The sequence below is a fragment of the Phyllobates terribilis genome, unplaced genomic scaffold (assembly GCF_046119375.1).
Source record: "Phyllobates terribilis strain yellow unplaced genomic scaffold, ASM4611937v1 Scaffold_8__6_contigs__length_399053987, whole genome shotgun sequence".
NCBI classification, from domain to species: domain Eukaryota; kingdom Metazoa; phylum Chordata; class Amphibia; order Anura; family Dendrobatidae; genus Phyllobates; species Phyllobates terribilis.
This window is the reverse complement of record NW_027362768.1, coordinates 387,099,558-387,171,646: the sequence shown is the minus strand read 5'-3', so window position 1 is coordinate 387,171,646 and position 72,089 is coordinate 387,099,558. Positions and strand designations below refer to the sequence as shown.

The window sequence follows — 72,089 nt, the reverse complement described above, 5'->3', positions numbered from 1 at the left end:
AGTAATGTAATGTATATACACAGTGACTCCACCAGCAGAATAGTGAGTGCAGCTCTGGGGTATAATACAGGATGTAACTCAGGATCAGTAATGTAATGTATATACACAGTGACTCCACCAACAGAATAGTGAGTGCAGCTCTGGAGTATAATACAGGAGGTAACTCAGGATCAGTAATGTAATGTATGTACACAGTGACTGCACCAGCAGAATAGTGAGTGCAGCTCTGGGGTATAATACAGGAGGTAACTCAGGATCAGTAATGTAATGTATGTACACAGTGACTGCACCAGCAGAATAGTGAGTGCAGCTCTGGAGTATAATACAGGAGGTAACTCAGGATCAGTAATGTAATGTATGTACACAGTGACTGCACCAGCAGAATAGTGAGTGCAGCTCTGGGGTATAATACAGGAGGTAACTCAGGATCAGTAATGTAATGTATGTACACAGTTACTCCACCAGCAGAATAGTGAGTGCAGCTCTGGGGTATAATACAGGATGTAACTCGGGATCAGTAATGTAATGTATGTACACAGTGACTGCACCAGCAGAATAGTGAGTGCAGCTCTGGAGTATAATACAGGAGGTAACTCAGGATCAGTAATGTAATGTATGTACACAGTGACTCCACCAGCAGAATAGTGAGTGCAGCTCTGGGGTATAATACAGGATGTAACTCGGGATCAGTAATGTAATGTATGTACACAGTGACTGCACCAGCAGAATAGTGAGCGCAGCTCTGGGGTATAATAGAGGAGGTAACTCAGGATCAGTAATGTAATGTATGTACACAGTGACTGCACCAGCAAAATAGTGAGTGCAGCTCTGGGGTATAATACAGGAGGTAACTCAGGATCAGTAATGTAATGTATGTACACAGTGACTGCACCAGCAGAATAGTGAGTACAGCTCTGGAGTATAATACAGGAGGTAACTCCGGATCAGTAATGTAATGTATGTACACAGTGACTGTACCAGCAGAATAGTGAGTGCAGCTCTGGAGTATAATACAAGAGGTAACTCAGGATCAGTAATGTAATGTATGTACACAGTAACTGCACCAGCAGAATAGTGAGTGCAGCTCTGGAGTATAATACAGGCGGTAACTCAGGATCAGTAATGTAATGTATGTACACAGTGACTGCACCAGCAGAATAGTGAGTGCAGCTCTGGAGTATAATACAGGAGGTAACTCAGGATCAGTAATGTAATATATATACACAGTGACTGCACCAGCAGAATAGTGAGTGCAGCTCTGGAGTATAATACAGGATGTAACTCAGGATCAGTAATGTAATGTATGTACACAGTGACTGCACTTGCAGAATAGTGAGTGCAGCTCTGGAGTATAATACAGGAGGTAACTCAGGATCAGTAATGTAATGTATGTACACAGTGACTGCACCAGCAGAATAGTGAGTGCAGCTCTGGAGTATAATACAGAAGGTAACTCAGGATCAGTAATGTAATGTATGTACACAGTGAGTGCACCAGCAGAATAGTGAGTGCAGCTCTGGAGTATAATACAGGATGTAACTCAGGATTAGTAATGTAATGTATGTACACAGTGACTGCACCAGCAGAATAGTGAGTGCAGCTCTGGAGTATAATACAGGATGTAACTCAGGATTAGTAATGTAATGTATGTACACAGTGACTGCACCAGCAGAATAGTGAGTGCAGCTCTGGAGTATAATACAGGATGTAACTCAGGATCAGTAATGTAATGTATGTACACAGTGAGTGCACCAGCAGAATAGTGAGTGCAGCTCTGAAGTATAATACAGGAGGTAACTCAGGATCAGTAATGTAATGTATGTACACAGTGAGTGCACCAGCAGAATAGTGAGTGCAGCTCTGAAGTATAATACAGGAGGTAACTCAGGATCAGTAATGTATGTACACAGTGACTGCACCAGCAGAATAGTGAGTGCAGCTCTGGAGTATAATACAGAAGGTAACTCAGGATCAGTAATGTAATATATGTACACAGTGACTGCACCAGCAGAATAGTGAGTGCAGCTCTGGAGTATAATACAGGATGTAACTCAGGATTAGTAATGTAATGTATGTACACAGTGACTGCACCAGCAGAATAGTGAGTGCAGCTCTGGAGTATAATACAGGATGTAACTCAGGATCAGTAATGTAATGTATGTACACAGTGACTGCACCAGCAGAATAGTGAGTGCAGCTCTGGAGTATAATACAGGATGTAACTCAGGATCAGTAATGTAATGTATGTACACAGTGAGTGCACCAGCAGAATAGTGAGTGCAGCTCTGAAGTATAATACAGGAGGTAACTCAGGATCAGTAATGTATGTACACAGTGACTGCACCAGCAGAATAGTGAGTGCAGCTCTGGAGTATAATACAGAAGGTAACTCAGGATCAGTAATGTAATATATGTACACAGTGACTGCACCAGCAGAATAGTGAGTGCAGCTCTGGAGTATAATACAGGATGTAACTCAGGATCAGTAATGTAATGTATGTACACAGTGACTGCACCAGCAGAATAGTGAGTGCAGCTCTGAAGTATAATACAGGATGTAACTCTGGATCAGTAATGTAATGTATGTACACAGTGACTGCACCAGCAGAATAGTGAGTGCAGCTCTGGAGTATAATACATGAGGTAACTCAGGATCAGTAATGTAATGTATATACACAGTGACTCCACCAGCAGAATAGTGAGTGCAGCTCTGGGGTATAATACAGGATGTAACTCAGGATCAGTAATGTAATGTATATACACAGTGACTCCACCAACAGAATAGTGAGTGCAGCTCTGGAGTATAATACAGGAGGTAACTCAGGATCAGTAATGTAATGTATGTACACAGTGACTGCACCAGCAGAATAGTGAGTGCAGCTCTGGGGTATAATACAGGAGGTAACTCAGGATCAGTAATGTAATGTATGTACACAGTGACTGCACCAGCAGAATAGTGAGTGCAGCTCTGGAGTATAATACAGGAGGTAACTCAGGATCAGTAATGTAATGTATGTACACAGTGACTGCACCAGCAGAATAGTGAGTGCAGCTCTGGGGTATAATACAGGAGGTAACTCAGGATCAGTAATGTAATGTATGTACACAGTTACTCCACCAGCAGAATAGTGAGTGCAGCTCTGGGGTATAATACAGGATGTAACTCGGGATCAGTAATGTAATGTATGTACACAGTGACTGCACCAGCAGAATAGTGAGTGCAGCTCTGGAGTATAATACAGGAGGTAACTCAGGATCAGTAATGTAATGTATGTACACAGTGACTCCACCAGCAGAATAGTGAGTGCAGCTCTGGGGTATAATACAGGATGTAACTCGGGATCAGTAATGTAATGTATGTACACAGTGACTGCACCAGCAGAATAGTGAGCGCAGCTCTGGGGTATAATAGAGGAGGTAACTCAGGATCAGTAATGTAATGTATGTACACAGTGACTGCACCAGCAAAATAGTGAGTGCAGCTCTGGGGTATAATACAGGAGGTAACTCAGGATCAGTAATGTAATGTATGTACACAGTGACTGCACCAGCAGAATAGTGAGTACAGCTCTGGAGTATAATACAGGAGGTAACTCCGGATCAGTAATGTAATGTATGTACACAGTGACTGTACCAGCAGAATAGTGAGTGCAGCTCTGGAGTATAATACAAGAGGTAACTCAGGATCAGTAATGTAATGTATGTACACAGTAACTGCACCAGCAGAATAGTGAGTGCAGCTCTGGAGTATAATACAGGCGGTAACTCAGGATCAGTAATGTAATGTATGTACACAGTGACTGCACCAGCAGAATAGTGAGTGCAGCTCTGGAGTATAATACAGGAGGTAACTCAGGATCAGTAATGTAATATATATACACAGTGACTGCACCAGCAGAATAGTGAGTGCAGCTCTGGAGTATAATACAGGATGTAACTCAGGATCAGTAATGTAATGTATGTACACAGTGACTGCACTTGCAGAATAGTGAGTGCAGCTCTGGAGTATAATACAGGAGGTAACTCAGGATCAGTAATGTAATGTATGTACACAGTGACTGCACCAGCAGAATAGTGAGTGCAGCTCTGGAGTATAATACAGAAGGTAACTCAGGATCAGTAATGTAATGTATGTACACAGTGAGTGCACCAGCAGAATAGTGAGTGCAGCTCTGGAGTATAATACAGGATGTAACTCAGGATTAGTAATGTAATGTATGTACACAGTGACTGCACCAGCAGAATAGTGAGTGCAGCTCTGGAGTATAATACAGGATGTAACTCAGGATTAGTAATGTAATGTATGTACACAGTGACTGCACCAGCAGAATAGTGAGTGCAGCTCTGGAGTATAATACAGGATGTAACTCAGGATCAGTAATGTAATGTATGTACACAGTGAGTGCACCAGCAGAATAGTGAGTGCAGCTCTGAAGTATAATACAGGAGGTAACTCAGGATCAGTAATGTATGTACACAGTGACTGCACCAGCAGAATAGTGAGTGCAGCTCTGGAGTATAATACAGAAGGTAACTCAGGATCAGTAATGTAATATATGTACACAGTGACTGCACCAGCAGAATAGTGAGTGCAGCTCTGGAGTATAATACAGGATGTAACTCAGGATCAGTAATGTAATGTATGTACACAGTGACTGCACCAGCAGAATAGTGAGTGCAGCTCTGAAGTATAATACAGGATGTAACTCTGGATCAGTAATGTAATGTATGTACACAGTGACTGCACCAGCAGAATAGTGAGTGCAGCTCTGGAATATAATACAGGAGGTAAATCAGGATCAGTAATGTAATGTATGTACACAGTGACTGCACCAGCAGAATAGTGAGTGCAGCTCTGGAGTATAATACAGGAGGTAACTCAGGATCAGTAATGTAATGTATGTACACAGTGACTGCACCAGCAGAATAGTGAGTGCAGCTCTGAAGTATAATACAGGAGGTAACTCAGGATCAGTAATGTAATGTATGTACACAGTGACTGCACCAGCAGAATAGTGAGTGCAGCTCTGAAGTATAATACAGGATGTAACTCTGGATCAGTAATGTGATGTATGTACACAGTGACTGCACCAGCAGAATAGTGAGTGCAGCTCTGGAGTATAATACAGGCGGTAACTCAGGATCAGTAATGTAATGTATGTACACAGTGACTGCACCAGCAGAATAGTGAGTGCAGCTCTGGAGTATAATACAGGATGTAACTCAGGATCAGTAATGTAATGTATGTACACAGTGACTGCACTAGCAGAATAGTGAGTGCAGCTCTGGAGTATAATACAGGAGGTAACTCAGAATCAGTAATGTAATGTATGTACACAGTGACTGCACCAGCAGAATAGTGAGTGCAGCTCTGGAGTATAATACAGAAGGTAACTCAGGATCAGTAATGTAATGTATGTACACAGTGAGTGCACCAGCAGAATAGTGAGTGCAGCTCTGGAGTATAATACAGGATGTAACTCAGGATTAGTAATGTAATGTATGTACACAGTGACTGCACCAGCAGAATAGTGAGTGCAGCTCTGGAGTATAATACAGGATGTAACTCAGGATTAGTAATGTAATGTATGTACACAGTGACTGCACCAGCAGAATAGTGAGTGCAGCTCTGGAGTATAATACAGGATGTAACTCAGGATCAGTAATGTAATGTATGTACACAGTGAGTGCACCAGCAGAATAGTGAGTGCAGCTCTGAAGTATAATACAGGAGGTAACTCAGGATCAGTAATGTATGTACACAGTGACTGCACCAGCAGAATAGTGAGTGCAGCTCTGGAGTATAATACAGAAGGTAACTCAGGATCAGTAATGTAATATATGTACACAGTGACTGCACCAGCAGAATAGTGAGTGCAGCTCTGGAGTATAATACAGGATGTAACTCAGGATCAGTAATGTAATGTATGTACACAGTGACTGCACCAGCAGAATAGTGAGTGCAGCTCTGAAGTATAATACAGGATGTAACTCTGGATCAGTAATGTAATGTATGTACACAGTGACTGCACCAGCAGAATAGTGAGTGCAGCTCTGGAGTATAATACATGAGGTAACTCAGGATCAGTAATGTAATGTATATACACAGTGACTCCACCAGCAGAATAGTGAGTGCAGCTCTGGGGTATAATACAGGATGTAACTCAGGATCAGTAATGTAATGTATATACACAGTGACTCCACCAGCAGAATAGTGAGTGCAGCTCTGGAGAATAATACAGGATGTAACTCAGGATCAGTAATGTAATGTATGTACACAGTGACTGCACCAGCAGAATAGTGAGTGCAGCTCTGGGGTATAATACAGGAGGTAACTCAGGATCAGTAATGTAATGTATGTACACAGTGACTGCACCAGCAGAATAGTGAGTGCAGCTCTGGAGTATAATACAGGAGGTAACTCAGGATCAGTAATGTAATGTATGTACACAGTGACTCCACCAGCAGAATAGTGAGTGCAGCTCTGGGGTATAATACAGGATGTAACTCAGGATCAGTAATGTAATGTATGTACACAGTGACTGCACCAGCAGAATAGTGAGTGCAGCTCTGGAGTATAATACAGGATGTAACTCAGGGTCAGTAATGTAATGTATGTACACAGTGACTGCACCAGCAGAATAGTGAGTGCAGCTCTGGGGTATAATACAGGATGTAACTCAGGATCAGTAATGTAATGTATGTACACAGTGACTGCACCAGCAGAATAGTGAGTGCAGCTCTGGGGTATAATACAGGATGTAACTCAGGATCAGTAATGTAATGTATGTATACAGTGACTGCACCAGCAGAATAGTGAGTGCAGCTCTGGAGTATGATACAGGAGGTAACTCAGGATCAGTAATGTAATGTATGTACACAGTGACTGCACCAGCAGAATAGTGAGTGCAGCTCTGAAGTATAATACAGGATGTAACTCTGGATCAGTAATGTAATGTATGTACACAGTGACTGCACCAGCAGAACAGTGAGTGCAGCTGTGAAGTATAATACAGGATGTAACTCTGGATCAGTAATGTAATGTATGTACACAGTCACTGCACCAGCAGAATAGTGAGTGCAGCTCTGGAGTATAATACAGGAGGTAACTCAGGATCAGTAATGTAATGTATGTACACAGTGACTCCACCAGCAGAATAGTGAGTGCAGCTCTGGGGTATAATACAGGATTTAACTCAGGATCAGTAATGTAATATATGTACACAGTGACTGCACCAGCAGAATAGTGAGCGCAGCTCTGGGGTATAATACAGGAGGTAACTCAGGATCAGTAATGTAATGTATGTACACAGTGACTGCACCAGCAGAATAGTGAGTGCAGCTCTGGAGTATAATACAGGAGGTAACTCAGGATCAGTAATGTAATGTATGTACACAGTAACTGCACCAGCAGAATAGTGAGCGCAGCTCTGGAGTATAATACAGGAGGTAACTCAGGATCAGTAATGTAATGTATGTACACAGTGACTGCACCAGCAGAATAGTGAGTGCAGCTCTGGGGTATAATAGAGGAGGTAACTCAGGATCAGTAATGTAATGTATGTACACAGTGACTGCACCAGCAGAATAGTGAGTGCAGCTCTGGGGTATAATACAGGAGGTAACTCAGGATCAGTAATGTAATGTATGTACACAGTGACTGCACCAGCAGAATAGTGAGTGCAGCTCTGGAGGATAATACAGGATGTAGCTCAGGATCAGTAATGTAATGTATGTACACAGTGACTGCACCAGCAGAATAGTGAGTGCAGCTCTGGAGTATAATACAAGAGGTAACTCAGGATCAGTAATGTAATGTATGTACACAGTGACTGCACCAGCAGAATAGTGAGTGCAGCTCTGGAGGATAATACAGGATGTTACTCAGGATCAGTAATGTAATGTATGTACACAGTGACTGCACCAGCAGAATAGTGAGTGCAGCTCTGGAGTATAATACAAGAGGTAACTCAGGATCAGTAATGTAATGTATGTACACAGTGACTGCACCAGCAGAATAGTGAGTGCAGCTCTGGAGTATAATACAGGATGTAACACAGGATCAGTAATGTAATGTATGTACACAGTGACTGCACCAGCAGAATAGTGAGTGCAGCTCTGGAGGATAATACAGGAGGTAACTCAGGATCAGTAATGTAATGTATGTACACAGTGACTGCACCAGCAGAATAGTGAGTGCAGCTCCGGAGTATAAGAGAGAAGGTAAATCAGGATCAGTAATGTAATGTATATACACAGTGACTGCACCAGCAGAATAGTGAGTGCAGCTCTGGAGGATAATACAGGAGGTAACTCAGGATCAGTAATGTAATGTATGTACACAGTGACTGCTCCAGCAGAATAGTGAGTGCAGCTCTGGAGTATAATATAGGAGGTAAATCAGGATCAGTAATGTAATGTATGTACACAGTGACTGCACCAGAAGAATAGTGAGTGCAGCTCTGGAGTATAATACAGGAGGTAACTCAGGATCAGTAATGTAATGTATGTACACAGTGACTGCACCAGCAGAACAGTGAGTGCAGCTCTGAAGTATAATACAGGAGGTAACTCCGGATCAGTAATGTAATGTATGTACACAGTGACTCCACCAGCAGGATAGTGAGTGCAGCTCTGGAGTATAATACAGGATGTAACTCAGGATCAGTAATGTAATGTATGTACACAGTGACTGCACCAGCAGAATAGTGAGTGCAGCTCTGGGGTATAATACAGGAGGTAACTCAGGATCAGTAATGTATGTACACAGTGACTGCACCAGCAGAATAGTGAGTGCAGCTCTGGGTTATAATACAGGATGTAACTCAGCATCAGTAATGTAATGCATGTACACAGTGACTGCACCAGCAGAATAGTGAGCGCAGCTCTGGGGTATAATACAGGAGGTAACTCAGGATCAGTAATGTAATGTATGTACACAGTGACTGCACCAGCAGAATAGTGAGTGCAGCTCTGGAGTATAATACAGGAGGTAACTCAGGATCAGTAATGTAATGTATGTACACAGTGACTGCAGCAGCAGAATAGTGAGTGCAGCTCTGGGGTATAATACAGGATGTAACTCAGCATCAGTAATGTAATGCATGTACACAGTGACTGCACCAGCAGAATAGTGAGCGCAGCTCTGGAGTATAATACAGGAGGTAACTCCTCAAGATCAGTAATGTAATGTATGTACACAGTGACTCCACCAGCAGAATAGTGAGTGCAGCTCTGGAGTATAATACAAGAGGTAACTCAGGATCAGTAATGTATGTACACAGTGAATCCACCAGCAGAATAGTGAGTGCAGCTCTGGGGTATAATACAGGATGTAACTCAGCATCAGTAATGTAATGCATGTACACAGTGACTGCACCAGCAGAATAGTGAGCGCAGCTCTGGGGTATAATACAGGAGGTAACTCAGGATCAGTAATGTAATGTATGTACACAGTGACTGCACCAGCAGAATAGTGAGTGCAGCTCTGAAGTATAATACAGGAGGTAACTCAGGATCAGTAATGTAATGTATGTACACAGTGACTCCACCAGCAGAATAGTGAGGGCAGCTCTGGAGTATAATACAGGATGTAACTCAGGATCAGTAATGTAATGTATGTACACCGTGACTGCACCAGCAGAATAGTGAGTGCAGCTCTGGAGTATAATACAGGATGTAACTCAGGATCAGTAATGTAATGTATGTACACAGTGACTGCACCAGCAGAATAGTGAGTGCAGCTCTGGAGGATAATACAGGAGGTAACTCAGGATCAGTAATGTAATGTATGTACACAGTGACTGCACCAGCAGAATAGTGAGTGCAGCTCTGGAGGATAATACAGGATGTAACTCAGGATCAGTAATGTAATGTATGTACACAGTGACTGCATCAGCAGAATAGTGAGTGCAGCTCTGGAGGATAATACAGGAGGTAACTCAGGATCAGTAATGTAATGTATGTACACAGTGACTGCACCAGCAGAATAGTGAGTGCAGCTCTGGAGGATAATACAGGAGGTAACTCAGGATCAGTGTTGTAATGTATGTACACAGTGACTGCACCAGCAGAATAGTGAGCGCAGCTCTGGGGTATAATACAGGATGTAACTCAGGATCAGTAATGTAATGTATGTACACAGTGACTGCACCAGCAGAATAGTGAGCGCAGCTCTGGAGTATAATACAGGATGTAACTCAGGGTCAGTAATGTAATGTATGTACACAGTGACTGGACCAGCAGAATAGTGAGTGCAGCTCTGGGGTATAATACAGGATGTAACTCAGAATCAGTAATGTAATGTATGTACACAGTGACTGCACCAGCAGAATAGTGAGTGCAGCTCTGGGGTATAATACAGGATGTAACTCTGGATCAGTAATGTAATGTATGTACACAGTGACTGCACCAGCAGAATAGTGAGTGCAGCTCTGGAGTATAATACAGGATGTAACTCAGGATCAGTAATGTAATGTATGTACACAGTGACTGCACCAGCAGAATAGTGAGTGCAGCTCTGGAGTATAATACAGGAGGTAACTCAGGATCAGTAATGTAATGTATGTACACAGTGACTGCACCAGCAGAATAGTGAGTGCAGCTCTGGGGTATAATACAGGATGTAACTCAGGATCAGTAATGTAATGTATGTACACAGTGACTACACCAGCAGAATAGTGAGTGCAGCTCTGGAGTATAATACAGGATGTAACTCAGGATCAGTAATGTAATGTATGTACACAGTGACTGCACCAGCAGAATAGTGAGCGCAGCTCTGGGGTATAATACAGGAGGTAACTCAGGATCAGTAATGTAATGTATGTACACAGTGACTGCAGCAGCAGAATAGTGAGTGCAGCTCTGGAGTATAATACAGGATGTAACTCAGGATCAGTAATGTAATGTATGTACACAGTGACTGCACCAGCAGAATAGTGAGTGCAGCTCTGGAGTATAATACAGGATGTAACTCAGGATCAGTAATGTAATGTATGTACACAGTGACTGCACCAGCAGAATAGTAAGTGCAGCTCTGGAGTATAATGCAGGATGTAACTCAGGATCAGTAATGTAATGTATGTACACAGTGACTGCACCAGCAGAATAGTGAGCGCAGCTCTGGAGTATAATACAGGAGGTAACTCAGGATCAGTAATGTAATGTATGTACACCGTGACTGCACCAGCAGAATAGTGAGTGCAGCTCTGGAGTATAATACAGGATGTAACTCAGGATCAGTAATGTAATGTATATACACAGTGACTCCACCAGCAGAATAGTGAGTGCAGCTCTGGGGTATAATACAGGATGTAACTTCGGATCAGTAATGTAATGTATATACACAGTGACTCCACCAGCAGAATAGTGAGTGCAGCTCTGGAGAATAATACAGGATGTAACTCAGGATCAGTAATGTAATGTATGTACACAGTGACTGCACCAGCAGAATAGTGAGTGCAGCTCTGGAGTATAATACAGGATGTAACTCAGGATCAGTAATGTAATGTATGTACACAGTGACTGCACCAGCAGAATAGTGAGTGCAGCTCTGGAGTATAATACAGGATGTAACTCAGGATCAGTAATGTAATGTATGTACACAGTGACTGCACCAGCAGAATAGTAAGTGCAGCTCTGGAGTATAATGCAGGATGTAACTCAGGATCAGTAATGTAATGTATGTACACAGTGACTGCACCAGCAGAATAGTGAGTGCAGCTCTGGAGTATAATACAGGATGTAACTCAGGATCAGTAATGTATGTACACAGTGACTGCACCAGCAGAATAGTGAGCGCAGCTCTGGAGTATAATACAGGAGGTAACTCAGGATCAGTAATGTAATGTATGTACACAGTGACTGCACCAGCAGAATAGTGAGTGCAGCTCTGGAGTATAATACAGGATGTAACTCAGGATCAGTAATGTATGTACACAGTGACTGCACCAGCAGAATAGTGAGCGCAGCTCTGGAGTATAATACAGGAGGTAACTCAGGATCAGTAATGTAATGTATGTACACCGTGACTGCACCAGCAGAATAGTGAGTGCAGCTCTGGAGTATAATACATGAGGTAACTCAGGATCAGTAATGTAATGTATATACACAGTAACTCCACCAGCAGAATAGTGAGTGCAGCTCTGGGTTATAATACAGGATGTAACTTCGGATCAGTAATGTAATGTATATACACAGTGACTCCACCAGCAGAATAGTGAGTGCAGCTCTGGAGAATAATACAGGATGTAACTCAGGATCAGTAATGTAATGTATGTACATAGTGACTGCACCAGCAGAATAGTGAGTGCAGCTCTGGAGTATAATACAGGATGTAACTCAGGATCAGTAATGTAATGTATGTACACAGTGACTGCACCAGCAGAATAGTGAGTGCAGCTCTGGAGTATAATACAGGAGGTAACTCAGGATCAGTAATGTAATGTATGTACACAGTGACTGCACCAGCAGAATAGTGAGTGCAGCTCTGGAGTATAATACAGGATGTAACTCTGGATCAGTAATGTAATGTATGTACACAGTGACTGCACCAGCAGAATAGTGAGTGCAGCTCTGGAGTATAATACAGGATGTAACTCTGGATCAGTAATGTAATGTCTGTACACAGTGACTGCACCAGCAGAATAGTGAGTGCAGCTCTGGGGTATAATACAGGATGTAACTCAGGATCAGTAATGTAATGTATGTACACAGTGACTGCACCAGCAGAATAGTGAGTGCAGCTCTGGAGTATAATACAGGATTTTACTCAGGATCAGTAATGTAATGTATGTACACAGTGACTCCACCAGCAGAATAGTGAGTGCAGCTCTGGAGTATAATACAGGATGTAACTCAGCATCAGTAATGTAATGTATGTACACAGTGACTGCACCAGCAGAATAGTGAGTGCAGCTCTGGAGTATAATACAGGAGGTAACTCAGGATCAGTAATGTAATGTATGTACACAGTGACTGCACCAGCAGAATAGTGAGTGCAGCTCTGGAGTATAATACAGGAGGTAACTCAGGATCAGTAATGTAATGTATGTACACAGTGACTCCACCAGCAGAATAGTGAGTGCTGCTCTGGAGTATAATACAGGATGTAACTGAGGATCAGTAATGTAATGTATGTACACCGTGACTGCACCAGCAGAATAGTGAGTGCAGCTCTGGAGTATAATACAGGATGTAACTCAGGATCAGTAATGTAATGTATGTACACAGTGACTGCACCAGCTGAATAGTGACTGCAGCTCTGGAGTATAATACAGGATATAACTCAGCATCAGTAATGTATGTACACAGTGATTGCACCAGCAGAATAGTGAGTCCAGCTCTGCAGTATAATACAGGATGTAACTCAGGATCAGTAATGTAATGTATGTACACAGTGACTGCACCAGCAGAATAGTGAGTGCAGCTCTGAAGTATAATACAGGATGTAACTCAGGATCAGTAATGTAATGTATGTACACAGTGACTGCACCAGCAGAATAGTGAGTGCAGCTCTGAAGTATAATACAGGAGGTAACTCAGGATCAGTAATGTAATGTATGTACACAGTGACTGCACCAGCAGAATAGTGAGTGCAGCTCTGGAGTATAATACTTGATGTAACTCAGGATCAGTAATGTAATGTATGTACACAGTGACTGCACCAGCAGAATGGTGAGTGCAGCTCTGGAGTATAATACTTGATGTAACTCAGGATCAGTAATGTAATGTATGTACACAGTGACTGCACCAGCAGAATGGTGAGTGCAGCTCTGGAGTATAATACAGGATGTAACTCAGGATCAGTAATGTAATGTATGTACACAGTGACTGCACCAGCAGAATAGTGAGTGCAGCTCTGGAGTATAATACATGAGGTAACTCAGGATCAGTAATGTAATGTATATACACAGTGACTCCACCAGCAGAATAGTGAGTGCAGCTCTGGAGTATAATCCAGGATGTAACTCAGGATCAGTAATGTATGTATACAGTGACTGCACCAGCAGAATAGTGAGTGTAGCTATGGAGTATAATACAGGATGTAACTCAGCATCAGTAATGTAATGTATGTACACAGTGACTGCACCAGCAGAATAGTGAGCGCAGCTCTGGGGTATAATACAGGAGGTAACTCAGTATCAGTAATGTAATGTATGTACACAGTGACTGCACCAGCAGAATAGTGAGTTCAGCTCTGGAGTATAATACAGGAGGTAACTCAGGATCAGTAATGTAATGTATGTACACAGTGACTCCACCAGCAGAATAGTGAGTGCTGCTCTGGAGTATAATACAGAATGTAACTCAGGATCAGTAATGTAATGTATGTACACCGTGACTGCACCAGCAGAATAGTGAGTGCAGCTCTGGGGTATAATACAGGATGTAACTCAGGATCAGTAATGTAATGTATGTACACAGTGACTGCACCAGCAGAATAGTGAGTGCAGCTCTGGAGTATAATACAGGATTTTACTCAGGATCAGTAATGTAATGTATGTACACAGTGACTGCACCAGCAGAATAGTGAGTGCAGCTCTGAAGTATAATACAGGATGTAACTCAGGATCAGTAATGTAATGTATGTACACAGTGACTCCACCAGCAGAATAGTGAGTGCAGCTCTGGAGTATAATACAGGATGTAACTCAGCATCAGTAATGTAATGTATGTACACAGTGACTGCACCAGCAGAATAGTGAGTGCAGCTCTGGAGTATAATACAGGAGGTAACTCAGGATCAGTAATGTAATGTATGTACACAGTGACTGCACCAGCAGAATAGTGAGTGCAGCTCTGGAGTATAATACAGGAGGTAACTCAGGATCAGTAATGTAATGTATGTACACAGTGACTCCACCAGCAGAATAGTGAGTGCTGCTCTGGAGTATAATACAGGATGTAACTCAGGATCAGTAATGTAATGTATGTACACAGTGACTGCACCAGCTGAATAGTGACTGCAGCTCTGGAGTATAATACAGGATATAACTCAGCATCAGTAATGCATGTACACAGTGATTGCACCAGCAGAATAGTGAGTCCAGCTCTGCAGTATAATACAGGATGTAACTCAGGATCAGTAATGTAATGTATGTACACAGTGACTGCACCAGCAGAATAGTGAGTGCAGCTCTGAAGTATAATACAGGAGGTAACTCAGGATCAGTAATGTAATGTATGTACACAGTGACTGCACCAGCAGAATAGTGAGTGCAGCTCTGGAGTATAATACTTGAGGTAACTCAGGATCAGTAATGTAATGTATATACACAGTGACTCCACCAGGAGAATAGTGAGTGTAGCTCTGGAGTATAATACAGGATGTAACTCAGCATCAGTAATGTAATGTATGTACACAGTGACTGCACCAGCAGAATAGTGAGCGCAGCTCTGGGGTATAATACAGGAGGTAACTCAGTATCAGTAATGTAATGTATGTACACAGTGACTGCACCAGCAGAATAGTGAGTTCAGCTCTGGAGTATAATACAGGAGGTAACTCAGGATCAGTAATGTAATGTATGTACACAGTGACTCCACCAGCAGAATAGTGAGTGCTGCTCTGGAGTATAATACAGGATGTAACTCCGGATCAGTAATGTAATGTATGTACACCGTGACTGCACCAGCAGAATAGTGAGTGCAGCTCTGGAGTATAATACAGGATGTAACTCAGCATCAGTAATGTAATGTTTGTACACAGTGACTGCACCAGCAGAATAGTGAGCGCAGCTCTGGGGTATAATACAGGAGGTAACTCAGGATCAGTAATGTAATATATGTACACAGTGACTGCACCAGCAGAATAGTGAGTTCAGCTCTGGAGTATAATACAGGAGGTAACTCAGGATCAGTAATGTAATGTATGTACACAGTGACTCCACCAGCAGAATAGTGAGTGCTGCTCTGGAGTATAATACAGGATGTAACTCAGCATCAGTAATGTAATGTATGTACACAGTGACTGCACCAGCAGAATAGTGAGTGCAGCTCTGGAGTATAATACAGGATGTACCTCAGGATCAGTAATGTAATGTATGTACACAGTGACTGCACCAGCAGAATAGTGAGTGCAGCTCTGGAGTATAATACAGGATGTAACTCAGCATCAGTAATGTAATGTATATACACAGTGACTCCACCAGCAGAATAGTGAGTGCAGCTCTGGGGTATAATACAGGATGTAACTCAGGATCAGTAATGTAATGTATATACACAGTGACTCCACCAGCAGAATAGTGAGTGCAGCTCTGGAGAATAATACAGGATGTAACTCAGGATCAGTAATGTAATTTATGTACACAGTGACTCCACCAGCAGAATAGTGATTGCAGCTCTGGGGTATAATACAGGAGGTAACTCAGGATCAGTAATGTAATGTATGTACACAGTGACTGCACCAGCAGAATAGTGAGTGCAGCTCTGGAGTATAATACAAGAGGTAACTCAGGATCAGTAATGTAATGTATGTACACAGTGACTGCACCAGCAGAATAGTGAGTGCAGCTCTGGAGTATAATACAGGATGTAACACAGGATCAGTAATGTAATGTATGTACAGAGTGACTCCACCAGCAGAATAGTGAGTGCAGCTCTGGAGTATAATACAGGAAATAACTCAGGATCAGTAATGTATTGTGTGTACACAGTGACTGCACCAGCAGAATAGTGAGTGCAGCTCTGGAGGATAATACAGGAGGTAACTCAGGATCAGTAATGTAATGTATGTACACAGTGACTGCACCAGCAGAATAGTGAGTGCAGCTCTGGAGTATAATACAGAATGTAACTCAGGATCAGTAATGTAATGTATGTACACAGTGACTGCACCAGCAGAATAGTGAGTGCAGCTCTGGAGTATAATACAGGAGGTAACTCAGGATCAGTAATGTAATGTATGTACACAGTGACTGCACCAGCAGAATAGTGAGTGCAGCTCTGGAGTATAATACAGGATGTAACTCAGGATCAGTAATGTAATGTATGTACACAGTGACTGCACCAGCAGAATAGTGAGTGCAGCTCTGGAGTATAATACAGGAGGTAACTCAGGATCAGTAATGTAATGTATGTACATAGTGACTGCACCAGCAGAATAGTGAGTGCAGCTCTGGAGTATAATACAGGAGGTAACTCAGGATCAGTAATGTAATGTATGTACACAGTGACTGCACCAGCAGAATAGTGAGTGCAGCTCTGGAGGATAATACAGGATGTAACTCAGGATCAGTAATGTAATGTATGTACACAGTGACTGCACCAGCAGAATAGTGAGTGCAGCTCTGGAGGATAATACAGGATGTAACTCAGGATCAGTAATGTAATGTATGTACACAGTGACTGCACCAGCAGAATAGTGAGTGCAGCTCTGGAGTATAATACAGGATGTAACTCAGGATCAGTAATGTAATGTATGTACACAGTGACTGCACCAGCAGAATAGTGAGTGCAGCTCTGGAGGATAATACAGGATGTAACTCAGGATCAGTAATGTAATGTATGTACACAGTGACTGCACCAGCAGAATAGTGAGTGCAGCTCTGGAGTATAATGCTGTATAGTGTGGGGAGATGTGGGATATATGATAGGTCAGACACTACACTACTACATTGCACTGTAGCCATAGAAACACCTCCCAGACCTCTGTTCTCACTGACTGTAGTTATTGGGAGGGAATGTTTCCATGACAATTTTGCTGCTGCCAGGAAAATCATAAAATTCCAGCAAGACAGGCAGCCATTAAACTGCAGCGATTCCACCTTTCAAGCAATCACTATGAAGACGCTGACTACTGATTGGTCGATTTGCTTAGTTCTTAATCTGAGCTCTGACGCATCTGAAAGGCGGGTATTACCTAGAAACCAGAGATTAGTAACCGCCGGCCATTCACAACATGGCGGCGGTTATTTACTCGGATCTGCCATACGAAACATGGCCGACAACTGCCTTGGACGTAACGATTGGACTGCATTACCCAGAGTCCTGTGCGCATTAGGGGTCGGCAAACTATAGAGGGAAAGATAAGGCGCGCACACGGTGACGTATGAAGCGTGCGACACAAGAGCCGAGAGCGTGAGACACAGAGGCCGAGAGGTGAGAGATAACGGGCGGCAGAGAGGCCGGGGGGAAGGCGAGAGAGGAACCGAGACACCCGGGAGCAGCGGAGAGACCGGAGATAACGGGACCGGGGCAGCAGAGACCGCGAATACAGGAGAGAGGAGAAGAGAGACGGAGAGGAGGGAGAAGAGACTGACAGGGGGGAGGAGAGGAGAAGAGACTGACAGGAGAGAGGAGACTGACAGGGGGGAGGAGAGGAGAAGAAGAGACTGACAGGAGAGAGGAGACTGACAGGGGGGAGGAGAGGAGAAGAGACTGACAGGAGAGAGGAGACTGACATGGGGGAGGAGAGGAGAGAGGAGGAGAAGAGACTGACAGGAGAGAGGAGACTGACAGGGGGGAGGAGAGGAGAAGAGACTGACAGGAGAGAGGAGAAGAGACTGACAGGAGAGAGGAGACTGACAGGGGGGAGGAGAGGAGAAGAGACTGACAGGAGAGAGGAGAAGAGACTGACAGGAGAGAGGAGACTGACAGGGGGGAGGAGAGGAGGAGAAGAGACTGACAGGAGAGGAGGAGACGGGACTGACAGGAGAGGAGGAGACGGGACTGACAGGAGAGGAGGAGACGGGACTGACAGGAGAGGAGGAGACGGGACTGACAGGAGAGGAGGAGACGGGACTGACAGGAGAGGAGGAGACGGGACTGACAGGAGCGGAGGAGAAGGGACTGTCAGGAGAGGAGGAGAAGGGACTGACAGGAGAGGAGGAGACGGGACTGACAGGAGAGGAGGAGACGGGACTGACAGGAGAGGAGGAGACGGGACTGACAGGAGAGGAGGAGAAGGGACTGACAGGAGAGGAGGAGAAGGGACTGACAGGAGAGGAGGAGAAGGGACTGACAGGAGAGGAGGAGAAGGGACTGACAGGAGAGGAGGAGAAGGGACTGACAGGAGAGGAGGAGAAGGGACTGACAGGAGAGGAGGAGAAGGGACTGACAGGAGAGGAGGAGAAGGGACTGACAGGAGAGGAGGAGAAGGGACTGACAGGAGAGGAGGAGAAGGGACTGACAGGAGAGGAGGAGAAGGGACTGACAGGAGAGGAGGAGAAGGGACTGACAGGAGGGGAGGAGACTGACAGGAGGGGAGGAGACTGACAGAGGAGAGGATGAGAGAGGAGACTGACAGGAGAGGAGGAGAAGGGACTGACAGGAGGGGAGGAGACTGACAGGAGGGGAGGAGGAGAGAGGAGACTGACAGAGGAGAGGAGGAGAGAGGAGACTGACAGAGGAGAGGAGGAGAGAGGAGACTGACAGGAGAGGAGGAGAAGGGACTGACAGGAGAGAGGAGACTGACAGGAGGGGAGGAGACTGACAGGAGGGGAGGAGGAGAAGGGACTGACAGAGGAGAGGAGGAGAGAGGAGACGGAGAGAGGAGACTGACAGAGGAGAGGAGGAGAGAGGAGACTGACAGAGGAGAGGAGGAGAAGGGACTGACAGGAGAGGAGGAGAAGGGACTGACAGGAGAGGAGGAGAAGGGACTGACAGGAGGGGAGGAGACTGACAGGAGGGGAGGAGACTGACAGGAGGGGAGGAGACTGACAGGAGGGGAGGAGACTGACAGGAGGGGAGGAGACTGACAGGAGGGGAGGAGACTGACAGGAGGGGAGGAGACTGACAGGAGGGGAGGAGACTGACAGGAGGGGAGGAGACTGACAGGAGGGGAGGAGACTGACAGGAGACTGACAGGAGACTGACAGGAGACTGACAGGAGACTGACAGGAGACTGACAGGAGAGAGGAGACTGACAGGAGAGAGGAGACTGACAGGAGAGAGGAGACTGACAGGAGGGGAGGAGAAGGGACCGACAGGAGGGGAGGAGACTGACAGGAGGGGAGGAGGAGAAGGGACTGACAGAGGAGAGGAGGAGAAGGGACTGACAGAGGAGAGGAGGAGAGAGGAGACTGACAGAGGAGAGGAGGCGAGAGGAGACTGACAGAAGAGGAGGAGAAGGGACTGACAGGAGAGGAGGAGAAGGGACTGACAGGAGAGGAGGAGAAGGGACTGACAGGAGAGGAGGAGAAGGGACTGACAGGAGAGAGGAGACTGACAGGAGAGAGGAGACTGACAGGAGAGAGGAGACTGACAGGAGAGAGGAGACTGACAGGAGAGAGGAGACTGACAGGAGAGAGGAGACTGACAGGAGAGAGGAGACTGACAGGAGAGAGGAGACTGACAGGAGAGAGGAGACTGACAGGAGAGAGGAGACTGACAGGAGAGAGGAGACTGACAGGAGAGAGGAGACGGACAGGAGAGAGGAGACTGACAGGAGAGAGGAGAGGAGGAGAAGGGACTGACAGGAGAGGAGGAGAAGGGACTGACAGGAGAGGAGGAGAAGGGACTGACAGGAGAGGAGGAGAAGGGACTGACAGGAGAGGAGGAGAAGGGACTGACAGGAGGGGAGGAGAAGGGACTGACAGGAGGGGAGGAGACTGACAGGAGGGGAGGAGACTGACAGGAGGGGAGGAGACTGACAGAGGAGAGGAGGAGGAGACTGACAGAGGAGAGGAGGAGAGAGGAGAGGAGGAGAAGAGAGACGGGGTGTGATATAGCAGTTAATACAGGAGAGTCGGGTTCTCGGGGTAACAATGGGGTGATGTCACAATTCACCTTGGTGACACTACATGAAGTAGCTGGGATAATGTTGGGGGTTGTAGCTGCCGCCAGTGACAGCAGTGAGGCAGCGGGTGAGAGACACGGGCTGGAGATTGCAGTGAGATCAGAGACACTCTGTGACTTTCCAGCCGTTGAGGAACTACAGCTCTCAGCACGACCAGTGTGGACGCGGCGCTGGGATGGAATGTGCTGTTGGGTCATACCATTTCCGTAGTTTGGCCGGGGTCGTTTAGAGAGACATTTAAACATTAATAAATATAGATGTCAGCCCTCCTCTCCCCCATGTGACAGGGATCCCCTCGATCCTTGCAGGTTGTCGGTGGCTCGGCCGTGTTTCCCCCAATCGTGCACAGATCCGGCTGCTGTGTTTATTACTGGGGTCCCTGTGGTTATTGTGTCAGAATGTCAGGGTGAAATGACGGATCCACTCCTGCACATTGTCCTCTGTGTGGAACTGGGTGCAATGTGACAATCAGATGATGGGATGACCCCTATAATGTGATGTGGAGACCCCCTATGAGTGCAGGGTGACGGGGGTCCGTGGGATGAGGGGCGACATTAATATTTTATTATAATACGTTATCTCTTTGAACACAGACAGGGACCCCTGTGCATCGCCCCCTCACCCCTAGGGCGCCAATCATGTCTCCGCCCCTGCATTACTTTATACATTTATTATCCTGCAGCAGCGAGCAGCGCTTGCATGGTTAATTCTGTTGCAGCCGTGTTCCCCTCATGGTTGATGTCTTCGCCTCCGTCCTCCCAGGATCTCAGCACTGGCGAATTCTCTCCCTCGTGTGTCCGGTGTGATTGGCGCCTCCTGGTGGATGTCCGGGGTCATTGGTCGCGCGCTGACATCACGTTTGGATGCAGTTATATATGAAATAACATTCATTAACACATCGGGATCAGTCATAGAATTCATTGGTCGCGGTTCTCTCATGTGCAATGTCAGTAACCGCCACACATGCTGCATTCATGATGAACGCCGCTCCATAGCAGCAAAACGAGTCTGTCCTGATAAATGTAATCTATTACTCCCTGTTATCAGCCATTACTGGGGGCGGAGACTACAATCTATTACTCCCTGTTATCAGCCATTACTGAGGGAGGTGACTGTAGGACAGGAGACTACAATCTATTACTCCCTGTTATCAGCCATTACTGGGGGAGGTGACTGTAGGGCAGGAGACTACAATCTATTACTCCCTGTTATCAGCCATTACTGGAGGAGGAGACTGTAGGACAGGTGCCCGCAATCAGTTTCTCCCTGCTGAGAGTAGCAGCTGTCTGTGGAGCTCCAGGACTTCCAGGAGGAGGGTCGTCGTCTGCCTCTCTTCTCCCCAGGGAGAGGCAGGCTTACTGGGAGGCCGGCATGGCTTCCCAGCCTCCTATCCCCCAGTCTATGCCGGCGGGGGACAAGGAGCCACAACAACCGGCCCAGGAGGGAGTGAGGAGATCGGGTAGGGTGAAGAAAAACATACCCACCTACTCCAACCCCGAGACGATTCATCGCTCGCCCAGAGAGGGAGACCGGGGCACCCCAGGCCCCAGGAACAAGAGTCCAGCAAGATCCTGGGGGGAGATGAGCTCCAGAGAGTGCACAAGTTCCTTCTCCTCCCGAGTGGTCGCCACGTTACGAGAGTACGAGGACGCCGGCAAAGCACTAACCCAGCTGAAAGAGGAGCTGAGGGAGGCCCGGGTCCTGAACACCCGGGCGTCCAACAAGGAGAGACCCGCGACCTCCCAGAGGTTTAAAGCCCTCAGAGACGAGGTGGTCAGGTTAGTGCTCCTCCGGGAGGGGATTGAGAAAAGCGCAGGTCCCTTCCTGGAGAGGTTTAAGAACCAGCGGCGGTTCTCAGAAATGAAGGGGTTAAACACCTCAGGAGAACCGCCAGCCGGGGTCCTTAGTGAAGAGGAGGGGGAGGATGAAGAGGTGACTGGAGTTCCAGGTGCTGGAGCCAGTGAGGGGCAGAGCTGGAGCTCAAGTGGTCTCCCTGCAGGGCAGAGGACTCCCAGAGCAGAGGCTGGAGTGTCGGGGGAGGAGGAGGAAGGAGGACTGCTGAGGGAGATCCGACTGCTGGAGTCTCCAGTGGACCTGACGCGGTTTTCCTTCGGGGAGGACGATCCAGTGGAGGAGAAAAAAAAAGAGGAGGAAGAAGACCGGAGGAGCCGCACAGGAGGTGGTGAGTTACAAGTATGTACCAATGTCTGATGTTGCGCCTGCCACCTCCTGTGTAAACCCCACCAAACCTAAAGGCACGGGCTCTGCAGTGGGCTCGAGCCAGAGGCAAGGTGGGGAGAGGAGAAGGATGTCCGGCGATGCTGCCATCTGTGCGGGGAACAGTGCAGGGAGCGAGGCTGTGGAGGTACTCACAGCGCCGGACATAGGGAGTTCTGTGGAGTTTCCCTCCCTGCCCTCTGCGGCTAAGCCGGTTATCACCGGGGCCGGGGAGGCCGGGAGGGATGTGAAAAAAACATCCGCCAAGAATACTGGGCGCACTGCTGCGACAGGGGGGCAGTGTGCCCCAGCGCCCAAAAAGGACAGTAAGGCCCCAAAATCTGTGGGTGCAGGGCGGGCAGCGGTGCCCAACAAACAGTCTGCCCAGCACAAGGAACAAAATGCTGCAGTAGGGGGGCGGGGCACTCCAGGAGACGACCTGCAGAAAGCCAGCAGCAACCAAAGGGAAACGGGTGTGGTGCTGCAGGGAAAGGGGTCTCTGGGAGTGCTCCCCTCCCCCGGCCCAGCAGGTGTGAGTGCAGAGACAGCAGACACAAGGGAGGAAGGAATGGAGGTGACTGTGGAAGGTGCAGAGAACAGCCGAGGTAATGGGGTGACAAGTAAAGGGAATGGAAGTAGTGGTGCAGTGAATGATGGGAGTAATGGTGCAGTGAATGATGGGAGTAATGGTGGAGCAGAGGGTGGGAGTAATGGTGGAGCAGATGGTGAGAGTAGTAGGAATGGTGGAAGTAGTGGTGCAGTGAATGATAATGCAGCAAATGGTGGGGGTAGTGGTGCAGTGAATGATGATGCAGCAAATGGTGGGGGTAGTGGTGGTATGAATGGTGGGGGTAGTGGTGTAGCAAATGGTGGGGGTAGTGGTGGAATGAATGGTGGGAGTAATGGTGTAGCAAATGGTGGGAGAAGTAGTGGAGTGAATGATGGGAGTGGTGGTCCTGCGAATGGTGGCAGTAGTAGTGGAGTGAATGGTGGGAGCAGCATTGGTGTTGGTGGGGGGGAAGTAGGCGATGGTCCCGCTGCCCCCCCAGCATTGGCTGGGGCTTCAGCCCAAAGCTATTCAGGAGCTGTCAGTGCTGGGGGTAGTAGTGCGCCCTCGTCTGGTGGCCCTGGGGATGGTGACTTGCAACAGCAGCTCCTGGACGCCCTGAGGAGAGGGGAGAGCTCCATCACTGTAGAGGGGAGGGAGGTTGATCTGTCTTTCTGGATAGAGAGACATGGTCTTTCAGCCTTCCGAGATAGAGGGGCAGAGACTGTCTGGTCTCTGCCGACAACGGGGCAGAGGAGTAACCGTAGGAACGTGGTCCGTCTCCAGTGGGTAAGCAAGGATGCATGTCCTGATAGGTCGAAGGTGGTTGAGCTCCTGCTGGGGATGGGCTTTGCGGCATATGACATCTTTGCCTTGATCCATCCCTACGGGACCTCCTACTTCGATGTCAGCTTCGTGAGACCGGAGGGCCTTGAGCTTTTCTGGTCTCGCCATGAGCTGGCTCGGAGTCGCCCCGAATGGCATGGTCTCTTTCCCCTGGCAATAACCCGCCAAGATTCAGTCAGGAAAGTGACCGTTTTGACTAGTAACGAGTCACTTTCCTGTATGGACATTACCACCTGGGTGAGTCGATACGGAGAGGTCACCAATATTCCCGAAAAGAATCTGGATGACCATGGTATCTGGTCAGGGGCCTGGACCTTCATGGTGAAATTGAAGGTTTCGGGAAACACTGTTACCCATATCCCCTCCTCAACCTTTTTGGGGAGGGATAGGATCTTGATTTTCTACCGGGGGCAGCCTAAGGTCTGTCACAGGTGCGGTAGCCCCACACACTTCAGTGCGCAGTGTACCACCCAGAAATGCGCACTGTGTGGGGACCTCGGTCATCTTGCTGCTGCCTGTCGCAGGATTAGGTGTAACTTGTGTGGTGACCTCGGTCACCCGTTCAGTCGCTGTCCACGTTCCTTCACCAATGCGGTCCTGAAAGCGGCGAGCGCGGGACAGGCGAAAGCCGGGACTAATCTTTCCGGTGAAGGGACCAGCAGAGGCGGGGGAGGCAGGGATCCGGTGAGGAGCAAGCTGCCGCCATCCACCATCAGGCGGCGGGAGCAGCGCCGTGGGGACAGGGGGCAGGGAGTAATGTCCCTAAACTCTGACCCAGGTACTTCACTTGCAGCTGAGGATCCTAAAGACAGCGAATTGAGTGAGGAGGTCAAGAGACTTGAAAGGGAAGAGCGAGAGGACGCCACGTCTTCCCAGGAACCCTCTTCTGGTGACAGTCTAGATGAGGGAGAGGGGGAGTGGTCACAGAAAAAGAAAAAGGGTAACAGGAAAACGGCCGGAGGTAGGAGGGGGACCAGGTCTCGAGCTGCCTCTTTGGAGTGCGACACCTCTGACTCTCTGGCCGTGATCCAGGCGCCATTGGAGGGTTCAGCCGCCCCCCCTCTGGTGGATCTCTCCAACCGGTTCGGGGCTCTCCAGGACCTCCCTCTGGAGCCGGGAAGTGGGGACCCGGAGGTTGCGGACAAGGTGGTTGGGGCTCAGGAGATGGCTGGGTCTTCCTCTCGGGGGGCAAATACAAATACAAAGCCCTCTGGGGGGACGACTAACCCAGGACCACCAGACAAGGGCACGAATGTATGTAAGGAGAGAATGGATGAATCTGTTTGTCTTAAGCGCACTAAAAACCCGTCGTTATCGGAGGAAGAGGTTGGGACTGTCAGTGGTGGGAAGAAAAAGGCTATCTAATTCAATAAATCATGATGGCGGCACCCACCCCGTTGACGTTGGCAACTATTAACGTTTGCAGCATAAAGTCAGATGCGGCAAGGTACACGGCCTTTCATTTTCTCGGCCAACTTGACGCCGACATTTTGTTTTTGCAGGAGACCAGGTTGACCGATATATCAACCTTGCATAAAGCAAGGCGGGAGTGGAGGCATGGACCCTCCTACTGGTCTCTTGCGGCCGAGCCGTATAGCGGGGTGGCGGTCCTTTTTAAGACCGCAGCGGTTGAATGCAGACGAGTGATCGAATTAGAAATGGGGAGATGCTTGATTCTAGATGTCTCCATGGGGGGACAAGAGCTTCGGCTCATTAACATCTACGGTCCCCAGTCCAAGTGGGACCGCAAATGTCTCTTCCTGAAGATCAAACCTTTTTTATTTTCGAGTCGGCAGGTGGTCTTCGGAGGGGATTTCAACAACGTCATGAGATCCTGTGATAGAGGAGGTTCCGGAGACCAGCTGGCTTATGACTGCGTCGCGTTAAACAGGATAGTGAGTGAGGCTCGCCTGGTGGATGTCCACATCCGGCACAACCCGGGCGACACGGGATTCACCTTTTTTAGAGGTAGTCAGTGCAGGTCTAGGCTAGACAGGTTTTATTTGAAGGAGGAGGCCGTCTCTTCACCGTTGTCGGTTGTGGAGGTGGAGTTCTCCGATCACTGTTTGATTATGTTTTCTCTGAACGTTACAGAGACTCCTCGGATGGGAAGAGGCTATTGGAAGCTGAATTCGTCACTCCTTGAGGAAGAAGCTGTAAGACGGTCTTTTGAGGAATTCCTTCAGAGCCAGTTACCATTGCTGGGCCTAAGTAACACTAAGTCGGAGTGGTGGGAGATGTTCAAACATCGGGTGGCGAGATTCTTCCGGCAGCTCTCGAACCTCAGAAGCCTGAACAGGGATCGCCTGTATCAGAGCCTGAGGAGGAAACTCGAGCATCTTGTCTCGACTGGAGGTAGCCGCGAGGAGATCTCCAGAGTGAAGTCCTTGCTGAAGAGGTGTCAGTACGATAGGCACGCATCTTTGGTTTTCGAGAGGGACTACGGGAAGTACTGCTCGCCCGACCCTTACAGAAACTGTAAGATGTCAGTGAATAGTAAGATAGTGACGGGGCTGGTGGACAGTACGGGGTCCCTGAGAAGGTCCAGATCAGGGATCTTGGAGGTCGTCAGTTCCTACTACTCGCACCTCTTGGGAAGGAGGGAGCTGGATCGTGACGGGATGTCGGTTTTCCTGGCTGAATCTGTTCCTGAGCCAGGGGCTGACCTCTCGCTGGGCGGTTTGGCAGAAGCGATCAAAGAAGAGGAAGTGAGACTGGCGATCGATGGGCTTAGGCCCAAAAAGTCGCCAGGTCCGGATGGCTTAACATCCGAGTTCTTTAGGACCTTTAGGGACTCTTTGGTCCCCCTCTTGACTCAGGTGTTTAACGAGTGTCTCTCCTCGGGCACTCTGCCGAGATCATTAAGGAGGTCAGCTTTGATCATTTTGTCAAAGGGTAAGGATCCATCACGCATTGAGAACTGGCGTCCCATAGCACTTCTCAATGTGGACAGGAAGATTTTGGCTAAGATACTTTTCAACAGGCTGGTGAAGTTTGCACCCCGGCTCCTTTCGGAGGTTCAGCACTGTTGCGTTCCTGGCCGTAGCACTTTTAGTGCTGTTCTAGGTGTCCGAGAGGCCGTGGAGCAAGGCAGGGCGGGCCTTTGGAAGGGGTTCTTGCTGACCCTGGATCAGGCAAAAGCCTTTGATCGGGTTAACCACGAGTACCTCTGGTCCACTCTTTTGAGGTATGGTCTGCCTGGAGGGTTTGTGGACTGGCTTAAGACCTTGTATGCAGGGGCTGAGACTTTCCCTCTGGTGAATGGGTGGATTGGACGACCTTTCGGGGTAGGGTCCGGTGTCCGTCAGGGCTGTCCTCTTAGCCCTTTGCTTTACGCATTTGCGATCGATCCCTTCCTCAGAAGGATCGATTGTGGACCGTTGGCGGGGGTGCGGATGGGCGGGGCGGCGCGGGAGGCTATCCTGAGGGTGGTGGCCTACGCGGACAATGTCACCGTCTTTGTTTCTTCGCCAAAGGAGGCAGCGGCGGTGATGTCAGAAGTGGAGCGCTACTCGGAGGCATCCGGGTCCAAGGTCAACCAGGATAAGTGTGAGAGTCTCTGGCTGGGAGGCGGAGATCCCGGTTTTGATCTTCCGGACACCCTCCCCGAACCCCAAGAACACGCCAATGTCCTGGGCATCGAATTCGGCCAGGGTGATTACCCCACGAAAAACTGGGAAGGCAGAATCAAAGGTGTCGCCCAAAGAGTGGACCAATGGAGGCGTTGGTCTTTGACCCTGAGGGAAAGGGTTGGCCTGTGCAAAGCTTTCCTGCTCCCCTTGCTAATCTACCTGGGCAGCGTCTGTGTCTTGCCAGAGCCTCTCTGGACACGGGTCTACAGTCTGTTCTTCCAGATGTTATGGGGGAACAGACTGAACCTAGTCAAGCGGGAGGTCACTTACCGCACAAGGAGACTAGGGGGTTTGAATATGGTGAACCCCGTGCTGTTCCTAGTGAACACCTTCTTGAAAGTGAACGTGGCAAACCTCTGGAAAGAGAGGGCTCCTCCGTGGGTATTCTCCTGCAAGGGATGGTTTCAGCCTTTCTTCCAGGAATGGGAGACAGGGGGAAGAGTGAAGGATCTCCGCACACCACACGGGCATCTCCCGGCTTACGTTACCCCGGTTCTGAAAATGATCCGCCGGTGGGGTCTGGGAATGTGGGAGGTGAGGTCCCTCCCGAGGAAACTCCTCGATATGAGGGTCTTGCTTTCTCATTTTCAGAGTCCATTGGTCCTCAAAGACTGCCCAAGTCGGGATCTGGAGGTTGGGTTGAGTTTGTTAAATTCTAGCAGGATCCCCGAGAAGTACTGGGACTTGACTTGGCGCTGCTTCCATGGTAAGCTGTATGTGAGGAACAATTTGAAGTACAGGAGCTCCGAGGACAGGAATTGCCCCCGTGAGGCTTGTGCTAACGTGCTGGAAAGCATGGAGCACTTCCTGCTTCATTGTCCCTTTAATACAGAGGTGTACAACAGGGTGGGGGCTTCCATTGGTTGGCCGCGGCTGGCTACTCTGTCCTACGCCGGGTGGGCCTATGGAGCGTTCGGAGACCTTGGGAGAAGGGACCGAGACACTTTATTCATAGTCAGCGCAGTGGTCAGGTATTTCACGTGGAACGCACGAGTTTTAGTCTCGACGCAGAGTAAAATCCTCCATGTAGATGAAGTCTGTAGGAACATCCTAGGTGACCTGGTGAAGGTACGTTCTCTGGAGTATGAAGGACTGGGTGCCCGGAGGGCGGCCCGTCTCTGGAGGGGCTTTTCCTTCAGGGTGCCTTAGTCCGGTAGTACTCCTATATCCTGGTGGTGGGCTGATGTCTTTCCACCCTAGATTTTTGTTTTGTATTTCTGTCTCCTGAATAGAAGGTTTGCCGGCATCGAACTTGAGCCTTGGATGGTGAGTGTGTAGGTTGTGTTCTGTATATATTGTATATAATGTATAATAGGGGGTTTTTAGTTAGGTTGGGTGGGGGATTTGGGGGGGTTCTTCATCAGCGGTGATAAGAGGACTGATCTGGCCTGGTCCAGGCCCCGCCTGGGGAAAAACTCTGGGGCCTGATCCTAGCTCGGAGTAATCCTGAACTTTGTGGCCAGAGCTGGATCAGGGGTGGCGGGATAGTTAGTGTAGGGCTGTGTTTTATGTATATATATTAAAAAATTACAAAATTAAACCTTTTTTTTTTTTTTTTTTAAATTGTCCATGTCACTATTGTATATCTTGTTATTTTTGGTTTTCTGTGGTGTGAATGAGGTGCGGTAAGGGGGTGACTAAGGTCAGGCAGTGGGACCAGTAGGTTAGTGTTAGTGTCCGGTTGTATATATGTTATATTAGGTTTAGTGTTTTATTGTATATAATCTTGTATATAGGACGGTGTTTTATGTGTATATAGGACGGTGTGAGCGTTGTGTGGGATTGTATATAGTAGTATGAATGAAGCTGGGCCGGGGGTCTTATAGGTTTTATAGTATTTATTTCTTCTCTATGTATATATTCCCGGGGGGATTCTGTTCTTTCTCTGTAGGTCGGATCTTCTATTTCTGTTTTGATTTATTTTGTTTCTATTTTCTGTGATTTGTGTCGGGTTTTTGTCGTCTTGTTCTGCAGTTTTGTTCTTCTGTTTTGTGTCCTGTAATGTTTTCTTCTATAAATAAAAAAGACCTACAATCTATTACTCCCTGTTATCAGCCATTACTGGGGGAGGTGACTGTAGGACAGGAGACTACAATCTATTACTCCATGTTATCAGACATTACTGGAGGAGGTGACTGTAGGACAGGAGACTACAATCTATTACTCCCTGATATAATTTATTATTATAGCACCATGTATTCCATGGCGCTTTACATGTGATTGAGGTATACATAATAAAAAGAGGCGGACTGGTCCAGGAGGCGGACTGGTCCAGGAGGCGGACTGGTCCAGGAGGCGGACTGGTCCAGGAGGCGGACTGGTCCAGGAGGCGGACTGGTCCAGGAGGCGGACTGGTCCAGGAGGCGGACTGGTCCAGGAGGCGGACTGGTCCAGGAGGCGGACTGGTCCAGGAGGCGGAGGACAGGGTAGTGTCGCTTGGATTTGGCGGTCAGTAGGTCGTTGGTGACTTTAGTCAGGGCAGTTTCAGTGGAGTGATGCGGTCACAGAGGGAGGAGAGGTGGGAGGACAGCTCAAGATTGATGTGTTGTTCCAGTAGTTTTTTGTTTAAATAATTTTTATTAACTTTTTTAAAACAATGTACAAGAAAAAGACAGGGAATATCAGGCATTGTACCTCAATACAACACAACAATAAGTATTATAACAGTTACCTGTTAGGAAAGGAGACGTGAGCTGTAGTGAGAACTTTAGTGAGGGGGATTAGGAAAGAAGGGAAGGAATAAGAAACAATGGGAGGGGTAATACAATCTTTAAAAAAAATAGGAGTAACCATATTAATATTACACTCAGCGGCATCGGCATTAGGTAGCAATTAGTAATACATTATAATATTGCATATACATTACAAATTACATATAATTACATTACATATACATTATATGGCTTGTGCTTCATCACAATTATTTCTCCTTTGGGAACAATTTATACCAACAATGTATGGGCAGCGCCATGGGAAGCAAAATGTCCCCACAATATGCTAACCTATTTATGGCTAAACTAGAGGAGGGGTTTTGTCATCTATAACCCCCTAGCAAACTTCCACTACATTGATGATCTGCTAATAATCTGGACAGGCTCAAAAGATGATCTGCTGACCTTCCATGATAACTTCAACAGGTTCCACCCAACCATCAAGCTAACCTCAGCTTCTCAAAATCCCAAATACATTTTCTGGACACGACCATATACATCAAAGACAACACCGTACAAACCTCAATTTACCATAAGCCCACAGGACGTCCGGCATATCTTAGATGGAACAGCTTTCATCCAAGACACACAAAAAAATCCATCATCTACAGTCAGGCTCTGAGATACATTGGAATCTGTTCAGACAGTAAGGACAGAAAACTGCAGCTGCTATCACTGAGGAATACATTCCTACAAGAAGGATCCCATCCACTGGTAATAGATGAACAGATCCAAGAAGCGGCCTCCTGGATTATAGACAGAGGGAGGACAACAACAGGCGCCTCTGTGGTCACATACAACCCCCACATGAACATCCTAAGGAAAATGCAAACGAGAATGAATTTACACAGACACACAATTAAGAATGAACTGGACACACCCGTGGGAAAACATTTCTGTGGCCGGAGACACTGTATGAAAGATCTAAAAGTTTTAATACTAAAAGGTCACTTCAAGGGCAACAGAGAAAGAAAAATTTCGGGAATTCAAATTGATAAGGATGTTCAATTCCCTGACAACAGGACTAAATCTAACACCTGGGATTATGACTCACTTACATGGACACAATTCACACCTTCAGATAATTAAACATTCCCAAGGCCTCTCATTTTGCAACAAAAAAAAACTAATTTGATCTCCCTAATTTATCAGTAGGAGGCATCAAAACTTACACCTCTTGAACAAATGTCTTGTTGTAGCATCTCTGAAATGCTGGGCCTTTAGTCTTGTGAATTCATTTGTAATATTGCCTGAAGAAGGAGCCTCTGTGCTCTGAAAGCTTGTGTGTGTGTATATATATATATATATATATATATATATATATATATATATATATATATATATATATATATATATATATATATATATATAAAAATTTTTTTTTTTTTTTTTGGTTAGCCAATAAAGGTATCACCCCAAGAATACTTTTATCATTTTTGGAATAAAAGTATTTACATTAATATTTTTATTACATATGTTTTGTCAGCAACAATAGTGTTCTAAAAATACTGACCATGGTTCCCATTTACATTGATATTTTTCCCAAGAATTATTAACAATGGCTGGTCTCTGTTCATAAGAGTTGTGTATAGAAATCTTTTCTATAACATGGAGAATGGGAATTGATGTTTTTTTGCAATGTAATGATGCAATTGCGTTCTTAAAGCATGAGCGGAAGTGTTAGCGATAGGTTGAAGAGATGGGTGAGGATTGGGGTAAAGACTGTGGTGATGTTTGGGATGGGGTGGGACGGGATCGGGTCGAGTGCACAGGTGGTGAGATGTGATCTTAAGAGTAGAGCAGAAAGTTGATCTTCCGTGGTGGCGGAGAAGCTGGTTGATATCAGCCATTACTGGGTGAGGAGACTGCTGTGTATTGTGATCAGTGCTCTGGTTTCTGTGAATTTCTCCCCGATCCTCCTATTTCCAGTCATGGCTTCCTCGGGGAATCACGTGGACTCCAAGTCTGAGCTGACCTCCCTGTTGGAGCAGTGGGAGACGGGACACGGCAGCGGGCAGGACATGGTGGCCATATTGACCAGGTGAGGAGAGATCGTCCAGTGAGTCACAGATGAGGAGCTGGAGCGGCGGGGCGACATGTTACTGAGCTTCTCCATGTTTCTCTTCTAGGATGTCCGAACTGATTGAGAAGGAGACAGAGGAATATCGTAAGGGCGACCCCGACCCCTTTGACGACAGACACCCAGGTCAGTGCATGTCTAGGAGTATTACCCGACTCATGGACAGCAGTAAATCTGCCCGACATCAAAGTAGATTTAGATGGCGGATCCGCCTGCTCCGCCGCGGTCTGTGGGAATCGTCGATTTGGCGTTTATTCTTTTTGTGTTATATTACTGCTCCATATTTTCCAGGCCGTGCGAACCCTGAGTGCATGCTCGGCCACCTCCTGCGGATTCTCTTCAAGAACGACGACTTCATGAATGCGGTGAGTTCGTCTGTTCTCCTCCACATCACTCTCTTTCCTGTGGTGTTCCCCTTTATGGAACCTTGCCTGTTTTCTCACCAGCTGGTTAATGCCTACGTCATGACAAGCCGCGAGCCTCCGCTCAACACGTCCGCCTGCCGACTATTACTGGACATAATGCCGGGGCTGGAGACCGCCGTGGTGTTCCAGGAGAAGGTTCGTACTTTCTCCCCAATGACTGAGGGCTTTTTTTGTTTCTTTGTTTGTTTTTCGTTTAACCCCTTTTTATACCCAGTGTTTACTGTTGGGGGAGATGCCCCTGTCTTTGTATTGGGGGGATTTATGTCTGGAGGTTGAGTCCAATATCTGTGTTGCATTATTAGGAAGGGATTGTGGAAAACCTTTTTAAATGGGCACGGGAAGCTGAACAGCCCCTCCGCACGTACGCCATCGGACTGCTGGGGGGAGCCATGGAGAATCAAGATATCGCTGCAAATTATCGGGATGAGAACTCACAGATGGTAAGCTGAGCCCGGTGTATGGAGGGACTGAGAGCGTCTGAGCACCAGTCTACATGATCAGCGCAGTCACCCCAGAGCTGCACTCACTATTCTGCTCAAGGAGTCACTGTACCCATATATTACATTACTGATCCTGAGTTACATCCTGTATTATACTCCAGAGCTGCACTCACTATTCTGCTGGTGCAGTCACTGTGTACATACATTACATTACTGATCCTGAGTTACATCCTGTATTATACTCCAGAGCTGCACTCACTATTCTGCTGGTGGAGTCACTGTGTACATACATTACATTACTGATCCTGAGTTACATCCTGTATTATACTCCAGAGCTGCACTCACTATTCTGCTGGTGCAGTCACTGTGTACATACATTACATTACTGATCCTGAGTTACATCCTGTATTATACCCCAGAGCTGCACTCACTATTCTGCTGGTGCAGTCACTGTGTACATACAGTACATTACTGATCCTGAGTTACATCCTGTATTATACTCCAGAGCTGCACTCACTATTCTGCTGGTGCAGTCACTGTGTACATACAGTACATTACTGATCCTGAGTTACATCCGGTATTATACTCCAGAGCTGCACTCACTATTCTGCTGGTGCAGTCACTGTGTACATACATTACATTACTGATCCTGAGTTACATCCGGTATTATACTCCAGAGCTGCACTCACTATTCTGCTGGTGCAGTCACTGTGTACATACAGTACATTACTGATCCTGAGTTACCTCCTGTATTATACTCCAGAGCTGCACTCACTAATCTGCTGGTGCAGTCACTGTGTGCATACATTACATTACTGATCCTGAGTTACCTCCTGTATTATACTCCAGAGCTGCACTCACTATTCTGCTGGTGCAATCACTGTGTACATACATTACATTACTGATCCTGAGTTACATCCGGTATTATACTCCAGAGCTGCACTCACTATTCTGCTGGTGCAGTCACTGTGTACATACAGTACATTACTGATCCTGAGTTACCTCCTGTATTATACTCCAGAGCTGCACTCACTATTCTGCTGGTGCAGTCACTGTGTACATACATTACTGATCCTGAGTTACATCCTGTATTAAACTCCAGAGCTGCACTCACTATTCTGCTGGTGCAGTCACTGTGTACATACATTACATTACTGATCCTGAGTTAAATCCTGTATTATACCCCAGAGCTGCTCTCACTATTCTGCTGGTGCAGTCACTGTGTACATACATTACATTACTGACCCTGAGTTAAATCCTGTATTATACTCCAGAGCTGCACTCACTATTCTGCTGGTGCAGTCACTGTAGACATACATTACATTACTGATCCTGAGTTATATCCTGTATTATACTCCAGAGCTGCACTCACTATTCTGCTGGTGCAGTCACTGTGTACATACATTACTGATCCTGAGTTACATCCTGTATTATACCCCGGAGCTGCACTCACTATTCTGCTGGTGCAGTCACTGTGTACATACATTACATTAGTGATCCAGAGTTACCTCCTGTATTATCCTCCAGAGCTGCATTCACTATTCTGCTGGTGCAGTCACTGTGTACATACATTACATTACTGATCCTGAGTTACATCCTGTATTCTACTCCAGAGCTGCACTCACTATTCTGCTGGTGCAGTCACTGTGTACGTACATTACATTACTGATCCTGAGTTACATCCTGTATTATACTCCAGAGCTGCACTCACTCTTCTGCTGGTGCAGTCACTGTGTACATACATTACATTACTGATCCTGAGTTACATCCTGTATTATACTCCAGAGCTGCACTCACTCTTCTGCTGGTGCAGTCACTGTGTACATACATTACATTAGTGATCCAGAGTTACCTCCTGTATTATCCTCCAGAGCTGCATTCACTATTCTGCTGGTGCAGTCACTGTGTACATACATTACATTACTGATCCTAAGTTACAGCCTGTATTATACTCCAGAGCTGCACTCACTCACTGTTCTGCTGGTGCAGTCACTGTGTACATACATTACATTACTGATCCTGAGTTACATCCTGTATTATACTCCAGAGCTGCACTCACTCTTCTGCTGGTGCAGTCACTGTGTACATATATTACATTACTGATCCTGAGTTACCTCCTGTATTATACCCCAGAGCTGCAGTCACTATTCTGCTGGTGCAGTCACTGTGTACATACATTACATTACTGATCCTGAGTTACATCCTGTATTATACTCCAGAGCTGCACTCACTATTCTGCTGGTACAGTCACTATGTACATACATTACATTACTGATCCTGAGTTACATCCTGTATTATACTCCAGAGCTGCACTCACTATTCTGCTGGTGCAGTCACTGTGGACATACATTACATTACTGATCCTGAGTTGCCTCCTGTATTATCCTCCAGAGCTGCACTCACTATTCTGCTGGTGCAGTCACTGTGTACATACATTACATTACTGATCCTGAGTTACCTCCTGTATTATCCTCCAGAGCTGCACTCACTATTCTGCTGGTGTAGTCACTGTGTACATACATTACTGATCCTGAGTTACATCCTGTATTATACTCCAGAGCTGCACTCACTATTCTGCTGGTGCAGTCACTGTGTACATACATTACATTACTGATCCTGAGTTACATCCTGTATTATACTCCAGAGCTGCACTCACTATTCTGCTGATGCAGTCACTGTGTACATACATTACATTACTGATCCTGAGTTACATCCTGTATTATACTCCAGAGCTGCACTCACTATTCTGCTGGTGCAGTCACTGTGTACATACATTACATTACTGATCCTGAGTTACATCCTGTATTATACGCCAGAGCTGCACTCACTATTCTGCTGGTGCAGTCACTGTGTACATACATTACATTACTGATCCTGAGTTACCTCCTGTATTATACTCCAGAGCTGCACTCACTATTCTGCTGGTGCAGTCACTGTGTACATACATTACATTAGTGATCCAGAGTTACCTCCTGTATTATCCTCCAGAGCTGCATTCACTATTCTGCTGGTGGAGTCACTGTGTACATACATTACATTACTGATCCTGAGTTACATCCTGTATTATACTTCAGAGCTGCACTCACTATTCTGCTGGTGCAGTCACTGTGTACATACATTACATTACTGATCCTGAGTAAAATCCTGTATTATACTCCAGAGCTGCACTCACTATTCTGCTGGTGGAGTCACTGTGTACATACATTACATTACTGATCCTGAGTTACATCCTGTATTATACTCCAGAGCTGCACTCACTATTCTGCTGGTGCAGTCACTGTGTACATACATTACATTACTGATCCTGAGTTACATCCTGTATTATACCCCAGAGCTGCACTCACTATTCTGCTGGTGCAGTCACTGTGTACATACAGTACATTACTGATCCTGAGTTATATCCTGTATTATACTCCAGAGCTGCACTCACTATTCTGCTGGTGCAGTCACTGTGTACATACAGTACATTACTGATCCTGAGTTACATCCTGTATTATACTCCAGAGCTGCACTCACTATTGTGCTGGTGCAGTCACTGTGTACATACAGTACATTACTGATCCTGAGTTACATCCGGTATTATACTCCAGAGCTGCACTCACTATTCTGCTGGTGCAGTCACTGTGTACATACATTACATTACTGATCCTGAGTTACATCCGGTATTATACTCCAGAGCTGCACTCACTATTCTGCTGGTGCAGTCACTGTGTACATACAGTACATTACTGATCCTGAGTTACCTCCTGTATTATACTCCAGAGCTGCACTCACTAATCTGCTGGTGCAGTCACTGTGTGCATACATTACATTACTGATCCTGAGTTACCTCCTGTATTATACTCCAGAGCTGCACTCACTATTCTGCTGGTGCAGTCACTGTGTACATACATTACATTACTGATACTGAGTTACATCCTGTATTATACTCCAGAGCTGCACTCACTATTCTGCTGGTGGAGTCACTGTGTACATACATTACATTACTGATCCTGAGTTAAATCCTGTGTTATACCCCAGAGCTGCTCTCACTATTCTGCTGGTGCAGTCACTGTGTACATACATTACATTACTGACCCTGAGTTAAATCCTGTATTATACTCCAGAGCTGCACTCACTATTCTGCTGGTGCAGTCACTGTAGACATACATTACATTACTGATCCTGAGTTATATCCTGTATTATACTCCAGAGCTGCACTCACTATTCTGCTGGTGCAGTCACTGTGTACATACATTACTGATCCTGAGTTACATCCTGTATTATACCCCGGAGCTGCACTCACTATTCTGCTGGTGCAGTCACTGTGTACATACATTACATTAGTGATCCAGAGTTACCTCCTGTATTATCCTCCAGAGCTGCATTCACTATTCTGCTGGTGCAGTCACTGTGTACATACATTACATTACTGATCCTGAGTTACATCCTGTATTCTACTCCAGAGCTGCACTCACTATTCTGCTGGTGCAGTCACTGTGTACGTACATTACATTACTGATCCTGAGTTACATCCTGTATTATACTCCAGAGCTGCACTCACTCACTGTTCTGCTGGTGCAGTCACTGTGTACATACATTACATTACTGATCCTGAGTTACATCCTGTATTATACTCCAGAGCTGCACTCACTCTTCTGCTGGTGCAGTCACTGTGTACATACATTACATTAGTGATCCAGAGTTACCTCCTGTATTATCCTCCAGAGCTGCATTCACTATTCTGCTGGTGCAGTCACTGTGTACATACATTACATTACTGATCCTGAGTTACAGCCTGTATTATACTCCAGAGCTGCACTCACTCACTGTTCTGCTGGTGCAGTCACTGTGTACATACATTACATTACTGATCCTGAGTTACATCCTGTATTATGCTCCAGAGCTGCACTCACTCTTCTGCTGGTGCAGTCACTGTGTACATATATTACATTACTGATCCTGAGTTACCTCCTGTATTATACCCCAGAGCTGCAGTCACTATTCTGCTGGTGCAGTCACTGTGTACATACATTACATTACTGATCCTGAGTTACATCCTGTATTATACTCCAGAGCTGCACTCACTATTCTGCTGGTGCAGTCACTGTGTACAGACATTACATTACTGATCCTGAGTTACATCCTGTATTATACTCCAGAGCTGCACTCACTATTCTGCTGGTGCAGTCACTGTGTACAGACATTACATTACTGATCCTGAGTTACATCCTGTATTATACTCCAGAGCTGCACTCACTATTCTGCTGGTGCAGTCACTGTGTACATACATTACATTACTGATCCTGAGTTACATCCTGTATTATACTCCAGAGCTGCTCTCACTATTCTGCTGGTGCAGTCATTGTGTACATACATTACATTACTGATCCTGAGTTACCTCCTGTATTATCCTAGAGCTGCACTCACTATTCTGCTGGTGCAGTCACTGTGTACATACATTACATTACTGATCCTGAGTTACATCCTGTATTATACTCCAGAGCTGCACTCACTATTCTGCTGGTGCAGTCACTGTGGACATACATTACATTACTGATCCTGAGTTACCTCCTGTATTATCCTCCAGAGCTGCACTCACTATTCTGCTGGTGCAGTCACTGTGTACATACATTACATTACTGATCCTGAGTTACCTCCTGTATTATCCTCCAGAGCTGCACTCACTATTCTGCTGGTGTAGTCACTGTGTACATACATTACATTACTGATCCTGAGTTACATCCTGTATTATATTCCAGGGCTGCGCTCACTATTCTGCTGATGCAGTCACTGTGTACATACATTACTGATCCTGAGTTACATCCTGTATTATACTCCAGAGCTGCACTCACTATTCTGCTGCTGCAGTCACTGTGTACATACATTACATTACTGATCCGGAGTTACATCCTGTATTATACTCCAGAGCTGCACTCCCTATTCTGCTGGTGCAGTCACTGTGTACATACATTACATTACTGATCCTGAGTTACATCCTGTATTATACTCCAGAGCTGCACTCACTATTCTGCTGGTGCAGTCACTGTGTACATACATTACATTACTGATCCTGAGTTACATCCTGTATTATACGCCAGAGCTGCACTCACTATTCTGCTGGTGCAGTCACTGTGTACATACATTACATTACTGATCCTGAGTTACCTCCTGTATTATACTCCAGAGCTGCACTCACTATTCTGCTGGTGCAGTCACTGTGTACATACATTACATTAGTGATCCAGAGTTACCTCCTGTATTATCCTCCAGAGCTGCATTCACTATTCTGCTGGTGCAGTCACTGTGTACATACATTACATTACTGATCCTGAGTTACATCCTGTATTCTACTCCAGAGCTGCACTCACTATTCTGCTGGTGCAGTCACTGTGTACGTACATTACATTACTGATCCTGAGTTACATCCTGTATTATACTCCAGAGCTGCACTCACTCACTGTTCTGCTGGTGCAGTCACTGTGTACATACATTATATTACTGATCCTGAGTTACATCCTGTATTATACTCCAGAGCTGCACTCACTCTTCTGCTGGTGCAGTCACTGTGTACATACATTACATTAGTGATCCAGAGTTACCTCCTGTATTATCCTCCAGAGCTGCATTCACTATTCTGCTGGTGCAGTCACTGTGTACATACATTACATTACTGATCCTGAGTTACAGCCTGTATTATACTCCAGAGCTGCACTCACTCACTGTTCTGCTGGTGCAGTCACTGTGTACATACATTACATTACTGATCCTGAGTTACATCCTGTATTATACTCCAGAGCTGCACTCACTATTCTGCTGGTGCAGTCACTGTGTACAGACATTACATTACTGATCCTGAGTTACATCCTGTATTATACTCCAGAGCTGCACTCACTATTCTGCTGGTGCAGTCACTGTGTACATACATTACATTACTGATCCTGAGTTACATCCTGTATTATACTCCAGAGCTGCACTCACTATTCTGCTGGTGCAGTCACTGTGTACATACATTACATTACTGATCCTGAGTTACATCCTGTATTATACTCCAGAGCTGCACTCACTATTCTGCTGGTGCAGTCACTGTGTACATACATTACATTACTGATCCTGAGTTACCTCCTGTATTATCCTAGAGCTGCACTCACTATTCTGCTGGTGCAGTCCCTATGTACATACATTACATTACTGATCCTGAGTTACCTCCTGTATTATACTCCAGAGCTGCACTCACTATTCTGCTGGTACAGTCACTATGTACATACATTACATTACTGATCCTGAGTTACATCCTGTATTATACTCCAGAGCTGCACTCACTATTCTGCTGCTGCAGTCACTGTGTACATACATTACATTACTGATCCTGAGTTACATCCTGTATTATACTCCAGAGCTGCACTCACTATTCTGCTGTTGCAGTCACTGTGGACATACATTACATTACTGATCCTGAGTTACCTCCTGTATTATCCTCCAGAGCTGCACTCACTATTCTGCTGGTGCAGTCACTGTGTACATACATTACATTACTGATCCTGAGTTACCTCCTGTATTATCCTCCAGAGCTGCACTCACTATTCTGCTGGTGTAGTCACTGTGTACATACATTACTGATCCTGAGTTACATCCTGTATTATACCGCAGAGCTGCACTCACTATTCTGCTGGTGCAGTCACTGTGTACAGACATTACATTACTGATCCTGAGTTACCTCCTGTATTATCCTCCAGATCTGCACTCACTATTCTGCTGGTGCAGTCACTGTGTACATACATTACATTACTGATCCTGAGTTACATCCTGTATTATCCTCCAGAGCTGCACTCACTATTCTTCTGGTGCAGTCACTGTGTACATACATTACATTACTGATCCTGAGTTACATCCTGTATTATCCTCCAGAGCTGCACTCACTATTCTGCTGGTGCAGTCACTGTGTACATACATTACATTACTGATCCTGAGTTACCTCCTGTATTATCCTCCAGAGCTGCACTCACTATTCTGCTGGTGCAGTCACTGTGTACATACATTACATTACTGATCCTGAGTAACCTCCTGTATTATACTCCAGAGCTGCACTCACTATTCTGCTGGTGCAGTCACTGTGTACATACATTACATTACTGATCCTGAGTTACCTCCTGTATTATACTCCAGAGCTGCACTCACTATTCTGCTGGTGCAGTCACTGTGTACATACATTACATTACTGATCCTGAGTTACCTCCTGTATTATACTCCAGAGCTGCACTCACTATTCTGCTGGTGCAGTCACTGTGTACATACATTACATTACTGATCCTGGGTTACATCCTGTATTATACTCCAGAGCTGCACTCACTATTCTGCTGCTGCAGTCACTGTGTACATACATTACATTACTGATCCTGAGTTACATCCTGTATTATACTCCAGAGCTGCACTCACTATTCTGCTGGTGCAGTCACTGTGTACATACATTACATTACTGATCCTGAGTTACATCCTGTATTATCCTCCAGAGCTGCACTCACTATTCTGCTGGTGCAGTCACTGTGTACATACATTACATTACTGATCCTGAGTTACATCCTGTATTATCCTCCAGAGCTGCACTCACTATTCTGCTGGTGCAGTCACTGTGTACATACATTACATTACTGATCCTGAGTTACATCCTGTATTACACTCCAGAGCTGCACTCACTATTCTGCTGGTGCAGTCACTGTGTACATACATTACATTACTGATCCTGAGTTACATCCTGTATTACACTCCAGAGCTGCACTCACTATTCTGCTGGTGCAGTCACTGTGTACATACATTACATTACTGATCCTGAGTTACATCCTGTATTACACTCCAGAGCTGCACTCACTATTCTGCTGGTGCAGTCACTGTGTACATACATTACATTACTGATCCTGAGTTACATCCTGTATTATACTCCAGAGCTGCACTCACTATTCTGCTGGTGCAGTCACTGTGTACATACATTACATTACTGATCCTGAGTTACATCCTGTATTACACTCCAGAGCTGCACTCACTATTCTGCTGGAGCAGTCACTGTGTACATACATTACATTACTGATCCTGAGTTACCTCCTGTATTATACTCCAGAGCTGCACTCACTATTCTGCTGGTACAGTCACTGTGTACATACATTACATTACTGATCCTGAGTTACCTCCTGTATTATACTCCAGAGCTGCACTCACTATTCTGCTGGTGCAGTCACTGTGTACATACATTACATTACTGATCCTGAGTTACATCCTGTATTATACTCCAGAGCTGCACTCACTATTCTGCTGGTGCAGTCACTGTGTACATACATTACATTACTGATCCTGAGTTACATCCTGTATTACACTCCAGAGCTGCACTCACTATTCTGCTGGAGCAGTCACTGTGTACATACATTACATTACTGATCCTGAGTTACCTCCTGTATTATACTCCAGAGCTGCACTCACTATTCTGCTGGTGCAGTCTCTGTGTACATACATTACATTACTGATCCGGAGTTACCTCCTGTATTATCCTCCAGAGCTGCACTCACTATTCTGCTGGTGCAGTCACTGTGTACATACATTACATTACTGATCCTGAGTTACCTCCTGTATTATACTCCAGAGCTGCACTCACTATTCTGCTGGTGCAGTCACTGTGTACATACATTACTATGCCCATTCTTCCGTGGTGTCTGCTGGGTGTTGTACTCCGCTGTGCTCCTGTTTCTTGTACTGTGACTGGAGCTCTGATACCTGCCGGTTAACCCCTTCCAGTCGGGACATTGTCATGTGAGCTGTTTACCAGAGGGGGCGTTCTCCTGTATTTCCCCCGGGGCCCTATACTGCACAGTAACATTATGGGGTGCTTATGGGCCGCTGTGGCATTTGGGGGCTGCTGTATCTGTCGTATATTATAGGGGTCTGATCAGCCCCCTGTCAGTCTGACAGTGTCGGGGTAAGGTACGGGGCTCTATGTATGTAGTGCAGCGTATTATCTAAGTCAGCAGACTCTTGATGTTAAGTCCCCAGGTTTTACTAATGATGAATAATGCTTTCTCTACAACCCAAAACGAAATGAATATTTATCCTGCACGGTGAATGCTGTAAAATTGTGAAAAGTTCTGCCAGAATTGCTGTTTTTGGTCATCAAGAAAAATGAAATATAAAGTGATCAACAAGTCGTACTGGACCCAAAACTTGCAGCAGTATAAATTCCTGTCCAGAAATTTAAATATTGAACATTTGTGTCATTTTATGTTCACGAAAAACTATCTCTTCGTGTTTTTATTCTGCAAAATTAAAAGCAAGAAATGAAAAATAGATACAATTATACTAAATTAGTATCGACCTGTAAAAGAAGGATAATCGGGGGGGAGGGTTTTAGAATTGCCTTTTTTTTTTTTCAATTTTCTTTTGTTTTTGCCTCCCAAAGAGTAATAAAAAATGATCGCAAAGTCATATATGATCATATATGAGCGGGTGTAACCTGTACCCGGCAGATATTGGCTGTCACCCTGTTAAATGCCGCTGTCAAACTCTTGCGCGCCAGTATGGGGGAGCGTCGTTCCAGGCGCCCGTGCCAGGATCGCGGGTTGCTGATGGGCTGCTATGATAGATGGGGCAGGGGGCCTGTTAAAGACCTCCGTCTTCACAGAGTTACCTTGAAACTGAGCCTGTGGCCGGGCTTCACAGGAAACTCTGATTTTACTATTTGCAGCAATGCTGTGGTACCTCTGTATACACCGCGCTCCAAATTATTATTCTGCAGATTGGACAAGATGTAATTTTGTGTTTTTCCCATAAACTCATGGACGTTTTGTGTCTTGGGGTCTTCGAATCGCTGAAATCTCAGACCCTTGTGATGGATGATTAGTTGCCTTGTGCCCAATTAAAGGAAAACTCCACATTATTAAGCAGTCACAGGTTTCCAGCAACATGGAAAAGAAAAAGGATCTCCAGAAAGCTTGTCGGCAGAGGGAAGCATGAAGAGCTGTAAAATGTCCTGGTAGACGGCGGTGCTGACTTTGGTATTGATAAAACCCAGTGGACCTCCACCAGCAGATGACATGGCCCCCCAAACCATCACTGATTGTGGAGACTTCACACTAGACCTCCAGCAGCTTGGATTGTGGCCTCTCCACTCTTCCTCCAGACTCTGGGACCTTGTGGAGTGTGTCAGTGACTGCCTTCTGGACATCTGTCACGTCAGCAGTCTTCCCCATGATTGTGGAGCCTACTGAAACAGACTAAGGGACCTTTTTAAACGCTTAGGAAGCCTTTGCAGGTGTGTTTTTTGTTAATTCAGACCACTTTCTTCCTTGGTACAAAAAGAACTGTGCAATCCATAGCAAAATCATCTTCACGCTGACAATGTCCCATCTCATGCTGCAAAGAAACCTCCGAGTCATTGGCTGCTATGGGCATAGAGGAGAGAAACTCATGGTGCGGCCACCACCCTCCCCTGACCTCAGCCCTACTGAGAACCTTTGGAGTGTCCTCAGCATTAGATCTATGAGGGTGGGGGGCCGATCACATCAGATCAGCAGCTCTGAGGGAGATTCTGACATCCGGCAAAGACATTCAACCAGAAACTCTCCAAAAACTCCCACAATCAATCCCCGAGCTCCGATGTTAGATGGACGGCGGCGGCCTGTCAGGAGGCTTCTGATGGAAAAGCTTCTGATGTCGGTGAATGTGACGTCTTAATGCTGCAGATCCCACAAATCACCGATCTCAGATCTTTACAACCTGGAAAATGTCTGCACTCTTGTTCTGCAGAAGAATTTTCTGCTTCCTGAAGTTTTCATAGTTTTTAAAAATATCCTGTTCTCATTGGGAGACGTGTCCAATAAATATGATTTTATCCTCTAACATTCGATGATTGGACGTTGTACGGCTCATCTGTGTCCAGGAAAATCAGAGGAATAGGGCATCTGCTTAATAATGTGGAACGCGGTGTGTAGCACAAGCGATCAGACGTCACGAGTTCAAGTCCCCTAAGTGGACTAACGAATACATTAGAAAGGAAAAAAAAAAAAAAGAAAAATAAATATTAAAAAAAACAAGTTTGAATTGCCCCCCTTCCCCCCAATTAAAAATAATAAAAAAAGTACACACATTTGGTATCACTGTGTCCAAAAAAAAAGTTTGATCTATCAAAATACAAAAATAATTAACCTGATCCCTGTATTAAGAAAAAAAATTAAAATTCCAATTTTTTTTTTCCCAGTCTATGTTATCCAAAGCAAACAATAAGCAATTCTTCCCAAAAAACAAAAATATTTTGATTTGTAGAAAAAGCTGGGCATGTTATTAGCAACTATAGCAAGAGCCATGAAGGGAAGAGATGGGATTCTGATACAGACTCCTCCAGATATGCTGAAGGTTCTTCAAGAATTTTTCACATCATTAATACAAATCCCGAGTATCTCCTCTTGCGGAAGAGTTACACACCTTTCTAATCCCTCTTAATCTGCCTAAATTATCATCAGAAGGTTCTAATTTACGACATGCCCCCCCTTAATATAAATGAGCTCACAGGGGCAGAGGGGCTGCCGGCAGGATTATTTCCACAGTTTAGTGATGTATTGATACCTCCGTTTCTATCGGTTGGAAGATGGTAGGCTCCCGCCTTCTGTGAATGAAGCCACCATTGCCAGATTAAGACCCCCCAGCTTCCTGAATCATATCCCCCCCCCAATTTCATTGCTGAATACAGATCTTAAAATATTAGCTATACCAAGTTATTACATGCATTATACATCCAGATCAAACTGATTTCATCCCAAGCAAATAGACAGCAGTTCACATTAGACGATTATATTTTAAATATGCAAATACCCACAGAAGACAGTCGCTGTAAAGCCGCGGTGTCACTGGACGCAGATGGTGTAGAATGGGGGCACCTAAGGGAGGCGATGTCCAAAAAAAAGGGCTTTGGTGAGAGATTCATTGCATGGGTCAAGTGTCCTATACTCTGCTCCGCAAGCTAAAGTTAAAGCCAATGGGTTGATCTCGGGGGGCTTCTCCTTATATAGAGGAACGAGGCAGGGGTGCCCCTTGTCTGCACTCCTATTCTCAATAGCAGCAGCATTGAGAATATCATCAATAGTAAAGGGGTTCAGATACGGATCTCTGGTTGAGAAAGTCGCTCTTTATGCCGATGATATGCTACTTTTTCTAAATGATTGGCCTAATTCACTGAACGAGGCAATTTCTATAATAGATCATTGTGGAACTCGCTCAGGCCTGAAAATACATACATCCGAAAAATTCTCAGGCCAACTAAAAGCAGTAATGTTATTACATGCTGTTTAGAGCTTTTTTTTTAACTCTTTTTAATCATGTTTTAAATAAATTTCAAGTTTTTAATTAATTCCCTGGATTTTGTGCTGGATAAATCTCTTTCCTGCCAGTAACGTTATTTAAGTATTTGGGCATTTAAATTTAGTGAAAGAGCATCAGACTACGAAGCGTTAAATATCTCCCCATTGTTATCCAGATTCCAACAAAAAGCTAAGGCTTGGTGCAAACTTCCATTGTCTGTAATAGGAAGAGCTAACTTAAGGAAGTTGTCCACTACTTTTACATTGATGCCCTATCCCTATAAACATAGGCAGTGAATGGAGCGGAGGTTCTCGGACCTTCCCGCTGTTCTTTATGGGACCGTCTGAAGTTAGCGGGTCTCTGTCCTCTGCTCCCTATAACATAAGCGGTGAATGGAGCGGAGGTTCTCGGACCTTCCTGCTGTTCTTTATGGGACCGTCTGAAGTTAGTGGGTCTCTGTCCTCTTCTCATAACATAGGCAGTGAATGGAGCGGAGGTTCTCGGACCTTCCTGCTGTTCTTTATGGGACCGTCTGAAGTTAGCGGGTCTCTGTCCTCTGCTCCCTATAACATAGGCGGTGAACGGAGCGGAGGTTCTCGGACCTTCCCGCTGTTCTTTATGGGACTCTCTGAAGTTAGCGGGTCTCTGTCCTCTTCTCCCTATAACATAGGCGGTGAATGGAGCGGAGGTTCTCGGACCTTCCTGCTGTTCTTTATGGGACCGTCTGAAGTTAGCGGGTCTCTGTCCTCTGCTCCCTATAACATAGGCGGTGAATGGAGCGGAGGTTCTCGGACCTTCCTGCTGTTCTTTATGGGACTCTCTGAAGTTAGCGGGTCTCTGTCCTCTGCTCCCTATAACATAGGCGGTGAATGGAGCGGAGGTTCTCGGACCTTCCTGCTGTTCTTTATAGGACCGTCTGAAGTTAGCGGGTCTCTGTCCTCTTCTCCCTATAACATAGGCGGTGAATGGAGCGGAGGTTCTCGGACCTTCCTGCTGTTCTTTATGGGACTCTCTGAAGTTAGCGGGTCTCTGTCCTCTGCTCCCTATAACATAGGCGGTGAATGGAGCGGAGGTTCTCGGACCTTCCTGCTGTTCTTTATAGGACCGTCTGAATTTAGCGGGTCTCTGTCCTCTTCTCCTTATAACATAGGCGGTGAATGGAGCGGAGGTTCTCGGACCTTCCTGCTGTTCTTTATAGGACCGTCTGAATTTAGCGGGTCTCTGTCCTCTTCTCCTTATAACATAGGCGGTGAATGGAGCGGAGGTTCTAGGACCTTCCCGCTGTTCTTTATGGGACCGTCTGAAGTTAGCGGGTCTCTGTCCTCTTCTCCTTATAACATAGGCGGTGAATGGAGCGGAGGTTCTCGGACCTTCCTGCTGTTCTTTATGGGACTCTCTGAAGTTAGCGGGCCGCTGTCCTCTGCTCCCTATAACATAGGCGGTGAATGGAGCGGAGGTTCTCGGACCTTCCCGCTGTTCTTTATGGGATCGTCTGAAGTTAGCGGGTCTCTGTCCTCTTCTCCTTATAACATAGGCGGTGAATGGAGCGGAGGTTCTTGGACCTTCCTGCTGTTCTTTATGGGACCGTCTGAAGTTAGCGGGTCTCTGTCCTCTTCTCCTTATAACATAGGCGGTGAATGGAGCGGAGGTTCTTGGACCTTCCCGCTGTTCTTTATGGGACCGTCTGAAGTTAGTGGGTCTCTGTCCTCTTCTCCTTATAACATAGGCGGTGAATGGAGCGGAGGTTCTCGGACCTTCCTGCTGTTCTTTATGGGACTCTCTGAAGTTAGCGGGTCTCTGTCCTCTGCTCCCTATAACATAGGCGGTGAATGGAGCGGAGGTTCTCGGACCTTCCTGCTGTTCTTTATAGGACCGTCTGAATTTAGCGGGTCTCTGTCCTCTTCTCCTTATAACATAGGCGGTGAATGGAGCGGAGGTTCTCGGACCTTCCTGCTGTTCTTTATAGGACCGTCTGAATTTAGCGGGTCTCTGTCCTCTTCTCCTTATAACATAGGCGGTGAATGGAGCGGAGGTTCTTGGACCTTCCCGCTGTTCTTTATGGGACCGTCTGAAGTTAGTGGGTCTCTGTCCTCTTCTCCTTATAACATAGGCGGTGAATGGAGCGGAGGTTCTCGGACCTTCCTGCTGTTCTTTATGGGACTCTCTGAAGTTAGCGGGTCTCTGTCCTCTTCTCCTTATAACATAGGCGGTGAATGGAGCGGAGGTTCTAGGACCTTCCCGCTGTTCTTTATGGGACCGTCTGAAGTTAGCGGGTCTCTGTCCTCTTCTCCTTATAACATAGGCGGTGAATGGAGCGGAGGTTCTCGGACCTTCCTGCTGTTCTTTATGGGACTCTCTGAAGTTAGCGGGCCGCTGTCCTCTGCTCCCTATAACATAGGCGGTGAATGGAGCGGAGGTTCTCGGACCTTCCCGCTGTTCTTTATGGGATCGTCTGAAGTTAGCGGGTCTCTGTCCTCTTCTCCTTATAACATAGGCGGTGAATGGAGCGGAGGTTCTTGGACCTTCCTGCTGTTCTTTATGGGACCGTCTGAAGTTAGCGGGTCTCTGTCCTCTTCTCCTTATAACATAGGCGGTGAATGGAGCGGAGGTTCTCGGACCTTCCTGCTGTTCTTTATGGGACCGTCTGAAGTTAGCGGGTCTCTGTCCTCTTCTCCCTATAACATAGGCGGTGAATTGAGCGGAGGTTCTTGGACCTTCCCGCTGTTCTTTATGGGACCGTCTGAAGTTAGTGGGTCTCTGTCCTCTTCTCCTTATAACATAGGCGGTGAATGGAGCGGAGGTTCTCGGACCTTCCCGCTGTTCTTTATGGGATCGTCTGAAGTTAGCGGGTCTCTGTCCTCTTCTCCTTATGACATAGGCGGTGAATGAAGCGGAGGTTCTCGGACCTTCCTGCTGTTCTTTATGGGACCGTCTGAAGTTAGCGGGTCTCTGTCCTCTTCTCCTTATAACATAAGCGGTGAATGGAGCGGAGGTTCTCGGACCTTCCTGCTGTTCTTTATGGGACCGTCTGAAGTTAGTGGGTCTCTGTCCTCTTCTCCTTATAACATAGGCGGTGAATGGAGCGGAGGTTCTCGGACCTTCCTGCTGTTCTTTATGGGACCGTCTGAAGTTAGCGGGTCTCTGTCCTCTGCTTCCTATAACATAAGCGGTGAATGGAGCGGAGGTTCTCGGACCTTCCTGCTGGTCTTTATGGGACTCTCTGAAGTTAGCGGGTCTCTGTCCTCTGCTCCCTATAACATAGGCGGTGAATGGAGCGGAGGTTCTCGGACCTTCCCGCTGTTCTTTATGGGACTCTCTGAAGTTAGCGGGTCTCTGTCCTCTGCTCCCTATAACATAGGCGGTGAATGGAGCGGAGGTTCTCGGACCTTCCTGCTGTTCTTTATGGGACTCTCTGAAGTTAGCGGGTCTCTGTCCTCTGCTCCCTATAACATAGGCGGTGAACGGAGCGGAGGTTCTCGGACCTTCCCGCTGTTCTTTATGGGATCGTCTGAAGTTAGCGGGTCTCTGTCCTCTGCTCCCTATAACATAGGCGGTGAATGGAGCGGAGGTTCTCGGACCTTCCTGCTGTTCTTTATGGGACTCTCTGAAGTTAGCGGGTCTCTGTCCTCTGCTCCCTATAACATAAGCGGTGAATGGAGCGGAGGTTCTCGGACCTTCCTGCTGTTCTCGGACCTTCCTGCTGTTCTTTATCGGACCGTCTGAAGTTAGTGGGTCTCTGTCCTCTTCTCCTTATAACATAGGCGGTGAATGGAGCGGAGGTTCTCGGACCTTCCTGCTGTTCTTTATGGGACCGTCTGAAGTTAGCGGGTCTCTGTCCTCTGCTCCCTATAACATAAGCGGTGAATGGAGCGGAGGTTCTTGGACCTTCCTGCTGTTCTTTATGGGACTCTCTGAAGTTAGCGCGTCTCTGTCCTCTGCTCCCTATAACATAGGCGGTGAATGGAGCGGAGGTTCTCGGACCTTCCTGCTGTTCTTTATGGGACCGTCTGAAGTTAGTGGGTCTCTGTCCTCTTCTCCCTATAACATAGGCGGTGAATGGAGCGGAGGTTCTCGGACCTTCCCGCTGTTCTTTATGGGACCGTCTGAAGTTAGTGGGTCTCTGTCCTCTTCTCCTTATAACATAGGCGGTGAATGGAGCGGAGGTTCTCGGACCTTCCTGCTGTTCTTTATGGGACCGTCTGAAGTTAGTGGGTCTCTGTCCTCTGCTCCCTATAACATAAGCGGTGAATGGAGCGGAGGTTCTCGGACCTTCCTGCTGTTCTTTATGGGACTCTCTGAAGTTAGCAGGTCGCTGTCCTCTGCTCCCTATAACATAGGCGGTGAATGGAGCGGAGGTTCTCGGACCTTCCCGCTGTTCTTTATGGGACCGTCTGAAGTTAGCGGGTCTCTGTCCTCTGCTCCCTATAACATAGGCGGTGAATGGAGCGGAGGTTCTCGGACCTTCCCGCTGTTCTTTATGGGACCGTCTGAAGTTAGCGGGTCTCTGTCCTCTGCTCCCTATAACATAGGCGGTGAATGGAGCGGAGGTTCTCGGACCTTCCCGCTGTTCTTTATGGGACCGTCTGAAGTTAGCGGGTCTCTGTCCTCTGCTCCCTATAACATAGGCGGTGAATGGAGCGGAGGTTCTCGGACCTTCCCGCTGTTCTTTATGGGACCGTCTGAAGTTAGCGGGTCTCTGTCCTCTTATAACATAGGCGGTGAATGGAGCGGAGGCCGAGCATTTGCATCTCCGTTTCATTCCAGACGGGGCTGCGGAGCCCCGCGATCACGCCCAGCGATCACGAAGCTATCCCTTTTTTCACAGATAGGGGATGACGTAATATTTTGGGATTAACCCTTTAAGGTATTGCTGTAATTGTCAGTGTAATATTTCATCTGACTCTCTTCTCGACGACTTCTCCTTTTCCTTAGGTTGCGCTTGTTTTGCGCAGACTTCGTGAACTTCAGACCCGGGAAACATCTAACAAGCAGGAAAGCAAACGTCCCAGTCCGCGTAAGCCCCTTGGTGAGCCGCTCCTCCCGCTGGATGAAGAGGCCGTGGACATGGACTACGGAGAGAATTCACATGATACAAGAGCAAAGCCGGACAATCTTGACCTCTCTTTCCAGGCAGAGACGACGTCTCCAGGTATTGGGGTCATGGTTAATTCTGATGGCACTGGACCGCCGCGGAGACCAAAACCCGACACCGATTCTCACCGCAAAGTGAAACAGAAACTGAGCTTTGAGTCTGATCGAGCGCCAAGCGAACTATCCAACAGCAGCTGGTCCGAGATGTCAGTCTGGGTTATTGGCACCAACTACAGCTTGTCCCCCCTGACCCCGGCCATCGAACAGCGGCTGATCCTACAGTACCTCACCCCCCTCGGAGAATACCAGGAGGTGAGGAGCTGAGAGTGATGAGACGTGAGGGGGAGGAAGGCTCACACGCCAGGGTTATAGCTTGTGTGATCGGGTGATTGTCGGGCAGCTCATCGCTTCTCCTCTCTGATTGCGTTATCATTGTCGCCCGCTTTCTTTCTCCCTTAGTTGCTCCCAATCTTCATGCAGATGGGATCCCGGGAGCTCATGATGTATTACATCGATCTGAAGCGGACGAATGACGTCCTCCTCACATTTGAGGCTTTGAAGGTAAATTATGCTGATTCCCTCCATTATCTCAGTGATAGAAGCAGTCTCCTCTCTGATGTTATTTGCACTTTTGCTATTCTCATTCATTCATTCAATTCTACGGTAAGAAGCATCCAGAGCGGGGTGCGATTACCCGCCTGAGATGACGGCGTTTCCCATCTTCTGCCTTCGTTTTCACCCGTTGTGACCCTGCGACGTGCAGCTGTTTCCCATCTGGTGTGAATGTGGGTCAGCAGCAGACGATGCTTCTTGTCCACCAGTGTTTTCAGCTCTTTCTCCTCTTTCCCTTTGTCCGCCAGCATTTGGCTTCTCTTCTTCTCCACAACAAGTTTGCTGCAGAGTTTGTTTCTCACGGTGGTGTGCAGAAACTGCTGGAGATCCCCCGTCCTTCCATGGCAGCGACCGGCGTGTCCATGTGTCTGTACTACTTGTCCTACAACCAGGATGCTATGGAACGGGTGAGTCTGTGATTGGAGACGCAGGATGCCGCTGTAAGTCGCTGTAACCTGCTACACTCCGGTGTCGGCTGGACTTGACCATTTCATTCTCTGAAAGCAAGCAGTGGTCTTTTACTGAATATTGAGTGTGTAAAAGAGGTTCTGTCACCAGATGGCAAAATACAAAGTGCACAGGGTTCTCTCGGACCTGATGAGGCTGTGAACTTATGAATTCCATGTCAGGATGGGTGCATAGTGGGTTCTTAGCATCTCTTCTGTCCTCCCCTCTCCTAGGTCTGCATGCATCCTCACAAGGTGCTGGCGGACGTGGTCAGCTACACGCTGTGGCTCATGGAGTGCTCCCATGCTTCGGGCTGCTGCCACGCCACCATGTTTTTCTCCATCTGCTTCTCCTTCCGAGCTGTTCTGGAGCTGTTCGACAACCAGGATGGGCTGCGCCGGCTGGTTAATCTTGTAAGAGAGACCGGGGGGGTCATGTCATGTATCTGTGATGGGGCCATGTGTGTATTGTGGGGGGTTTCTGCTGGATCTGCTCTGAGGCCGGTGGCTGCACTAGTCCCTCCACACAGCGGCCACTTCCTACCATGGTAGAGGGACACCCACTGGAGACACCAGGAACTGCATGGCCACTGAAATATATGGCCCTACCTGGATAGTGAGAAGGTTGGGGATACATTGTGATATGTGAAGGGGTCATAGTGCAATATGTGTGGGTGGATCACAGTGCTGTACATGAGGTGGGTGGGGGGATCACAGTTCAATATGTAAGGTGGGTGGAGGGGTCTCGGTGCTATACGTGAGGTGGGGGGGGGTCTCAGTACTATACGTGAGGTGGGTGGGGGGTCGCAGGTCTGTACCTGAGGAGGGTGGGGGTCGCAGGTCTGTACCTGAGGAGGGTGGGGGTCGCAGGTCTGTACCTGAGGAGGGTGGGGGTCGCAGGTCTGTACCTGAGGAGGGTGGGGGTCGCAGGTCTGTACCTGAGGAGGGTGGGGGGGTCGCAGGTCTGTACGTGAGGTAGGTTGGGGGGGGGGTCACAATGTTGTATGTGAGGTAGGGTGGGGGGGTCACATTGCAATATGAGGAGGTGGGGAATCAAAGTGCTGTACGTGAGGTGGGTGGAGGGGTCACAGTGCTGTACGTCAGATGGGCAGGGGGGTCACAGTGCTGTACGTCTGGGTGGGATGTCACAGTGCAATATGAGGAGGTGGGGGGTCATAGTGCTGTACGTGAGGTGGGTGAGGGGTCTCAGTGCTGTACGTGAGGTGGGTGGGGGGGGTCTCAGTGCTGTACGTGAGGTGGGTAGTTTGAGAGCAGACTTGTGACGACGCAGGATCCCCCATCACGTGTCGCCTGCTTTGCTTGCTCAGATCAGTACTCTGGAGATCCTGAACCTAGAAGACCAGGGAGCTCTACTCAGTGACGATGAGATTTTTGCAAGTCGGCAAACAGGAAAACATACGTGCATGGCGTTACGCCGATACTTTGAAGCTCATCTCGCCATCAAGGTGGAGCAAGTGAAGCAGTCCCTGCAGCGCACAGAGGGTGGTCTGCCCATCCATCCTCCTCCTCCGTACAAGGTGGGCAGCTCGTGTCCTGACCGGTTTCAGCCTTTCTCCTGTAATATCTGTAGATGGTTTGTCCTGGATTTTGCAGCGTTGTCTGCAGTTTACTGCTGTTGTCGTAGTCGCTGCTCCCTGAAGCTTCGCTCTGCTTTTTGTTAGGCCTGTACATACACCCGAGAGCAGATCGTGGAGATGATGGAGTACCTGATAGCGTTCGGCCCTTCTCAGCTGTACTGGGAACCTGCCGAGGTTTTCCTCAAGCTGTCCTGCGTGCAGCTGCTTCTTCAGCTCATCTCCATCGCCTGCAGCTGGAAGACGTACTATGCCAGGTGAGTGCCAAGCTCCTGGTTCTCTTAGGCTGTGACATCGCTGGAGCTGTAGCGCCCCCACATTGTTCATCGGGGCGCAGCGGTACATCCATGTGTGACCTTCTCTTCTCTGTGGCCCCATTCACACCTTATTAGTGAGCTTCATTCGTCACCTTGGCTGGAAAGCTCCTGGCCGCTGACACATCTTGTATCTCATTGACCCCACAGAAATGACACGGTCCGCTACGCTCTGGATGTCCTTGCGATCCTCACAGTGGTGCCAAAAATCCAGCTGCAGTTGTCGGAGCCGGTGGACGTTTTGGATGAGGCGGGCTCCACGGTCTCAACTGTAGGTAAGAAGAGGCGTCTGATGTCCTTGTGGCTGATCCTCTTGTCGGCCGTGTTAGAGATGCGGTGTTGGTTCACCTCTTTTCGTTTTCCTTAGGGATGAGCATCGTCTTGGGCGTTGCGGAGGGAGAGTTTTTCACCCACGATGCAGAGATCCAGAAATCGGCTTTACAGATCATCATCAATTGCGTATGTGCCCCAGAGACCCGCATCTCCAGCATTGCAAAATATGTCTCTGGGACCCCCCGGAGACGGACACCTATGTCTCAAAGTTTCCAGCCGCACGGCCGTGGTGGGAGCGGGGAGCCGACGCTGGCCAAGATGTGGAATGTCGTCCAGTCCAATAATGGCATCAAGGTGCTTCTGTCTCTGTTGTCGGTGAAGATGCCCATAACAGATGCCGACCAGATCCGGGCTCTGTCCTGCAAAGCGCTGGTCGGCCTCGGTCGTAGCACTTCGGTGAGACAGATCATCAGCAAACTCCCCTTATTCAGCAGCGGTCAAATCCAGCAACTAATGAAGGAGCCGATCCTCCAGGATAAGCGCAGCGAGCATGTCCGATTCTGCAAGTTTGCAGCAGAGCTGATTGAGAGGGTCTCGGGGAAGCCCCTACTGATGGGCAGTGACGTGTCATTAGCGCGACTGCAGAAAGCAGATGTGGTGGCGCAGTCTCGTATTTCCTTCCCGGAGAAGGAGCTCTTGGTGTTAATTCGCAACCATCTCATTTCCAAGGGTCTACAGGAAACATCGACGGCTTTGACTCGGGAGGCGGACCTGCCTATGACCGCGGCATCGCACTCCTCGTCCTTCCTGCCTGCTGCCACCACTCAGCCACCAGCTTCTTCTTCACCTGTTTCCCTGCCGCGGACCCCACGACTCCCTGCCCGCTTGTCTACCAGCTCTCTGTGCCCTCACCCGCCATCTCGCACCCAGCTACCCCCCCAGTTGTCATCGCCTGCCCCGGCCTCTACAGGTTCCCCTGTAATCGGTCGTATCAGTTTTGTACGAGAACGTCAGTCGCCCTGTAATGGAAAGCGATCCCGTGTCCTGAGACAGAAGTCCGACCACGGGGCGTACAGCCAGAGCCCTGCCATCAGAAAGCAGCTGGAGCGGCACGTGCCCTCCCCACCCACCCTGGACAGTATCATGACCGAGTATCTACGGGAGCAGCACGCTCGTTGTAAGAACCCAGTTGCCATTTGCCCTCCCTTTTCCCTTTTTACCCCTCACCAATGTCCAGAGCCCAAGCAGCGCAGACAAGCACCAACCAATTGCACGTCACGCCTGACTCGCCGCGCCGCCTTCCCGAAATATGGGGGTGTGGATGGAGGCTGCTTTGACCGACACCTGATATTCAGCAGGTGATGATCGCATGGGAACGGGACCCATGTGGGGCTGATCCGTTCTGTACTCATCACTTCTGTCCTCGCTTCTTCCAGGTTCCGTCCAATCTCTGTGTTCAGAGAAGCCAACGAGGATGAAAGCGGCTTCACCTGTTGTGCCTTTTCAGCTCGAGAACGTTTCCTGATGTTGGGCACCTGCACAGGGCAACTCAAGCTGTACAATGTGTTCAGCGGGCAGGAAGAAGCCAGCTACAACTGCCACAACTCTGCCATAACTCACCTGGAGCCGTCACGGGTAGGTTCCCTGGTCACCAGACATCTGGGCTTCCTCCGTCCACCTCCAGGCCTGCGCCCCTCGTCCTATGACATGTCTGTTCCCGCAGGATGGATCCCTTCTTCTCACTGCCGCCACATGGAGTCAGCCGCTTTCTGCACTATGGGGCATGAAGTCCGTCTTTGACATGAAGTGAGTGGGTTTCGGGTAGGGGCGGTGGAGGTCCCTCTGTTCTTAGTGTCTCACTCTGTCTTGTTGATTTCCAGGCACTCTTTTACTGAGGATCATTATGTGGAGTTTAGCAAACTGTCCCAGGACCGAGTCATCGGCACCAAGGAAGACGTCGCTCATGTGAGTAATTAGCATCTCTGGAGGCCGCTCAGCCTGTGCGTCATAGGCCGAGGGGTAACACTGGCGGTAACGAGGTCCAAGCTGGCGGATGATTCTCATAATCACAAGTGGGTAAAATTGCAAAGTGTTTGTGCAAACCAGGAACTCTGCAACTTGCCTCTTGTGAAAAAAGGCCTCTGTTCTCAAGAACAGAGGGATTTATAATTCTATTGGTTACAGCTTATTTCCTAGGTTACCGATCACCTCTGTCTTATATCGGCAATGGTCGGTGTCCTAAGCACGCAGTTGGTGCTTGCCAGATTTGTAGCCCAGAGCTTGTAAGCGCTGCTCTGATGCTCACTGGATTGCTGCGTCCGGCTGCTTTAGTCCCCCTGCGCTCCTTCGATGCTGCAGAGGTAATGAGGTCTCTATCAGCATGGGAGAGCACACAATTCGGGCCAGTGGCGTGACCTTTATGTCAATCGTTATGAGTGCATCTCCCCCAACATGGAGGAGTAGCGGTGCGGTCCTGATGAGACTGACCTTTACGTGTGCGGGCCCTTGCTTCGCTCATCGGCCCCTAGACTTCGTTGTTTGCTGCTCAGGATATTAATTTTTGGGCAGGTTCACACTCGGCAGGTTCACACTCGGCAGGCTCACACTCGGCAGGCTTAGTTGCTTTATAGAAGTGATCGGGATCTGTAAACCTCGTTGCCGTGCAGATACGACACCTCCAGATGGATCAAACAGGTCCTACAGATTATTTTCAGAACAATTACTTTCCCTCATTCTGAATAACCCGAGCTGCGGCATCTCCCCGACAGCCACAATGAAAAGTTCTGCAACTTTCTAATACACATCAGCTGTCACCATTTTCAATATCTCTGCTTGCTGAAAAACTAAGCTGCCCCTGATCTCACGGCTGAGGGTGCAGCACATCTGTCTGCAATGCTCTGTGGGCGAAGGACACACAGAGGACTGGATCTTGTACAGTTGCAGGACTTTAATGGTCCTTGCTCCATCCCCTGATGGCCGTGCACGCCGGCTTGTGGTGGTTCTCTGCAGGCCGCTCGCCAATACTCTGCAGCAGATTTCTTATGTGTTCACCCTCGGTATCTCCTACAGATTTATGACATCCAGACCGGGCAGAAGCTGCTGACTTTATACAATCCGGACCTGGCCAATAACTACAAGCGTAACTGCGCCACCTTCAACCCCACCGACGACCTGGTACTGAATGACGGGGTCCTATGGGACGTGCGCTCCACTCAAGCCATTCACAAGTTTGACAAGTTCAACATGAACATCAGTGGAGTTTTCCATCCGAACGGCCTGGAGGTCATAGTCAACACCGAGATTGTATCCTCTGCGGAGTCTCAGCACGGGGCTCGTATACATGTAGTTTTCAATATCACTGCTTGCTGTCAGATCATAGGGCCAATTTAGAAGTAGAAACTACAACATGGACTCCATTCACTTGTAATGATGTCACTATTAAATCAAGATTTGTTTTTATTGACAACAAGCAGACATCTTGAAAACTTTGATGGATTGTATCCAGTCTGGGGAAAGTTGCAGAACTTTTCCCTGTAGATGATTTTATTTCTGTCCATTTCCTGTGATGTGGTTTCCATAACCGTCTGCTGAAGTGGGACCTGCGAACCTTCCACCTCCTCCACACGGTGCCAGACCTGGATCAGTGCCGCGTGGTCTTCAATAACACGGGGACGGTGATGTATGGAGGTGAGCGCCCGGAGTTTCCGCCGCCTCCACTCCTCCTCTTCCGTCCTTCTGTCCTGTAATGTCTGTCTCCTCTGTTCTGGCAGCCATGCTGCAGGCCGACGATGAGGACGACCTCCTGGAGGAGAAGATGAAGAGTCCATTTGGTTCCTCTTTCCGCACGTTTAACGCCACAGATTACAAACCCATCGGTGAGTGATAAACCGGGAGGATTTCCAGGCACAAAGAAGGCTTCAAAAGCAATTATCACCCAAAACCTGAACATCGGTGCAGTCTCTGACCGTTGTCAGTGCCATGAGGGCGGATAGTGCCAAGACGCGTTGGTCCACAGGGCGATGGTGTCACCGGCAGGAGGGCAATTACTAGTAGAGGACTTCCTGCAGTGACCGTCACCTGCCCCTTTCCCCCTGCAGTGACCACCTGCCCTCCCTCCCCGCAGTGACCGTCGCCTGCCCTCCCTCCCCGCAGTGACTGTCTCCTGCCCCCCCCTCCCCGCAGTGACTGTCTCCTGCACCCCCCTCCCCGCAGTGACTGTCTCCTGCCCCCCCCTCCCCGCAGTGACCGTCGCCTGCTCCCCCCTCCCCGCAGTGACCGTCGCCTGCTCCCCCCTCCCCGCAGTGACCGTCGCCTGCTCCCCCCTCCCCGCAGTGACCGTCGGCTGCTCCCCCCTCCCCGCAGTGACTGTCTCCTGCCCCCCCCTCCCCGCAGTGACCGTCGCCTGCTCCCCCCTCCCCGCAGTGACCGTCGCCTGCTCCCCCCTCCCCGCAGTAACCGTCGGCTGCTCCCCCCTCCCCGCAGTGACTGTCTCCTGCCCCCCCCTCCCCGCAGTGACCGTCGCCTGCTCCCCCCTCCCCGCAGTGACCGTCGCCTGCTCCCCCCTCCCCGCAGTGACCGTCGCCTGCTCCCCCCTCCCCGCAGTGACCGTCTCCTGCCCCCCCCTCCCCGCAGTGACCGTCGCCTGCTCCCCCCTCCCCGCAGTGACCGTCGCCTGCTCCCCCCTCCCCGCAGTGACCGTCGCCTGCTCCCCCCTCCCCGCAGTGACCGTCGCCTGCTCCCCCCTCCCCGCAGTGACCGTCGCCTGCTGCCCCCTCCCCGCAGTGACCGTCGCCTGCTGCCCCCTCCCCGCAGTGACCGTCTCCTGCCCCCCCCTCCCCGCAGTGACCGTCGCCTGCTCCCCCCTCCCCGCAGTGACCGTCGCCTGCTCCCCCCTCCCCGCAGTGACCGTCGCCTGCTCCCCCCTCCCCGCAGTGACCGTCGCCTGCTGCCCCCTCCCCGCAGTGACCGTCGCCTGCTCCCCCCTCCCCGCAGTGACCGTCGGCTGCTCCCCCCTCCCCGCAGTGACTGTCTCCTGCTCCCCCCTCCCCGCAGTGACCGTCTCCTGCCCCCCCCTCCCCGCAGTGACCGTCGCCTGCTCCCCCCTCCCCGCAGTGACCGTCGCCTGCTCCCCCCTCCCCGCAGTGACCGTCTCCTGCCCCCCCCTCCCCGCAGTGACCGTCGCCTGCTCCCCCCTCCCCGCAGTGACCGTCGCCTGCTCCCCCCTCCCCGCAGTGACCGTCGCCTGCTCCCCCCTCCCCGCAGTGACCGTCGCCTGCTGCCCCCTCCCCGCAGTGACCGTCTCCTGCCCCCCCCTCCCCGCAGTGACCGTCGCCTGCTCCCCCCTCCCCGCAGTGACCGTCGCCTGCTCCCCCCTCCCCGCAGTGACCGTCGCCTGCTCCCCCCTCCCCGCAGTGACCGTCGCCTGCTGCCCCCTCCCCGCAGTGACCGTCGCCTGCTCCCCCCTCCCCGCAGTGACCGTCGGCTGCTCCCCCCTCCCCGCAGTGACTGTCTCCTGCTCCCCCCTCCCCGCAGTGACCGTCTCCTGCCCCCCCCTCCCCGCAGTGACCGTCGCCTGCTCCCCCCTCCCCGCAGTGACCGTCGCCTGCTCCCCCCTCCCCGCAGTGACCGTCTCCTGCCCCCCCCTCCCCGCAGTGACCGTCGCCTGCTCCCCCCTCCCCGCAGTGACCGTCGCCTGCTCCCCCCTCCCCGCAGTGACCGTCGCCTGCTCCCCCCTCCCCGCAGTGACCGTCGCCTGCTGCCCCCTCCCCGCAGTGACCGTCTCCTGCCCCCCCCTCCCCGCAGTGACCGTCGCCTGCTCCCCCCTCCCCGCAGTGACCGTCGCCTGCTCCCCCCTCCCCGCAGTGACCGTCGCCTGCTGCCCCCTCCCCGCAGTGACCGTCGCCTGCTCCCCCCTCCCCGCAGTGACCGTCGGCTGCTCCCCCCTCCCCGCAGTGACTGTCTCCTGCTCCCCCCTCCCCGCAGTGACCGTCTCCTGCCCCCCCCTCCCCGCAGTGACCGTCGCCTGCTCCCCCCTCCCCGCAGTGACCGTCGCCTGCTCCCCCCTCCCCGCAGTGACCGTCTCCTGCCCCCCCCTCCCCGCAGTGACCGTCGCCTGCTCCCCCCTCCCCGCAGTGACCGTCGCCTGCTGCCCCCTCCCCGCAGTGACCGTCGCCTGCTCCCCCCTCCCCGCAGTGACCGTCGGCTGCTCCCCCCTCCCCGCAGTGACCGTCTCCTGCTCCCCCCTCCCCGCAGTGACCGTCTCCTGCCCCCCCCTCCCCGCAGTGACCGTCGCCTGCTCCCCCCTCCCCGCAGTGACCGTCGCCTGCTCCCCCCTCCCCGCAGTGACCGTCGCCTGCTGCCCCCTCCCCGCAGTGACCGTCGCCTGCTGCCCCCTCCCCGCAGTGACCGTCGCCTGCTCCCCCCTCCCCGCAGTGACCGTCGGCTGCTCCCCCCTCCCCGCAGTGACTGTCTCCTGCTCCCCCCTCCCCGCAGTGACCGTCTCCTGCCCCCCCCTCCCCGCAGTGACCGTCGCCTGCTCCCCCCTCCCCGCAGTGACCGTCGCCTGCTCCCCCCTCCCCGCAGTGACCGTCTCCTGCCCCCCCCTCCCCGCAGTGACCGTCGCCTGCTCCCCCCTCCCCGCAGTGACCGTCGCCTGCTCCCCCCTCCCCGCAGTGACCGTCGCCTGCTCCCCCCTCCCCGCAGTGACCGTCGCCTGCTGCCCCCTCCCCGCAGTGACCGTCTCCTGCCCCCCCCTCCCCGCAGTGACCGTCGCCTGCTCCCCCCTCCCCGCAGTGACCGTCGCCTGCTCCCCCCTCCCCGCAGTGACCGTCGCCTGCTCCCCCCTCCCCGCAGTGACCGTCGCCTGCTGCCCCCTCCCCGCAGTGACCGTCGCCTGCTCCCCCCTCCCCGCAGTGACCGTCGGCTGCTCCCCCCTCCCCGCAGTGACTGTCTCCTGCTCCCCCCTCCCCGCAGTGACCGTCTCCTGCCCCCCCCTCCCCGCAGTGACCGTCGCCTGCTCCCCCCTCCCCGCAGTGACCGTCGCCTGCTCCCCCCTCCCCGCAGTGACCGTCTCCTGCCCCCCCCTCCCCGCAGTGACCGTCGCCTGCTCCCCCCTCCCCGCAGTGACCGTCGCCTGCTCCCCCCTCCCCGCAGTGACCGTCGCCTGCTCCCCCCTCCCCGCAGTGACCGTCGCCTGCTGCCCCCTCCCCGCAGTGACCGTCTCCTGCCCCCCCCTCCCCGCAGTGACCGTCGCCTGCTCCCCCCTCCCCGCAGTGACCGTCGCCTGCTCCCCCCTCCCCGCAGTGACCGTCGCCTGCTGCCCCCTCCCCGCAGTGACCGTCGCCTGCTCCCCCCTCCCCGCAGTGACCGTCGGCTGCTCCCCCCTCCCCGCAGTGACCGTCTCCTGCTCCCCCCTCCCCGCAGTGACCGTCTCCTGCCCCCCCCTCCCCGCAGTGACCGTCGCCTGCTCCCCCCTCCCCGCAGTGACCGTCGCCTGCTCCCCCCTCCCCGCAGTGACCGTCTCCTGCCCCCCCCTCCCCGCAGTGACCGTCGCCTGCTCCCCCCTCCCCGCAGTGACCGTCGCCTGCTCCCCCCTCCCCGCAGTGACCGTCGCCTGCTCCCCCCTCCCCGCAGTGACCGTCGCCTGCTCCCCCCTCCCCGCAGTGACCGTCTCCTGCCCCCCCCTCCCCGCAGTGACCGTCGCCTGCTCCCCCCTCCCCGCAGTGACCGTCGCCTGCTCCCCCCTCCCCGCAGTGACCGTCGCCTGCTCCCCCCTCCCCGCAGTGACCGTCGCCTGCTCCCCCCTCCCCGCAGTGACCGTCGCCTGCTGCCCCCTCCCCGCAGTGACCGTCGCCTGCTCCCCCCTCCCCGCAGTGACCGTCGCCTGCTCCCCCCTCCCCGCAGTGACCGTCGCCTGCTCCCCCCTCCCCGCAGTGACCGTCGCCTGCTCCCCCCTCCCCGCAGTGACCGTCGCCTGCTCCCCCCTCCCCGCAGTGACCGTCGCCTGCTCCCCCCTCCCCGCAGTGACCGTCGCCTGCTCCCCCCTCCCCGCAGTGACCGTCGCCTGCTCCCCCCTCCCCGCAGTGACCCTCGCCTGCTCCCCCCTCCCCGCAGTGACCCTCGCCTGCTCCCCCCTCCCCGCAGTGACCGTCGCCTGCTCCCCCCTCCCCGCAGTGACCGTCGCCTGCTCCCCCCTCCCCGCAGTGACCGTCGCCTGCTCCCCCCTCCCCGCAGTGACCGTCGCCTGCTCCCCCCTCCCCGCAGTGACCGTCGCCTGCTCCCCCCTCCCCGCAGTGACCGTCGCCTGCTCCCCCCTCCCCGCAGTGACCGTCGCCTGCTCCCCCCTCCCCGCAGTGACCGTCGCCTGCTCCCCCCTCCCCGCAGTGACCGTCGCCTGCTCCCCCTCCCCGCAGTGACCGTCGCCTGCTCCCCCCTCCCCGCAGTGACCGTCGCCTGCTCCCCCCTCCCCGCAGTGACCGTCGCCTGCTCCCCCCTCCCCGCAGTGACCGTCGCCTGCTGCCCCCTCCCCGCAGTGACCGTCGCCTGCTGCCCCCTCCCCGCAGTGACCGTCGCCTGCTGCCCCCTCCCCGCAGTGACCGTCGCCTGCTGCCCCCTCCCCGCAGTGACCGTCGCCTGCTGCCCCCTCCCCGCAGTGACCGTCGCCTGCTCCCCCCTCCCCGCAGTGACCGTCGCCTGCTCCCCCCTCCCCGCAGTGACCGTCGCCTGCTCCCCCCTCCCCGCAGTGACCGTCGCCTGCTCCCCCCTCCCCGCAGTGACCGTCGCCTGCTCCCCCCTCCCCGCAGTGACCGTCGCCTGCTCCCCCCTCCCTGCAGTGACCGTCGCCTGCTCCCCCCTCCCTGCAGTGACCGTCGCCTGCTCCCCCCTCCCCGCAGTGACCGTCGCCTGCTCCCCCATCCCCGCAGTGACCGTCGCCTGCTCCCCCATCCCCGCAGTGACCGTCGCCTGCTCCCCCATCCCCGCAGTGACCGTCGCCTGCTCCCCCATCCCCGCAGTGACCGTCGCCTGCTCCCCCATCCCCGCAGTGACCGTCGCCTGCTCCCCCATCCCCGCAGTGACCGTCGCCTGCTCCCCCATCCCCGCAGTGACCGTCGCCTGCTCCCCCATCCCCGCAGTGACCGTCGCCTGCCCCCCATCCCCGCAGTGACCGTCGCCTGCCCCCCTGCAGGGTTAGGACATGCTGATTGTGATCTATCCGATCCTCTGCAGCTCTTAATGTATAATTTTTCCCTTTTATTTTCTGCTTTTACTTGGTCCTCATCCATTTTTTCTTTTAACATATGACTATAACGGAGCGATGTGTCCGTGAGGTTTTCTTTTTTTGCAAACTCATGAGCCCCCAAAAATTCACAAAAGCGTGAACAGCTGCATTGGCTCCAATTGATAGTTGTTCTATCCATGAAAATTGGACGTGTGAATGAGACCTGGACTTTTTTTCCTTTTTTCTGAACCTAGTTGTGTCATTTACTTTACAGCCACCATTGATGTGAAGAGGAACATATTCGACCTGTGCACCGACACCAAAGATTGCTACCTGGCTGTCATAGAGGTGTGCGGGGGTCTGCGGCGCTGCGATGGTACCGGGGGCGATGTATTTGTTTCTGTATTAACCTGATATTTCTGATCTCAGAACCAAGGAACGATGGATTCCCTGAACATGGACACCGTCTGCCGGCTCTATGAGGTCGGGAGGCAGCGGCTGGCAGAGGATGAAGACGAGGAGGAGGATCAGGTAGAGGAACGTCTCCGCTGGAGGTCTATGACTAGATTTTGGCCTCCATTGTCTCGTACGTGGGGGGATGGGATCAGGTTCTGTCACAGGAGAATGGACGGGGGAGAGATTCCTGGTTCTCGGCTTCATTCATTTTGAGGTTTCTAATTTGCGGCCCTTCACTTTTAGGAAGAGGAAGAACAAGAAGACGAGGATGATGATGATGACGATGACTCTGACGATCTGGGACCCCTGTTGGACGCCGAACTGGAGGAAGAGGAGGAAGCGGGGGAGCAGGCGGGAGAGGACGGAGAGAACGACTTCTCCCCCTCCGATGATGAAGAACTCGCCAATCTGCTGGAGGATGAAGAAGACGATGGTGACGATGACGATGGTCACGATGAAGACTCGGACATTGACCCAGAAGTGGAGATGATACTGGGAGACTGTAAGTAGTGAACATCCCAACTCCTTCATGTATAATGGTCCGCAGCATCCCACCATGACAAAAACGTGTAGTAATATCTGCAAACAGGGACTGATGTCCCCACTGATCTCTGGTGATGGATAGGCCCCGTTCTCAGTGATGTCACCGCTGATCTCTGGCCCCGTTCTCAGTGATGTCACCGCTGATCTCTGGCCCCGTTGTCAGTGATGTCACCGCTGATCTCTGGCCCCGTTGTCAGTGATGTCACCGCTGATCTCTGGCCCCGTTGTCAGTGATGTCACCGCTGATCTCTGGCCCCGTTCTCAGTGATGTCACCGCTGATCTCTGGCCCCGTTCTCAGTGATGTCACCGCTGATCTCTGGCCCCGTTCTCAGTGATGTCACCGCTGATCTCTGGCCCCGTTCTCAGTGATGTCACCGCTGATCTCTGGCCCCGTTCTCAGTGATGTCACCGCTGATCTCTGGCCCCGTTCTCAGTGATGTCACCGCTGATCTCTGGCCCCGTTCTCAGTGATGTCACCGCTGATCTCTGGCCCCGTTCTCAGTGATGTCACCGCTGATCTCTGGCCCCGTTGTCAGTGATGTCACCGCTGATCTCTGGCCCCGTTGTCAGTGATGTCACCGCTGATCTCTGGCCCCGTTGTCAGTGATGTCACCGCTGATCTCTGGCCCCGTTCTCAGTGATGTCACCGCTGATCTCTGGCCCCGTTCTCAGTGATGTCACCGCTGATCTCTGGCCCCGTTGTCAGTGATGTCACCGCTGATCTCTGGCCCCGTTCTCAGTGATGTCACCGCTGATCTCTGGCCCCGTTCTCAGTGATGTCACCGCTGATCTCTGGCCCCGTTCTCGCTGACTTGTCTCTTCCCTCCACAGCTGACAGTTCTGATAACTCGGATCTGGAGGACGACATTATCCTGGCCCTGAATGAGTGAGGAGTCGGGGGTCCGGGGAGCGCTGGGTCTTTTCCTCCTGGAGACTGAGGAGCGGAGCTGTGATCGGCAGACGTCTGCACTTGTAATAAACACGTTCTCCCTTTTGTCTGGTCACTTCCCTCTCTGTTCCTACAAACTCCCAAGTCGGACATTTTTTTTTCCCTTTTTGTAAAGCAGAGCTCTTAAAAGAATAGTTTTATAGAAAAAAAACACGAAAAAACTATAACCAAAAAAATCTCCCTCGCTGGCCGCCGCCTCTCCCCGAAGGCAAAAAAATCTTTATCCTTTGATCTTTTTTGAATGTCGTCTCTGGGTTCGTTAGTTTTTCTGAAAGGATTATTTAAGGGGGAGGAGGATTTTTTTTTTTCTTAACTTTGGGCAGCAAAGTATTTTTATGACAGAATTGTAATATATTCCATAGGAAATGTGTATTTTTGTTTCTTTTAAACTGTATTTTTGGGAAGCGGCCGGAGGAGCGGAGCGGCCGGGGTCTGCATGACCCATGACCAGAGATCAATGTGTCTGATGATGAGTTTAATGGGGGTCGTGCTTTGTGTCTGGAGAGGGACCGCCGGAGGAATCATGGTATTGCTGATCGGAGGATCGTTTTGCAGTATTACACTGATTATCGGGGAGTTTAGGGCGAGGTTCACCCCTACGCCCCGGTTTACATCATGTAATGCAATCTCCGTACCCTCCCCCAATAATCAATCATATCAAATTCTCATCTGATGTTTCATGTCAACCGCAAACCAGAAACCATCAATTTGTTTTTCTGTAAATTGTATTTATTTAAAAAATAAATGGAAAAGTCACCGTCTCCCGTTGCTCACTGTTATCAGCCGACAGCCACCAAACTGGTATGTTTTATAGAGCGTGCTCCTGCTTGTAGCGTTCCTTACGTGTCCCATTTATGTTATTAACTAATCTAGGAAAGATCTGATAATTATAAAGTTGTTCGGCGACCTCCGCGCCTGCAGCAGATCAGCCTGCTGGGCTGTGTTCACACGCTGCGTATCTGCTGCCGGAGATGTTAGCGGCTGATTTCTGGGAGTGTCGGACCTCTTCGCTCTGCTAATGATGATCTACCCTGAGGACAGGTCATTGTATCGCTGTAGTGGAAAAGCCCTTTAAAATCTGTTTGTTTTTTTTTCTTTTTTTGTAAGGCAGAGTGAAATATGTGGCAAATACTCTAGAAAAATCAGGAATGTCCATACGTAGCACAAAATCTGCTGCAAATCTCCTGACGTGCCACAATACCCTAAGACTGAATGCACACAGGCTGGATTTGTCTGCAGAAAGCTGCAGCGTATGACAGTACCAGATAAGTTATTGGGATTGGGGAAACTTTCTGCACGTTTTAAAATCTGCATTGCAATTTTGTGTGTGGGATTCAGTGGAGTTTTCACTCTTACACTCAGGTGACATTCTCCACATAATCTGTAAGTAAGACGTGCGGATTTAGATGAGAAAATGCTGCGGGAAAATCCACATCAAATCTGTGATGTGTTGTTGGACCCTATGGCTGCCTGCACACCAGATGGAAAAAAAAAGGGACCCCCCCCCCCCACTTCCAGCCTCTCCTTGTCCCGTGCGGCCGGGCCTCTCCTTGTCCCGTGCGGCCGGGCCTCTCCTTGTCCCGTGCGGCCGGGCCTCTCCTTGCCCCAGGCGGCCGGGCCTCTCCTTGCCCCAGGTAGCCGGGCCTCTCCTTGTCCCAGGCGGTCGGGCCTTCCCCTTCCGTCATTCAGGCCCCCGTGTCCCGTGTGGCTGGGCCTCTCCTTGCCCCAGGTAGCCGGGCCTCTCCTTGTCCCAGGCGGTCGGGCCTTTCCCTTCCGTCATTCAGGCCCCCGTGTCCCGTGCGGCCGGGCCTCTCTTTGTCCCGTGCGGCCGGGCCTCTCCTTGTCCCGTGCGGCCGGGCCTTCCCCTTCCGTCATTCAGGCCCCCGTGTCCCGTGCGGCCGGGCCTCTCCTTGTCCCGTGCGGCCGGGCCTTCCCCTTCCGTCATTCAGGCCCCCGTGCGGCCGGGCCTCTCCTTGTCCCGTGCGGCCGGGCCTCTCCTTGTCCCGTGCGGCCGGGCCTCTCCTTGTCCCGTGCGGCCGGGCCTCTCCTTGTCCCGTGCGGCCGGGCCTCTCCTTGTCCCGTGCGGCCGGGCCTTCCCCTTCCGTCATTCAGGCCCCCGTGCGGCCGGGCCTCTCCTTGTCCCGTGCGGCCGGGCCTCTCCTTGTCCCGTGCGGCCGGGCCTCTCCTTGTCCCGTGCGGCCGGGCCTCTCCTTGTCCCGTGCGGCCGGGCCTTCCCCTTCCGTCATTCAGGCCCCCGTGTCCCGTGCGGCCGGGCCTCTCCTTGTCCCGTGCGGCCGGGCCTTCCCCTTCCGTCATTCAGGCCCCCGTGCGGCCGGGCCTCTCCTTGTCCCGTGCGGCCGGGCCTCTCCTTGTCCCGTGCGGCCGGGCCTCTCCTTGTCCCGTGCGGCCGGGCCTCTCCTTGTCCCGTGCGGCCGGGCCTCTCCTTGTCCCGTGCGGCCGGGCCTTCCCCTTCCGTCATTCAGGCCCCCGTGCGGCCGGGCCTCTCCTTGTCCCGTGCGGCCGGGCCTCCCCCGTCCTGTCCTGTACAGCCGGGCCTCCCCTTGTCCCAGGCGGTCGGGCCTTCCCCTTCCGTCATTCAGGCCCCTGTGTCCCGTGTGGCCGAGCTCCCCCGTTCTAATATTCATGGTGTATCCGTTTCCAGTCGCACATACGTCATGTTGTTGGGTGATTTTCCGGGGTCAGGATGGATCTGCCATATCCCGGCTTGGCTGATCGGAGGTGTGATGAGAGCGATCCGTGCAGCCGGCCATCACCGGTTATTTGCATCTGTTGTGCAGATGGCCCCTGATTGATGGCACTTCGGTAGCATGTGCGCTTCCACATTTGACAGGTGCAGTTTCTATGCTTGACAAATGCAAACCAGATGAAGTGAATGGAAATTAATGTGACCGCTGTGATACGTTTTTCCTATCAACCTGTCCTGACCCTTCATCTGCTATTCAGCCACTTATAAGGGAATGTCCATCATGGGTGGGCTTTCATCTATTTCAGGGGCGGTCACCCAGATTATTTGTGAAAAACATCTGCACTTAAAATAAAAATCAACAACAACCCATTTTCTATTGATGTATGATTTTAACCTTTGGAATATACCCCCTGAATTATTTACAATGGTATGTTCCACAATGACACAATCAGAAGGGATCAAACCAACGTGCAGACGCCAGAGGGGAGGGCACTACCTCTTGAAGCTCACCAAGAGAATGCCAAGAGTGTGCAAAGCCGTCATCAAAGCAAAAGGGGGCTACTGTGAAGACCCTAGAATATAAGACATATTTACAGTTGTTTCACACTTTTTTGTTAAGTATATAATTCCACATGTGGTAATTCATAGTTTTGATGCCTTCAATGTGAATGTACAATTGTCATAGTCAAGAAAATACAGAAAAATCTTTAAATGAGATGTGTCCAAACTTTTGGTCTGTACTGTGTATATAATTAGTGCAGTGCACGTTTAGTGTTTACTGTACATGGATTAACCTAATAAATGAAAAAAAAAAACCGCTGTGGGGTCCCCATTTATATTTTTGATAACCAGCCAAGGTAAAGCCGACAACTGCGGATATTGTCAAAAATGACAGCTGGCATCAAGCTCTGGGGTTAGTAATGGAGAGGCGTCTGCCAGACACCCCCATTACTAACCCAGGAGTCCAAAAAAAACACTAAAAAATATGTTATTTGAATAAACCTCCCCAACACTTTCCCTAGATCACCAATTAATAAAAAAAACAAACACGTACGTCCAACGTCACGTAGACCACAAGTGGAAACCTTAAAAACATAAAAAGAGAAAAACGAGTCGCTGTTCACCAATTTATTAGAAAAAATGATGGAAGCAGCTGCGATGTAGCCCATTGTTCCCCAAATAGTAGTAACATTGTACCACTATTCAGTCGCCGGCTCACGCCGCGCTCCAAGATCCGGCAGCTCTGAACACAGGTGACGTCCGTAACAATAACGCTCATTAGAGTCGCCGGCTCACGCCGCGCTCCGCGAGACCCAGCGGCTGAGCGTTATCCTGTTATTCAGACGCCGGCTCACGCCGCGCTCCGCGAGACCCAGCGGCTGAGCGTTATCCTGTTATTCAGACGCCGGCTCACGCCGCGCTCCGCGAGACCCAGCGGCTGAGCGTTATCCTGTTATTCAGACGCCGGCTCACGCCGCGCTCCGCGAGACCCAGCGACTGAGCGTTATCCTGTTATTCAGACGCCGGCTCACGCCGCGCTCCGCGAGACCCAGCGGCTGAGTGTTATCCTGTTATTCAGACGCCGGCTCATGCCGCGCTCCGCGAGACCCAGCGACTGAGCGTTATCCTGTTATTCAGACGCCGGCTCACGCCGCGCTCCGCGAGACCCAGCGGCTGAGCGTTATCCTGTTATTCAGTCGCCGGCTCACGCCGCGCTCCGCGAGACCCAGCGGCTGAGCGTTATCCTGTTATTCAGTCGCCGGCTCACGCCGCGCTCCGCGAGACCCAGCGGCTGAGCGTTATCCTGTTATTCAGTCGCCGGATTCGGGGAATGCTGGACTACGTCAGAGCTGCGTGCAAACATTTTTTTTCTAATAAATTGGTGAACGAGGCATAGTGTCTCGTTTTTCTTTCTCTTTGTTTTTCAGGTTTCCGCTTGTGTTCTATGTCAGACTTGCGTGATTTTTTTTTTTATAAAGTGGTGAAGCAGGGAAAGTGTTGGGGAGTGTTAATTCAAATGAAGTATTTTTCTGTGTATTTTTTTCTTATTGGGTTAGTAATGGGGGTGTCTGATAGACACCTCTCCATAGCTAACTCCTGTGCTTGATGCCAGTTGTGATTTTTGACAATTAACACCTGACATCAAGCCCAGCTACCATTACCCTGATTACCACCGCACCAGGAAAATCGGGAAGAGCGAAGGTGAAGCATAGAGCATTTCATGTAATGCTCCACTTCTGGGCTGGGAAGGGCCCAAAAACCAGGGACCTTCCCATCCTGAGAAAATAAGCCCACAGCTGTCTGCTTTACCTTTACTGGTTATCAAAAATTGGGGGCACCCCACATCACTTGTTTCATTTATTTACTTACTAGCTTAATCCATGTACAGTAAGTTACACAAGCGAAGCACTAATTATACACAGGTGCATCTCACTAAATTAGAATATAATCAAAAAGTTAAATTTATTTCAGTTCTTCAATACAAAAAGTGAAACTCCTATATTATATAGAGTCATTACACACAGAGGGATCTATTATATAGAGTCATTACACGCCGAGGGATCTATCATATAGAGTCATTACACGCCGAGGGATCTATCATATAGAGTCATTACACGCCGAGGGATCTATCATATAGAGTCATTACACGCCGAGGGATCTATCATATAGTCATTACTCGCAGAGGGATCTATCATATACAGTCATTACACACAGAGGGATCTATTCCAGGTGTTTATTTCTGGTAATGTTGATGATTATGGCTTAAAGCCAATGAAAACACAAAAGTCATTATCTCAGTAAATTAGAATACTTAACAAAAAAAGACCTGCAAAGGCTTCCTAAGAGTTTAAAAAGGTCCCTTAGTCTGTTTCAGTAGGCTCCACAATCATGGGGAAGACTGCTGACGTGACAGATGTCCAGAAGGCAGTCACTGACAC

General features: G+C 49.8%; 1 protein-coding gene across 1 annotated transcript; it reads left to right on the top strand.

Annotated features, from left to right (window-relative positions):
• The first annotated feature begins 17,861 nt into the window (after window positions 1-17,861).
• DCAF1 (DDB1 and CUL4 associated factor 1) lies at window positions 17,862-67,204 on the top strand. Its single transcript, XM_073645153.1, has 24 exons — window positions 17,862-18,099; window positions 32,620-32,731; window positions 32,820-32,896; window positions 33,062-33,135; window positions 33,217-33,330; window positions 33,498-33,635; window positions 51,879-52,349; window positions 52,497-52,598; window positions 52,898-53,056; window positions 53,330-53,509; window positions 54,424-54,633; window positions 54,778-54,947; window positions 55,155-55,279; window positions 55,372-56,635; window positions 56,714-56,912; window positions 57,001-57,083; window positions 57,158-57,242; window positions 58,347-58,580; window positions 58,871-58,964; window positions 59,048-59,152; window positions 64,769-64,842; window positions 64,924-65,025; window positions 65,194-65,452; window positions 66,326-67,204. The coding sequence occupies exons 2-24, from the start codon at window positions 32,622-32,624 to the stop codon at window positions 66,382-66,384; spliced, it is 4,488 nt and encodes a 1,495-aa protein (XP_073501254.1). The 5' UTR covers window positions 17,862-18,099; window positions 32,620-32,621; the 3' UTR covers window positions 66,385-67,204.
• The last annotated feature ends 4,885 nt before the right edge of the window (window positions 67,205-72,089 follow it).

Excerpts from the sequence above, each read along its gene's own strand:
- DCAF1 (XM_073645153.1), top strand. The coding sequence starts at position 32,622 with ATGGCTTCCTCGGGGAATCACGTGGACTCCAAGTCTGAGCTGACCTCC. Across the intron at positions 52,350-52,496 it reads CCCTCGGAGAATACCAGGAG|TTGCTCCCAATCTTCATGCA; the intron begins GTGAGGAGCTGA and ends TTTCTCCCTTAG. Across the intron at positions 54,634-54,777 it reads ATCCTCCTCCTCCGTACAAG|GCCTGTACATACACCCGAGA; the intron begins GTGGGCAGCTCG and ends GCTTTTTGTTAG.